The sequence below is a fragment of the Hordeum vulgare genome, chromosome 7H, assembly GCF_904849725.1.
Source record: "Hordeum vulgare subsp. vulgare chromosome 7H, MorexV3_pseudomolecules_assembly, whole genome shotgun sequence".
Classification (NCBI taxonomy): Eukaryota; Viridiplantae; Streptophyta; class Magnoliopsida; order Poales; family Poaceae; genus Hordeum; species Hordeum vulgare.
This window is the reverse complement of record NC_058524.1, coordinates 580348585-580420673: the sequence shown is the minus strand read 5'-3', so window position 1 is coordinate 580420673 and position 72089 is coordinate 580348585.

The window sequence follows — 72089 nt, the reverse complement described above, 5'->3', positions numbered from 1 at the left end:
GGCTGCCGGCCTGGAACCCATCCTAGATCGATGAAGAAGAAGAACAAGAAGCAACTCCAAATGAACAATCAACGCGCTCGCGTCAAGTAAGATTTGCATGTACCTGCGACTGGTGTTGTAGTAATCTGTGAGCCACACGGGACTCGGCAATCTCATTTCCAAAGGTATCAAGACTAGCAAAGCTTAATGGGTGAGGTATGGTTAAGTGGTGAGGTTGCAGCAGCGGCTAAGCATATATTTGGTGGCTAAACTTATGAGTACAAGAAATAAGAGGGGGAAGATCTACGCATAGCGGACGTGAACTACTCTTGATCAAATGAATGATCCTGAACACCTACCTACGTTAGACATAACCCCACCGTGTCCTCGATCGGAGAAGGAAGTCACGAAAGAGACAGTCACGGTTACACACACAGTTGGCATATTTTAATTAAATTAACTTCAAGTTATCTAGAACCAGTGTTAAACAAAGCTTCCACGTTGCCACATAACCGCGGGCACGGCTTTCCGAAAAATTTAACCCTGCAGGGGTACTCCAACTAGTCCATCACAAATTACCACAAGCCGCATGGAAATCCTCAATCACGAAGCTCGCGATCTCGTCGGATTCCCTAGTGGAAAACCTCAACTCTGAGATTACCCAAAGCATCACCGAAATCCCGATGCACAAGATATTTCGTCAAAGGTAAAACTAATCCAGCAAGGCCGCCCGACGTGTCGACGAACCCGATAGGAGCCGCATATCTCGTTCTCAGGACACGACGGATGGAAAAGCCTACAGGTGCCAAACCTCGAGTAGCCCCATGGTGGCCCCGCGGTCTGTCCTTTTTGGACCAACACTCATGAGGAGCACTGGCCCGGGGATTGATTAAATTATCCTCGGGGTCCGGAAAGTCCCTATGCAATTTTATTAGGTGATTAGGCAAATGTAGTACCAAAGTTGGGCCTTGCCAGACCAGCTTTAATCTAAAACGAATTATCAAGTGGGTCCCCATGACAACCCCGATCGTGTTAGGAGCGCTCAATTATGGAACATAACACCGATAGCCGAAAACTAAGGGGGCAAAGGAGGAACAAAACACTAGGCTAGAAAGGTCGAGCCTTCCACCTTTTACCAAGTATATAGGTCCATTATATTAAATAACATTAATATGGTGATATAACAAGGAACCCATGCTTTTACATGGAAGCATCTGCACCTGCAACTAGCAACGCTATCAACAGGGTTAAGCAAGCAGTAACATATCCAATCAGTGGTTTGCTAGGTTGAACAGGTTGAAGGTTGTCATTGCATTGTTGAGAGGCTGATATTTAACATGTGGTAGGCAACGAGACATAATCGATAGAAACGGTAAACTAGCATGGCAATGATAGTAATGGTATCTGGGGAAATGGTCATCTTGCCTGAGATCCCGCTTGGAAGAAGAATGACTCCGTGAAGTAGACAAACCGACGTAGTCGAACGGGTCCTCACAATCCGGCACGCCGCAGAACTCTATCGAGACGGTGGAAACCGGAACAAGCATCAACACACGATATTGACCACACGATGCACAACACAAATGATGCATGAGCAGCTGAATACATGCAAGTCACGGTATGACAATTCACACAAACAGACACTACACATTAAGTGAAGTTCAATATGCAACGAGTTGCATATTGACGAAACTCCACGTTAATTATTTAGTTCTATCCCGATTAAATACACGGCAATATTAAATGTGGTTAAACATGGCAAGAGGTGAAGCGTAATTAAACTACCTATCTAGGCATTTTAAATGAGGTCGGAAATGACATATAGCATCTCCGGGACGACCTCACATGTTAATTTACAATTCTGTCCAGATCTCTAACACATTTATTAGTTGTTAAACAGCAAAACAAATAGATTCACGTGATTCTACGCGTCGTTACAAGCAATTTACACATAGAGAACATCTCCAACAGAGCTACGGTTCAAAAGTTAGAAGCACCGCAAGATATGATGGCATGAATGCAATATGTGTGCAACGACGGCTACGAGCACTTCAAAACATACAACCAGCAAGAGAAAACGAAACTACACGAGATTCTAAGCAAGTTTCATATAGGACACGATCAAAACGGAGCTACAGATCAAAAACTACGAGCTAAACAAGAAATCACTACAATCTGTCAAAATCAGCCACATAGCACTTTGTACGCCCCACAACTACGAGCTACACAAATCCGATTGCTCAAGCAAGACATGACATGAAACAAGGCAAGAAGCACTACTACAAACAACTAACAACAACTAGCATGCCATCAAGGGACTCTAGGGAAAGAAGACACAAAATGGCATCTCACACACTATTTCAGACTTAGTGAAAATTACACCTATTGACATCCAAGGGCTAGAGTAAACATCCAAGAACAACTCCCTAGTTGACAACTTAATCAAACGACGCACGGAATAAATCCTACGGAAAAGACAAGAGGGCGACATAGCAAAATATCGCGCGAACTAACTTCCTCAAAAGCTAAAACTAATTGCACAGAAAAATCCAATGAATGTTTCTACCCCGAAAACATATAAAATATGTAGGGTTGCGCAACAAAAATATTACCACACGTAAATGCGGGATAATAACCTATACACGGAATATAAACTAACGGCAAATCCCTACACGCAAAAATACAAATGACCGCACTAAAATACATGGAAAAATGGTTCCCAAAACATGGGCATTTAATCTAAGGCATTCGGTCAGTCCAGACATGCGCGAAAAATAACTACGGCAATAAACCTATCGAGACAGCACGCTAAACTAGGTGTTAGGCACGCTAAATGACGTCAAACAATCATGCATGTTGCAAAAAACGAATTCTACGCGAAAATCTATGCCAAAACCATATACTACACGTCGCGAACCGACTTACGGTTAAAAATATACGGTCATATTAATATATGTCTTTTTCCTGAAAAGAACTAAATTCGGAAAAACCCTAAATTACCTATTGGGTCTACCAGGCGCATCCTAACAAAATTATGCACAGGGCGAAAAAATAGGCTGGGGGGAGGGGTCTCACCAGAGGCCTTCTTGGGCCAGCCTTGCCGGGAGGTAGGCGAGGCCTCGGGAAGCTGGCTGGCTGCAGGGGCGGAGTGGGCCGCTGGGGCTACCTGGGCCGCAGGGAGGCCGAGCGGCAAGGCGCCAGCTGGGCCGCTGGGGCGCTGGAGGCCCAGGCAGGGGGGAGCGCTGCGCTCGGCGTCGTCTCCCTCGATCTGACCCCGATGTTGCTCGTTCCCGAGCGCTACAGGGCGACGGCGGCGGGTTCGCAGGGCCCCGGGAGGTTGAGGCTCGGCGCTGCAGGCTGCCGGGGCATCGAGGACGGCGGGATCCGGCGGGATCTGGCGAAGGAGGCCGGCGAGCGGCGAGATCTGGCGCGGGCGGGGTCGGCTCGAACCGGCGGCGAGCGGGGAAACCGGCGGCGGCAGGAAGCAGAGGACGACGCGGCGAGACCGGCATGGGAGGCGGCAACCCGGGCAAGCCGCTGGAGGCGCGGGCGCTGGGACGCTAGGCTCGCGCGCGGCGGCGCGCGGGGGGCTCGGGCAGGGAGCTCGGGAGGGAGGCCATGGAAGCTGGAGCTGGGGGAGCTCGGCGGGGCGGCGGATCTGGGCCCAGGACGGGCGTGCTACGGGCCCGGCGGGCCCTGGCGGCTGGCAGGAGGTGGGGTGGAGCTGAGTTGCGGCTAGGGTTTGAGGGGTGGCGCGGATTTCGAGGAGAGAGGAGTGGCTGCCTATTTATAGACGTAGGGGTAGGTTTATCCGAATCCGGCCCCATTTCTGCCCACGCGATCGTAAACGAACGAACTCGAACACGGGGTCGGCTAAATGACCGCGTAGAGTAGGCTAGCCGGGGAAGAGAGGGAAACGGTGCGGTGCGGCAACGAATTTTTTAAACACCGACAAACGTCCGACGGTAGACCGAATACGGTGCCGCTACGGTCGACCGTTCGGGTACCAGACGGACTCCGATCGCGACGAAATTCGACACGCGGCCTAGCTATAACTAATTACGACCGCATGCCAAGTTTCACCCCGATCAGAGAAAGTTTTATGCACACTTTTAAAAACAGGGATTTGACGATGTCACGGGCGCGCGTGTGTGTGAACAGGCTCAGAACGAACAACGACGAGAAGCGGCAACAAACAACGGGTGCAAGTTTGAAAATTGGCGGCAACGGAGATGCCAATGCAATGCTGATGATGCGATGATGATGCGACAAATGTAAATACCCACACGACGAAAACGGAAAGAAAGGGGAATCTTCTGGAACGTCGGCATCGGGCTGTCACACCCTACTCCAAGGAGAAGGGGTCGGACGAACCAAAGGAAGAGTGGACTCCTCCTTCCCTTCCTTTTAAAAGTCATTTACCTTTTATCTCTTCTCCTAGCCGCATGGGTCTTTGAGAGAGGCTTTGGCCAGCCCACCAGGGGCTGGTCCACCTCTTCTCAAAGCCCACAACACTCTTGGGTCGTCACACCCCTCCCGGTGGTCCCCGGGGATCCTCCCGGCACTCCCGGTACACTATCGATGAGCCCAGAACTTTTTCGGTGACCAAAATAGGACTTCCTATATATCAATATTTACCTCCGGACCATTCCAGAGCTCCTCGTGACATCCAGGTTCTCATCCCAGACTCTAAACAACCTTCGGTCACCAACACCTATAACTCAACTATATCGAAACGTCACCGAATCTTAAGTGTGCAGACCCTGCGGGTTCGAGAACTATGTAGACATGACGTGAGACACTCTCCGGTCAATATCCAATAGAGGAACCTGGACGTCCATATTGGATCCTACATATTTTATGAAGATATCTATCGGTTGAACCTCTATGTCAAGGATTCAGCTAATCCCATATGTTGTTCCCTTTGTCCTTCGGTATGTTATTTGCCCGAGATTCGATCGTTGGTATCTCTATACCTAGTTCAATCTCGTTACCGGCAAGTCTCTTTACTTGTTCCGTAATACAATATCCCGTGACTAACTCCTTAGTCACATTGCTTGCAAGGCTTATTGTGATGTTGTCTTACCGAGTGGGCCCTGAGATACCTCTCCGTCACACGGAGTGACAAATCTCAATCTTGATCCATGCCAACCCAACAGACACCTTCAAAGATACCTGTAGAGCACCTTTATAGTCACCTAGTAATGTTGCGACGTTTGATACACACTAGGTATTCCTTCAGTGTGTGGGAGTTGCATGATCTCATGGTCATAGGAACAGATACATTGACATGCAGAAAACAATAGCAACAAACTGACACGATCATATGCTACGTTTATAGTTTGAGTCTTCCCCATCACATCATTCTCCTAATGATGCAATCCCGTTATCAAGTGACAACACTTGTCTATGGACAAGAAACCTTGACCATCTTTGATCAACGAGCTAGTCAACTAGAGGCTCCCTAGGGATAGTGTGTTGTCTATGTATCCACACATGTATTCGAGTTTCCAATCAATACAATTCTAGCATGGATAATAAACGATTATCATGAATAAGCAGATATAATAATAACCAATTTATTATTGCCTCTAGGGCATATTTCCAACAATAATTACCCTCACTAGGCGCCATACTCTCCTAGGTTGTGAAACCAATGCAATGGAGACCAAAGCTCTAATACCACTTGTAGGATTGAAAGTATGTCTAGAGGGGGGGGGTGATTAGACCACTTGACAAGATAAAAACTTAGCCTTTTCCCAATTCTAGTTGTGGGACAGTTTTAGCAATTATGACTAGTCAAGTTCACCCTACACATGCGCATCTAAGAGTATAGCAGCGAAAAGTAACAACATGCAAATGTAAAGTAGAGGGCAAGGTAGGGAGATCAAACGCAAAGGTTGACATGGCGATTTTTGGCATGGTTCCGATAGGTGGCTCTATCGTACGTCCATGTTAGTGGAGACTTCAACCCATGGAGGGTAATGACTGCGTGAGTCCATGGATGGCTCCACCCACAAGGGGTCCACGAAGAAGCGGCCTTGTCTATTCCACCACGACTTCCATCCACAAAGGACTAGCCGCACTCACGATAGATCTTCACGAAGTAGGAGATCTCCTTGCTCTTACAAACTTCTTGGTTCAACTCCACAACACGAAGTAGGAGGCTCCCAAGCGACACCTAACCAATCTAGGAGGCACCACCCTCCAAAAGGTAATAAATGCGATAGAACGATGAACTCCTTGCTCTTGTGCTTGAAAAGATAGTTTCATCAACACTCAATCACTCTCTCACAGATTTGGCATGGGTAGGAGAGATTGATCTTGTGGAAAGCAACCTGGGAGGCTAGAGATCAAGTTTAAAATGGTTGGATTGGAATTTCTTGATCTCAACACATGAGTAGGTGGCTCTCTCTTAGAAAAATGGGTCTGGCAAGTGTAAGTGTGTTCTGAGTGCTTCCTCTACAAATGAGAGGTAGGTGGAGGGGTATAAATAGGCATCCCCAAAATCAAACCGTTATAACATTATTACCCAACTCGATGACACCGAAATGAATCTCGGTGTTACCGAGTTGCACTAAATGTGGCAACTTTTAAATTCTTGATGAGACCGATATATGAATCTCGGTGGTACCGATACGATGACCAAGACCATATTTCAAATCTCGGTGTGACCGATTTCAAACTTGGAAATTTGGATTCTTGAAATCTTCTCAACAGAAAGTTGGTCACTAAATCTCGATGGCATGGATGTGAAAGTTGGTGGTACCGAGATGGTAGGGTTTGGCCTAGGTTCTGTCAAGTGGAAAATCGGTAGGGCCGAGTGGAAATTGTTGGTGGCACCAATTTGGCTGGTCTGGCTTTGGACAGATGGAGAATGGATGAGTATTTTTGGTGGCTATCTCTAAGCACTTGAGCAACCAATTCATCATAATATCTGACCCCCTTTTAATGGTATTGGCTTTCCTATGGACTCAAAGTGATTTCTCACAAATATAAAATGTAGAGTCTTCTTGCTTGAAGCTTGAGCCAATCCTATTCATTTCCTTGCATCAAGGGGCTTCTCCTCACAATCCTATAGCCAAGGCATCTTTGAACTTTTCTGAAATGTACTTGAATAAGCGCATTAGTCCAATGATGCATATGTTGTGATCAATTATCAAAACCACCTTAGGGAGCAACTGTGCTTTCAGATACACATCAATCAACCCCAATGTCACCTAAGTATCCGTGGATTAATTATTCGACATGCATCAAATAGTTCCAGATTCATCATATTCAATCCAACACAAAGAACTTCGAAGAGTACCCCAAGTTTTCTATCGGAGAAAGTAGGACAAAAACGTGCATCAACTCATATGCATAGATCCCAAGGTCATCGGAATCCGCAAGTTAATGCCATAACATATATCAAGTGCATCAATAGAATACCCCATTTTCACCACGAGTATCCATATGCAAGGCATACATCTAGTGTTCAGATCCAAAGTATTCAATCCAACATAACGAAATCTCAAAGGGAAAGACTCAATTCATCACATCAAGATAACCATGGAAGAACACCGTATGATCCAATTATATTAACAAAGCCCATGATACATCAAGATCGTGACATCTCAACAACACGAGAGAGAGAGAGAGAGAGAGAGAGAGAGAGAGAGATCAAACATATAGCTACTCGTACATACCCTAAGTCCCAAGGGTGAACTACTCCCTACTCATCATGGTGGTCACTGGGATGATGAAGATGGCATCTGATGATGATTGCCCCCTCCGTCAGTGTACCTGAAAGGGCTCCAAATGAGATTTCTTCTACCTAGAGAGTTGCGGCGGCGGAGCGGAAGTTTTAGGTTAACCTTTAGGGGTTTCTGGATATATAGGAATTTTCAGCGTTGGAATCACGTCAGCTGGAGCCTCATGGGCCCCACATGCTAACAGAGTGTGCCAGGGGGTTGGGCGCGCCCTGTTGTCTTGTGTCCCACGGGAGGCTCCCCTCCAATGGTTCTTCGCTCCGGTATTTCTCATATTGTCCATAAAAATCGTCAAAAAGTTTCAGACGATTCCGAGAACTTTTATTTTCTACATAAAAACAACATCAAGATAATTTTGCTGAAAGGAGCATCAGTCTGGGTTAGTTCTAATAAACCATATAAAATGCATGAAAACTATATAAGAGTATTGTGAACATACATACATATGACATGAATACTTCATAAATTATTGATATGTTGGAGACGTATCAATGAGACACTAGCATTATTTCGAGGTTTTAAACTTCTTTCATAGATTGGGTGCATCAAGGTGACAGATGAACCAGACTGACGTGAACTGGCTAAAGCATGCATTGGTAGGAGCTACATCCATCCAGACACTAGCGGTATTATTTTTTTCTAATCTTGTCTAGATAATCATGGGTTACATAATTTACCTCTCTCGGACAATGTTCAAAAAGGATCCGAGGGAAGTCACATGACATATGATAGTAATCGTCAAAAACAAATATCAACGCTCCCGTAGAGTTTTCTCGATCTTTCATCGTGTTGATGACATCCATGTTAGGAGAGTTCACCACAGGTTATCAAGATTTATACACCCCACTGGGGACTAATTGCCACATGGGTGGAGAGAGGAGTTGAACATAGTGGCGCCAAGAGGCGACTGTTGTCTGCTGAGTCAATGGGCTTCTTCAAAGACGCTTAGGGGAATGGATATCCTAGATATTAATTAATGCAAGTTGGTGACGTCAAAGATTATTCGTAGTATCATGTCTCGCTTCATAATCTAATTTTCTTTTCTTCAGTGCTAAGTTTATGTGTGCATGGTGACCGACGTATTGATGGCGGAAGTAGAGTTAGACCGAAATAAATTCACATGGCTTTATTCATGTCTTGTGTTTGCCATTGTGTCCCATGGATTTACAATGGAAGCATGTGAGGTTTTGTTCTTTGCGTATCATTGGCTCTAGATCTGTTAGTCTATTGTCTGACTATTCAACCAGTCTTGGCGGTGGTGTCAACAATAGTACTCTCAAGTTTGTTCTGGGCATTGGTTCTCATGCTTCATTCTTCTGTGTTTGCATAGTTCTTTTCCAAATAGTACAATGAGAAATTGTCAGTTTAGTAACCTTCATTGCAAGGGGATGTCCACAGCTACAGTTTGATCGGCAAAATTAGGTTCTGATCATTGGGGTGGGTGATGCAAGCGGCTTTTTGAAAACTTTTGAGGTCAGTCCAGTTTGTACAAGTTTGGTCTTCCATGATATATCCGTTAGAGTATGGGAGGTTCTTCAAGGTAAAAAAAAAATCCTTCCATCTTAAAATAGGTGTCGTAAATTTAGTACTAAGTTATAGTATAAATTTGATACTAAATAAGTGACACTTATTTCGAAACGGAGGGAGTAGAAGAGCTAGCAATGATGACTAGAGATTAAGAGAACCTTCATGTAGGACATCTATATAAGGGCATGGAGAACGAGGAAAGAAAATGTGTTGTACATCGGATCCAACCTCGCCGACATTGCGATGTGACCTGCATTGAAACAATAAGAGAACACAAAGGGTACCCATCTCGGAAGTCTAAACATTGGTACATTGTGCATCCCTAATTTCTCCAGTCTTTCACCTATGCCTATGAATTCATCACCGAGATCCTTACTTGGCCTCCATCCTACGAAATCCATCACGCATGTCCCATTATACGGCATATGCAATTTACATGCATCACAATATACCAATAATTTGGTGAAAAGAAATCCTCCTTAACACTCTAAACTAGAAACCTCTATCATGATATTATTGTACTCCCTTGTACCAACATAAGTGTCTTTAATTTTGTTCTAATTTTAGTAAATTGCACTAAAGATAACATACTTATTTTAAGATAGAGGAAGCAGCAGATTAATCATATCTATAAAGATAGTTAAAGATACACATACATACATATACACTACGTTAATGCAAGTGATTCAAATTAATCCGATAAGACATGCAATTTATCTTTTTCTTACATTCTCCAAATTAAAATGATTTGGGTTAATTATATTTTTATGACGAGTGTATTCAAAAGAATACAACTAATGTAACTTATATTACAAAATACAATTTAAATTTAGCACGCCATGTTAAGTATAGTTGTGAATTGACAACAATGAATAAAAAATGCATATTTAGTATAAATAATTATATTTATTTAGTGGTTTTTTGGATGAGATACATTATAGATTGGTTTATGCAGAATAATTTTTTAGTTAAGCCGGTTTTACAAACTTTCTGCAAATAACTGGCTTATACAAAATTATGTTTGGATAAGGAAAATGCAAAACTGATTTATCCCTGTCCTTATTTGGATAACCAAAACTAGGATTCCTGTTCAGCGATGACTCATCTTTTTCCCTTAGACAGCTTCCTCAGTTCTGTATACGTAGTCTTGCAATTGATGGTTATCTGGCTAGTCACTCAAGATGCGATGGTGTAACCTAGTGTTGACCTCGGTGTTGAAAAGAGTTATTGAATTAAGATCTTTTGGTGTTCAATCGGGGAAGCGTCCTCCGCCTCGTGTCACGAACTCATGTTCATGTGCATCTCTTATTGATGGGGCGTCATTGTATCGCGTCACGGACAAGCTTCTAAACAGCGGATAGCGGGTTGATTGCGGATTGGGGTCGGCATAGCGGATTGTGGATTGCGGCCGATATTTCGGATGCTATGTCCGCATAGCGGATTAGTAAAAATACTCAAAGTTCTAGATAATTGTGTATATTTATATATAGACATATATACTATAATTGGTCCCAGTAAACAATAATCAATCAAGCAACTCATGCATTAATGCAAACAACAGACTGTCTCACAAAGTACCAGCAGATTAAATAGGCAACACAAAAATAATCATACCACCAGCCACCAATATATTAGTTTGGTAGTGTCCAACATTAAATAAATAAGTTCAAAACTACAACCACAAGCCCGCTATATCACGAATTTAAACATCTATAGTTCATGATCCATTAGACCATAACCATGAATCCATAATATAATAAAATGAACAACAACAAAATGCATGGCACATTGACACAATTACTCTATCAGACCACGACTATCAGAATATAAGTTATTTGACTCAATGTCAGGCGTAGATAGGTGATTCCTTTATTGTAGAAATTACAAGTAAAATGAATGTATGAAGGCAGTAGAAAAGAAATTAATGAAACTGAATATAACATTGCCTATGCAAAAGAAATCAGCAACTTGATTTTATATGGTATTGCGCATTGGGCGTCATACAGGAAGAACAATATACTTGCATGCAACGTCAAGTGGCTGTTATCGAACTTGAGGAAATGTGCAGAATTGATACCATTGTTTTGTATACTCATTTAATCACCGGAATTATGAACAAAATTGTTTATAAGCCAAATTCCCACTAATGATCTCTACTGTAACTATCGCTATGTACATGACATCAGGATATCTGTATTGATGGTGGACCTTTGTCAGTATAAACAGAGTGTTGGCTGGCAACGCGAGGCGCTCGAGCTGCTCGGGTCGACATCGCAGGAAGACGGGGCGGCACTAGGGATGCATAACACACGGAGGGGAGGCACAGGATGACCGGCGGCGAGGCTTGAGGACAACGGGACGAATCTTGGCGGCGGTTGTCCGTCGTGGCGTCGGTGGTAGGAGCTCAAGGCGGCGGTGCGGACGGCGGGTCCTGTAGAGAGGGAAGAGAATGAGAGATATTGAGGTAAGGCAGAGATGAATAGGAGGAAGGAAGGATGAGATAGGGAGAAGGAGGCGATGGTCGTTGGTGGTTGCCGCCGGCGATGCAGGTTGCCGGATGTGGTGCTTGCCACTACCGCTAGTTGGCGCCGCCCCCAACAGAAGGGAACGAGGAGTTGGTCGACTTAGGTATAGGATTGGGTGTGCGTGTGTCTTAAATTTATATGCCAGCCCATTTTGCTCCGTATTCCACTACGACCGCAACTCAGCGCTATGAAAAAGCCCGCTATTGCGGCCTCATCCACGATATTGCACCCGCATCATGCCAATCACGCTATTTCCTAACGCAGTATACAACTAGTAGCGTTAGGGCAGCGCTAACGCTATTGCGGGCGCAATAGCGGTCATAGCGGCCGCTATTTAAAACCTTGGCCACGGAGTTGCAGTGGCCCTCGACATTGCTATTGACTTCGTGAAAAACTATTTCCCTCTTTGGCACATGGAAAGTCCCAGGACTTTCACCCTTGATGCCAGCCATAAGGTCCTCCCGCCACTACATGAGTTTGTCATCACTCAACTTCATTCATCTGCCGCTTCTACCGGTGCAATACATACAAGGAACACAGAAGCGACTGTGGCGCGGATGACGATGCTACGACTGAATGAGGAATAGAACAGAAGGACAACCTGGAGCTGCGGCACATGGGTGTTCACTGTCATCAATGCATGTGGTCGTCGATCACGTCGACGCTAAGAAGCTCCCAATCAAGGACGTCGTGGTGACCTCGATGTATGCTGTCATCTTCCTCTGTCGGTGAAGACGCGAAGGGTAAAAGTATAAAATCACTTATTTAAAACATCTAAAAATAGCCTTTACTATTATAAGTTGTGTTTCCGGTGGTCAAAGGTAAGGAATTAGAAAAAAGGGAAGCGCTTTCAAGTTGGAATCAGTTCCAGGCAAGGTAAAAAAGAAAAGAGTCCCTCAACAAATAAGACCGATCCTAGTCTCCGACAACAAAACAAGCCGAAGCGAGAGCTTCATCAAATAACCTTTATAGATCCTCACATGACAACAATCCTGCAAGTTGAACCTCCCTTCAGCCGAGACGAGCGCACGCCATATTCGTGTTCTTGGTTTCTTGCATTTTATTCTAATCAAGTATTTACAAATCACTTTTTAGAAATACGACTACCACACCCAAAAGTTTAGGTTTTAGAGAGATAGGTTTTCCATAAACATGGATTAGTTCATGTAACTAAACATGATTTTATTCTGTTAGGTTGTGTTCCAAGTTTATAGAGAATGGCTTATGTGTGTTTGACATCCAAACAACTCCTTAGACTCTCCCCAAAGGCCAATTGTTTTCATTAGCAACAACTAATAACAACCTAGCCCAAAGGTCATGTTTTTATTTCTAGAACTATAACGCGATGCAACATACACTACCACGTGCGATCGGTCGTGCTACCGAGTATATACACCTTGATGATGACACGTTGACACCCTTCATTGAAAACAATTGCATCCATTGTGTAGTATTTTGTTCTCATTGTGTGACTTGTCTTTGAGGAGCTGTTTGTCGGCCTCCTTAGTAGGTGAGAATAGAACGACTCTATGAATAAGGAGGTGCTTTGTCTTATTGAACGCAAGGACGCAGAAATTGTCATTACAAAATCATAAGGTGGTCAAGAAGTGACCTCGCGGAGCAAGATCAAATTTTATCCACTTATTGGTGGCACAATTATCTTTTCAACCCATTGTTGTGAAGTCATTATACAATGCCTCCATGATCTTTATTGTCGATGAAGACACTGTGTGTCCAGGTGACGTCCACTCTCTGACTCGTACTTGTCAAAGAGACGGTTCTTTCAAGGAAGACTATATTGGCCGTCTACTGGCAAACCATATTTGGAAACCGAATTAAATTTGTTCAAATTTTTAGAAAATTGGGTTTTTAATATACTCACTGTTGCTCGTGCAACTTATTGGTGGTAGTTGTGTATGCTTATTTGCTTGTTCATTTGTAACCGGTGTTTAGTCTGGAACCTAACGACCCCTTAGTGTAACATAAGATTGGTGGTATGCACATTGCACATGCAAAAGTTCATCATAGTTTCATGCCAATACAAATACAACCCACAAATATGTAAGGGTTCACAAAGCTCAAACGAATTGAACAACTATGTTATGATATTACTAATCAGTAATGGAACTTAGAATTCCCCTTCACGCATTTCAAGGATAGAAAAATGCCTATTACACCATGTTCGCTTACTTTCAAGAAAATGTCTCTTTGGGTAGAAGAAGTGGACAATCATCAAGCAATTGTCGACTCTCGATTGTTTACTCACTTGTTCTCCACTTGAATTTGGTTTACCGTGGAAAATCCATTTCTATATCCATCTTCGTCGTTCATTCAATACGCGTAATACCAAATCAAAAAGGACAATGTTGTGCACCGATCGACCGTCTGAGTCATCTGCTGGTCCACTTTCCCATCATAGGATTAGGATCTAAATAATGGTTGGCTTTGTGTTCCATCACGTCATCCCCTACATCATCCCTTCATCTCCCACGCGCATCTCATCCCCAACGTGTGCAGGCGCCAATGCCCACCAACTTGGGTCCATGTCCTATGTGAGGGAGTCTCGGACTAAGGGGTCCTCGGGCCGCTGGCTTATCTCTACGGGTCAGACACTTGGGCTACTTCGGGCAGCCAATGACATATACAAGGAAGATTCCACAAGAATTGATGGTCAAGACAAGGACTCCACAACTAGGGAAAACCCTACTACTATCGCGCTACAGCTAAACACTAGTAGTAGCGCTGGTATGGGAGCGCTACTGGTAAGTAGTGTTAGAAGTAGCGCTTCCCTGTCCAGCGCTACTGCTAACTATAGTAGTAGCGCTTTCCCATAGTAAGCGATGCTGCTAAGCAGCGCTATTGATAAGTATTTACTAGCGCTACTCCTAACTTTTACCGCTTTCACAGATTTGCACCCTATACATATTTGTGATGTATTTATACAGATTCTATACAATAGTTTCATCACATCATATTAAACATATACCATTCTCACATATCATAGACATACAATAGTCTCGTCATACCATCATCATCATCATCATTCAACACAAAATATCATTACATTATCTCGAAAATAGTGATACATAAGTGTGATCATGTCATGTCTCGAATAAGTGCAACTGCATGGTCATGGCACACCCACAAGTTTCACCATCTCTATCTACAACATGATGTAGAAGAGAAGAGCGATCAGCATGAGGAAAAGCGCGACTATGTAGTACCGGCGGTCCCGCCCCTGCTCATGGTGGAGTGTCTACCTCAAGTAACTACTTTCCGCTTCGGCTCTAGTGTCGAACCCTCTGTGGCTAGCACCCGGGTGTTGGAAATATGCCCTGGAGGCAATAATAAAATGGTTATTATCATATTTCCTTGTTCATGATAATCATCTATTGTTCATGCTATAATTGTATTAACAGGAAACAGTAATATATGTGTGAATAAATAGATCACAATGTGTCCCTAGCAAGCCTCTAGTTGGCTGGCTCGTTAGTCAATAGATGATCATGGTTTCCAAATCATGGGCATCAGATTTCATTGATAACGGGATCACATCATTGGGAGAATGATGTGATGGACAAGACTCAATCCTAAGCATGGCACTAGATCGTATTGTTCGTATGCTAAAGCTTTTCTAATGTCAAGTGCCTTTTCCTTCGACCGTGAGATTGTGCAACTCCCGGATACCGTAGGAGTGCTTTGGGTGTATCAAATATCACAACGTAACTGGGTGACTATAAAGGTGCACTACGGGTACCTCCGAAAGTATCTGTTGGGTTGGTACGAATCGAGATCAGGATTTGTCACTCCGTGTGACGGAGAGGTATCTCTGGGCCCACTCGATAGAACATCATCATGAGCTCAATGTGACTAAGGAGTTAGTCACACGATGACGTGCTACGGAACAAGTAAAGAGACTGTTAGAGCATATATCTCCATATGTGGTTTTTGTAATTGATGACAATCCCTATGGACTAATGGTTGCCTTAAGTTATATTTATAGGATTTGTCCATAGGCACTTCTTGAAGTCCATCTGTTGGGTTCAAGGAGTTTATATGATGACCAAGATGTTATTCAAGGTATTATCCAAAGGATGGTCATAGAAACACTAGGTTGATCAAGATCTAAGACAAAGAGTAAATCAAGATGATCAACACACAAAGCGTATAAGATGTACCGAGAGGGATCAAGTGATCCCATGGTATGGTAAGCATTGTCCATTATGTCTTTGTGTACTAACCCATGGTCTTTGTGAGACTCCTTGTGGGGGTTAGGTGTGCTTCCATTGGGCTTGCGTTAAAAGGAAGATCTCATACAACCCATGAAGGATGACGTCAAGTGGTGATCGTCATCAAGATTGTGGTGTGCAAGTTCAAGTGGATCAGCATGAATATATCATTGAAACTATTATCAATGATCATGTGTTGATAAGGACAACCTCATGTTCTAACAAGAACAAGATCAAGATAAGATTTCCTGAGCACTACATGCTTGATTCTTGTGGATGTTCACATGGTGGACAAATGAAGATGAATACATAAGCTAGGCTTTCCACATTGTGTATGGGAGAGCTACTTGAAGACTTCATCATGTCTTGCTTTCAACTTGAGCCAAGAAGGAACAACAACATCAAGCTCAAGTGAAAGGGCTAACTCAAAGGTATCAGTTCCTTTGACGTTAGTTGTGCGGAGTGATGATCAGCGAATAAAAGTATACACTCAAGTATGGATCATCAGTACCCCTTTTTATGATTCTTGAGTCTTTAGGGATCCCGCACTATTAAGAGGGGATCACAGGTTTTGCGATGAACTTGCTCAAACTACATCTCCACTGTTCTCCTCAGACCACATCTCCACTGCTCTGCTGTTATCTGAAAACAGAACCAGTGCCTCGGACATCCGGCTTCCTCCGGACGTCCGAGGGCCGGACGACCGACAGCTTCGGAAATCCGGAATCCTATACCAGAGAAATCAGAGCCATATAACTCGGACTTCCGGCTCCCTCCGGACGTCCGAGGGCCGGTCAAGGTCCGGACGTCCGACCAGCCTCGGAAATCCAGAGCCCTGCACGAGTAGAACATGAGTTCTATAACTCGGATTTCCGGCTCCCTCCGGACGTCCGAGGGCCGGACGTCCGACCCCCGTCGGAAATCCGGAACCTACCACCAGTAGAAGTTGAGTTGTATAACTCGGATTTCCGGTCCTCTCCAGACGTCCGGTGCCTGTTCAATTCAAAATAGTTTCAGACATATCTACAGGCCTCGGACGACCGACCCCTGTCGGACGTCCGACCCCTCGCGGACGCCCGGACTTCCGGCAACTGTCGGACGTCCGGACCCTGTGTGTCTTAAAGTACCTCCAACGGCTGGATTTCACTCCACACTATAAATACCCCCTCCCACTTCGTGAGAGGGTAGTCCAACACAGCCTTATCCTCATAAGAACACATTTCCACCTCACACACATTTGCTCACTCCAAATCTTAGATCCCAAGAGCATTTGTGAGCCCCTTTGAGAGTTGTTCCAATCAAAAGATAGATCGTCTCCCTCTCCTTCTCTCAACCCAAGCTATTTGTGATTTGAGCAAGTTTTGAGCATTCCCCGTGATCTTGTTACTCTTGGAGGTTGGAGACTCCTAGGCGGTAGGAGTTCTTCGGAGAGGAACCAATCCGTGTGATTACCCCCGGAAAAGTTTGTGAGGGTTTGGAAGCCACCTCAAAGGCTTACCACTAGTGATTGAGAAACGCCTTCGTGGTGCTATCTCAAAGGGAGAATAGGGGGAGCCTTCGTGGCGTTGGTGTGCCTTTGTGGTAACATCCACCTCTCTAACGGTGACTAGCTTCCCTCCAAGGAAGTGAACATCGGGATACATCTTCGTCTCAGTGACCTTGGTTATCCTTAACCCTAACTCCTTACTTGTGGTTTATTTGTGTTATTTGAGCATACATACATTGCATATTGTTTGTGCTCATTATATTGTGTTGGCTATTTCTTGTACAAGATTAATCATTCAAGCATACCCTCTATATCCACACGTACATACTTGTAGCCCTTGATATATCGTGTGATATAGTGTGATCTAGTATCTTGTGTTGTTCACCTACTTGTCGTGTGATATAGCTCAAGTAAGTTTGTGTAACTTACTTGTGCTTGTTAGTAACTGCATTGTGTCCATCTTGGTAGATCGTGTTGTTGATACACGTTGTAGTGCCTATGCATTTAGGATTTGTGCTTGACAAGTACCCTCTTAGTTTATTTCCGCATTAGGTTCAAGCCAAATCTGAAGAAGTTTTTAAATAGCCTATTCACCCCCCCTCTAGGCGTCATCGAGGTCTTTTCAATTGGTATCAGATCTAGGTCTCTCTTTAATTAGGTTTCACGACCTAGAGAGTATCGATGTCGACTATTGGATTAATGCACAATGGCATCTTTGACTTTGATGGCACAAATTATACCCTATGGAGAATTCGTATGCTTCATCAGTTTCGGGCCATGGGCCCAAATACTTTACGAATTATTCTTGTAGGGATTGCCGACAAGAAGGATGATGCATCTTCATCTACTAATGAAATGTATCTTGATTGTGAGGCTTTTCTTGCCATTCATCGAACCATAAGTCCTGAAGTGTTTAAGTCTATCTCGACTTGCAAGTCAGCTCATGAAGTTTGGACTAAACTTGAAGATATACATGGTGGGTCCAATCTTGATGAAGACGGTATTATGATGAAGGAGTTGGTGCATGAGCTATTCACTCTTTTTGATCTTAAAGAGTCCACCACTACTTCCATATCCGATTGCTTGCACACCTCAGCATCTTCAATCTCACAAGGTAATGACATGGTGAGTGAAGAAATATATGTTGATGAAAATGTCATAGCCTCTATGGACACGAGCATATCTAGCACCACACATAGTGTAAATTATTGTGCTGATAGGTCATGCATTTCACCTAAAGATTCCTCGACAAATGTCTGTGGTGATATGCCAGCTTCCTCGTGTCCTCTTGATCAAAATATCTTGTTTCTCCCTAGTTGCTCTATGACTAATCATTTAGGGGAAATCAAGAAATATGAAGTACTTTTGACTAATGAAGAATCTGATTCACCAAAAGAATCATCATCAACTCCTCCAGTTCACATGTGCCTCATGGCAAGAGGTAATAATGAGGTATCATCTTCCCTGTGCAATAACGATGATATTTGCGATGAGGATGATGATGATGATTTGATCGAAAATATCTATGCGATCAGTAAAATTCTTCATAAAGCTAAAAATAACGCTCTTCAAAGATTCCAAGATGCTCTTGCTTACTTTGAAAATTGTAATGATTTACTTAATCATGAACAAGCTAAAAGTGAACAACTTGAACATGAACTTTAGAAGAGTCATCAAGCATGTAGAGACTTAAGATCTTCAAAAGGAGAGATTGAAGTTGCTCATGATAAACTTAAAAAGGATTTTGAGGTCCTTCTCCTTGAATGCAATAATGTCAAGGGAGAGCTCATCAAAACCTTTAAGATCTATGAGGAGCTTCAATCTACTCATGAGAAGTCTCTATTTGCTACTTACTCCTCTCATGCTGTTGATGATACTTGTACATCTAACTCTACCTCATTTGAAGTATCAACATTGAAGGAGAATGTTGAGCTACGTGCTCAACTTGATTTACTAACTAGCAATTATGGGAAGTTGGAACAAAACCATGTAATGCTCACAAGCTCTCATGCCGATCTTCTAACATCCCATAATGTGCAAAAGTTAGCTCATGAGGCTATCATCACCAAGGTAACATCAAGTGAGCCTCATGTGGACAATGTCACTACTTCTAGTCAAAGTACTATATTTCCATGTGCTAGTCCTCGTAATTCGTCTACTCATAATGTTGCTACCTCGTGTGATGAATTACTTTCCTTGCCTTGTTGCTCTAACATTGAAGCTTACACTTCCTCTAGCACTTGCATTGATACTAACCGTGCAGAGGAAATCGAAGAGCTCAAGGCCCAAGTCACTTCTTTGAAGAAAGACTTGGAACAGTGTCATGAAGGGATGTCCACACTCAACAACGTCCTGTGTGAGCAAACATCTCTGAATGACAAAAATGATGTTGGAGTAAACTCAAACAAGAACAAGAGGGGCCTAGAACAAGTCAAGAATTCGGCCAAAATCATTTGCTTCAAGTGCAAAGTTAAAGGGCACCATGTTAGATCTTGCCCTCTAAAGACGAAGTCTCAAAGTCACAAGCAACAAGGGAAGCGGCCACAAACTCAATCACATATTCAACTACAAGTTGAAGGAAGGCCTCTTCCCAATAAGACCCAAGCCAACACTCCCCGAGGTGAGAAATCAACTGGGAAGAAAGCAAAGGGTAGATGTTGCTACTTATGTCGTGAGAAGGGTCACGTCGCTTCGTCTTGCACAAGAGGTAACTTATCCAACCCAATCACTATTGATGATATCTATTCCCTTGGGAAGGATAAGGTTGGCAATGTGTTTGCCAAGTTTGTTGGTACTCAAAATGGTGTCAAGAAAAGAACCATTTGGGTTGCCAAGCCTATTGTGATTAACCTCTTACGACCCAACGTAGTTGGGGACCAACAAGCTCAAACTTGATCAATAAGTGACTATGGAGGACATTAGAGACTTGGATATATAATGAAGAATTAAGGGGTCTTCATCATTCATATTATCTCAAGCCAAGTCATTTGGATTATCGAGTTTCTATCTTATATCCAATATGCCTCCTTACGGTAACTTATACTTGAACTGTTTACATTGTTAAGTTCTTGCCCCTTTGCATGTTGTGGTTTTGTACCTTGTATGCGTTTCTATATGTTGTGCTTCCAACTTGCTTATCTTGAGTAATCGAGTATGTGTATGTTGGTTTGCACATCATGTACATGTGAGTCTTGTATTGAGCCTATTTGCATCTTGTCTGTATTTTTGTTGGCTCTTGTGAGAGATTAATGGATTATCTCATTGTGGGGGAGTGATGTGCTTTGCACACCTCACAATCCTATAAATGTGTATACATGGGGAACACCACTTAGTTTTGATGCTTCAAGATTATCTATTGTCTATGTGGTATGTCTTACTCATGAGAAATTCAAATTCTATATGGTCCATTAAGTATCTCTTGTTGGTTTTAATTTGACACTTGTTAATGTTATTGGTTTATCACATTATGGGGGAGTAATATGCTATGTGCATATTACAAACCTAGAAAATGTGTATATTTGACGTATTGTCACTTAGTGTTGATATTGTAAATTATCTTGTTCCCAGGTGGCATGTTAGCTCTATAAGTGTCATTTGCTTGCGTTTTATGGGTAAAGATGATCTCGGATATATTTGTGATCTACCAATGAGTATCATTTCAAAAATACTTCTTGTCCTTGACAATTGGTATTCCCATCATGTGATTGGAATTGCTAATCATCTTTACATTGGATTTTGTGTTTCGTTTGTCTTCCTTGCCTCTTATGAATCTATTTTTAACATGTCTAGTGTTTTTATAGATATAGTGAAAGTGATGATTCCATCGTGTGCGTTTTGTATTCAAATGCAAATTCTATATAATGCACGTCCCTTGGGGGAGCTATCCTATTCTTTTTAAAACACTCTCTTTATTCACCCATCATAAAATCATTTGATCCCCATCAAGTGTGTGTTGATGGGAGGCAAGTCTTGCTCTTTATGATGCTTTGTGCCATCATTAATATGTGTAGAGGGCTTTGTTTGTTGGAACCTAGCTCTCTCTTGGAAACTAGATACCTCGTATTTGTTTTCCTTCAATTGGTTTCTTGTTGTCTTCTATTTGACATGTGTCAATGGATATCTCATTCCTTGCGGTATCTTTTAATTGATATCCTTCAAGTGATAGTTCTTTTGTTTTAGGATCTTATTATCACTTGATACCTTGTCTTTTGATGACTTATCAACTTTGTGTTGAGTTGATTCTTGAGAGTCTTGAGCATGCGCATCTAGCTACTATATACAACTTCTCTTGCTTGCTTTCCTCCTTTGACCCAGTATATAGGGGAAACTCCACCTTGTCATAAATTGGCTAAAGTGTGCATGAAATTCAAATTCATATCTATATGCACATATGTATGTGGAGTTTGTCCTATGTATTGCTGGTTTTCTAACTCTTTGGTCCCAATGAGTTTGGGCACCATTTTGTTTGTTTTGTTGTTCCAGGAACAGCTGGAGATGCATTGGATGCTCGGCTCACCTATAAGGAAGATGTTGAGACCATGTGATTATTGGAGCCAAGTTAGGATGATCAAAGAACAACTATCTACTACATCAATCCAATGTTGTATCGGTAACAAGTATTCACTTCATGCATTGTTTTCTTGCAAAGGACCCAACCTGTCTTTCCTTTTCCAGGTTGCATCATGGCATGAATCTCTTGATTTGTTCTCGTAGTACTTGTTTGCCTTCTCAAAGCATCCGAACGATGATGTCTTACTCCTGGTTGGGATGTCTTCGATGTTCGTATGTTGGAAGTTCATATTATACATAAGAAAATATTAGGCCATGTGCTATGCTTCCAAGCAAAAGATCTCATTGATATATTTATGACTTCCTTTTTGGATATCTAGTTTGTTCCTTCTTGTAACCATTTTGTGTGTATATACTTCTTTGTGGATATATATCATCATGATTGTCTTCTACTTAGAATCTTTTATGCATAAGAGAAGTTACATCTCTAATTGATATCCTCTTTTTCCTTCACGTCCATCGTTACATCTCCTTTTTCAGTTTTTGATGGCTTCGTGAAAAGATTTGTTTTGAGTGCGTATCTTATTTTCCTATATCTTGATGCACTCTTTGGCCGTGAAGATTATTTTCCTCATGCTTGTCTTGATGAGGGTTTTGCCATTTTCCATTAGTATCCCTCCTCTTGACAAGGTTCTTACTTCCTATCTTCACATTGGGTTGTCACAAGCGTTGGTTCCTATTTTGTTTATTAGTAAGCTTGTGAACCCATTTTCTAGTATGTGTGTGTGGGAATGATATGTCTTGCACTTTGTATCTCATTTCATCAAGACTATGTTGATGAGTAATGCTCATCCTTATCTTAGTCTTCTCAAGTGCTTTGCCATGACTCATACACATTACTTTGTTTGAGCCTATTCTTAAGTTGCTTCTATTACATGTTGCTCAACCATTTGTTTTGTGCAAGTGATATGCTTATTGTCTCATCTATCCTCTTGCACTCGTCGTGTGTTTTATAAATCCTGGGGGAGCAACGATCCTATTTTGTGCACCTATGTCAAATACAAAAATCTCATATTAGTGCACAAATCATGGGGAGCTTCTCTAGTTTTTGATAAAGCACTATGTTGCCTTTATCATAATATATTTTATTCATGTGGTTCGAAGGACCATATGATTGTTTGTTCCATCTGGAATCTTTTGATTGCTTGCCTCTATCTTTGTATGTCTTTGTGGCATACGATCCTTTTATTTGCAATCTTTGGGTCCTCAATATAGTTTGTTTTCCTCCAACTACTTATCATTGTATTTGTGTATTTTTTCTGCACTCATTTGCTGAGAAGTACACACTTTTTGGAGGACCACCTACTATATTTGCTTTCTAAACTTTTCGTCCATTTTGGCAATCGATGCCAATGAGGGAGAAGTTTAGAGAGTTTACTTTGGATATGTTTAGAGGGTTTTGCTTTTATTGCGTAAGCATTTACAACTTCCACACATGCATTATTACCTTGTATGTGTGCGCTTGGTTATGCTTATTAAGGACAGTAAAACCAACCCAAATCCGAGCTCTCTCACGCAACGTTAATTTTGGACGTTGGATCACACGTCTCGATCATCTCTGGCCATCCAACGTACTGTTTGCGCCCGCGTGGGCTGCTTCTGGGCCGACTGTCCTTGGGTTGCTATTCTGGTGGCTGAATCCAATGCTTCTCATTCACTGTTACGGATTAGCGTTGGATCTCGAACGAGCGACGATGACTCCTCCCACCATCTAATCCCCTCCCCGCACCATGCCACATCCCATTCCACCACCCCACACCCTGCCCGGTCTCACCCTAGATCAGAGAGAGGAACACGGGCGATGGAGGCCAGCGATGGCGACCACTAGCGGAAATAGTTGGGTGCTGCTTCTTGCGATGTGGCGCGTGTGACCAAAGATCGAATGAAACAACATCGTTTCGTTTTGGGACAGATGAAGCGAACAAAAAAGAGTATGTGGCGGCGGCGGCTTGCAGGCAGTTGGGTGATCTACAACTCTTACAGGTATGCAATCACCGGATCGCTGGCTCGTTGCTGCCTCGTTGCCTCAGTCCCATGCGGGCTTGTGTTATTTGTGCTCTCTCCTCAACTCTCTTTTGTATCCAATGACACAGATCTCTCCCCTATTATCCAATGACACAGATCTCTCTCCTCAACTCTCTTTTGTATTGGCTTACCAGCGGCTCTCCAATCAATGGACGTGTGTGGAGGCAGCCTGCGCTGGAACGAGCTCGTGCGTGAAGCCTGTTGTGTGCTATAGTACTATATGTTGTTGTGCTATGTGAGTACCCGGGTTGCAGCAGTTGGCTGTGCGTTCCTGTTGTGGTGAGAAATTAATAGAAATTGGGAAATTGGGAGGCGATCGGTTGTGAGGGACTGAGAGATGAGAGAGGCTTTGGTTGGGATCGGGGATTTCTACTAAAATCTTATTTTCATGAGAGGGGTTACTGATTACTGTACTTTGTGCTGCTGCTATCGGTACTCTAATATTTTGTATTGCATCTATCCAATGCAGATTGTGTGATTGCTAATCATGGATATTTCAATCTTTTGCAAGACGATGTCGAATCAAATGAGTTGAGTTGTAGATACAGCCATTTGAATTGTTGCCGGTGGGGTTATGGGTGGCCAGCGTCACTTGGCGGGCGGAATTGACGGTGAATGGGAGAAGATAGAAGTATGTAGAGATGGACAGGAAAGGAATGGGGACAACAAAAGAAAAGGGTAAAGGTATAAATTTGTGCATAATGATTTGGAAACAATACATAGGCTTGCATAGTGATTGACTGCTCAGTTAGTTTGTTGATTACATCGACTTTATTCAACTCGTTCCGTAGAGGGAAAGAAGTACGGTAGTCTTTTTTCGTACACCAAAGTAGCTTCTTACTCAGACGTAGAAATATTTACTCTTGTCATTGCATTTTACCATTACGTAACATTATTACATTTTTCGTCTTTTGTTATTTGGTTTTCTTATTGCGATGTTAATTGAGTGTACTATATAAACTTTACATGGTCACTCTAATCTTGTGAAGCAAAGGTAACTGCTTCTATTGTGTTGTTACAGAATGGCTTATGGTGGAAATCAACAACAAAGCCAAGATCATGTGTTCAAACTTCTGATTGGTGACTCTTCTCTTGATGATTCAAATTTGCTTGCAAGATTTCCTATGAACCATAATCCTTATAATTCCATTGGGCTAGATGATTAATGGAACATACATATCAACTTATTAAGGGGCAATTTAAATTACTGGAGGAGGTTTGGTTAAGTTTTTAAAATTATTGTGACAACCCTGATGAAAAATAAGAATTAGTGCATTATATTTCTAAAACAACATCCTGTCCTTATTTGAACGATCTCATCTACTCCTTCCGTTCCTAAATATAAGTCTTTTAGAAGTTTCATAAAATGACTACATACGGAGCAAAATGAATGAATCTATACTCTATAGTATGTCTATATACGTCTGTATGTAGTCTTGTAGTGAAACTTCTAAAAAGACTTATATTTACAAACGGAGGGAGTACCTTATTATTGGTTGGTTTGTAGGCCAGGAAGACAATCTACTTTGATCCAAGGGTTGACGAAGTTACTTGGCTAGCATATACATGGAGTTATGACATTAGGTGGTTGACTAGATGGTTCGCAGATTGAGCCATCGAGTTCATGCTTTCTACTTAAATTCCTATCCATTTTCATATTGTTTGTTACTATGGGCCAGCGCCCCAACAAGTGTATTTACCATCAACCGTCCTAATTGAAAATCATGTATTTGAGGCTCATTAGATCCAAGAACCCAATGTTTCCCTTCTACCGCAAATTGATTAAAAATCCCTTCAGTTATGACTAATATATGTGTTAGTTCATGCAAATTTAACTTTGTAATCGTGATGTCTTACAACACAAAATTTTCTATAATTTTTATTGGCAAAATAGTTGGGCAGAACATCGACCCAGACCTTGGAGTAGGTGACTGAAGGATGATGCAGTATTGCTGGGATGGGAATGAATTACGTTTTACTTTGTTATTAATCTATTTATTTATAAGTATTGCACCCTTCTTAGTAATGATATCCTAAAGAATCATCTTCCATTTATCTTTTTTCTCTTTAAACAGGTCTAAAATATTAGTTCACATGGAGAAGCATTTGGTGTTTTTGGCTCAAGAATTTGAAGTGGCAGACAATCAAACTCCAATAAAGACTGAATATTTTCTATTGCCTGCTTAAGAACAAGTGTGGCAGTTGTTTGCCTTTCAAGTTTAACCTTTTACGGGTAGTGTGATTGGTCACTAGATCAATGTTTTGATGATGTATAAATGTTAACGTGTTCAAGGTTTCGTGTAGTTGGGTGCTTGATCTGTTAGGAAGACATGTAAAACATGAAGACATGTCAAATGCTTGATAGTGTGTCTTGAAGCATGTCAATTCAGCTAATTTCTGACTGATTTTGCTTAAAGCCGAGAGGGAGCTTTTGGTTCATGAAATGGTGTGAGCATATCCCATATGAAAATTTGCAATGATTCATTTCAAAAGTGTCTTCTACAATGATATATCATTGTTATTAGTTTTACTTGAATATCTTGCCTCAATTTTTTTGTATTTAGTTAGTAAATGTAACCACAAAGTATTTTGTGATGCCTTTGCTTCTTCAATCTTTTAGCAAAGCTCTCAGTTTGTTATCTTACACTAACGGATATTACACTAATTACTTACTATTCTATTGTAAATATGGACAGGCGCGGCAACGCGCGCCTTCCATGATCTAGTTTGAGAAGAAAAGGAAACATCAAGCACACCCCCTAGCAGTAAAATGAAACAACACAAAAATATGACATCAAAAGAAAAGAAAAATGAAATCAAGAAAAATTAAGAGGGGAGGCTGTGGGGATCGAACCCACAACCCCTATCGTGCAACCACAGGCACAGACAACAATGGTTACTCGCAGGTAGTTGTACAAACAAAGACAACACGGTAGGTAAGGAGACACTGCAACTAGACCACCAGGCGAAAAGAAAACAAAGGCCCATATGAAAATTTGCAATGATTCATTTCAAAAGTGTCTTCTACAATGATATATGATTGTTATTAGTGTTACTTTAATATCTTGCCTCAATTTTTTTGTATTTAGTTAGTAAATGTAACCACAAAGTATTTTGTGATGCCTTTGCTTGTGCAATCTTTTGGCAAAGCTCTCAGTTTGTTATCTTACACTAACGGATATTACGATCTAGTTTCCTTATATAAACTCTCTTGAAGTGGTTGTCTTCAATTACCAAAATGGGGAGATTGTTAGAGCATATATCTCCATATGTGGTTTTGGTAATTGATGACAATCCCTATGGACTAATGGTTGCCTTAAGTTATATTTATAGGATTTGTCCATAGGCACTTCTTGAAGTCCATCTGTTGGGTTCAAGGAGTTTATATGATGACCAAGATGTTATTCAAGGTATTATCCAAAGAATGGTCATAGAAACACTAGGTTGATCAAGATCTCAGACAAAGAGTAAATCAAGATGATCAACACACAAAGCATATAAGATGTACCGAGAGGGATCAAGTGATCCCATGGTATGGTAAGCATTGTCCATTACGTGTTTGTGTACTAACCCATGGTCTTTGTGACACTCCTATGTGGGGGTTATGTGTGCTTCCATTGGGCTTGCGTTAAAAGGAAGATCTCATACAACCCATGAAGGATGACGTCAAGTGGTGATCGTCATCAAGATTGTGGTGTGCAAGTTCAAGTGGATCAGCACGAATATATCATTGAAACTATTATCAATGATCATGTGTTGATAAGGACAACCTCATGTTCTAACAAGAACAAGATCAAGATAAGCTTTTCTGAGCACTACATGCTTGATTCTTGTGGATGTTCACATGGTGGACAAATGAAGATGAATACATAAGCTAGGCTTTCCACATTGTGTATGGGAGAGCTACTTGAAGACTTCATCATGTCTTGCTTTCAACTTGAGCCAAGAAGGAACAACAACATCAAGCTCAAGTGAAAGGCCTAACTCAAAGGTATCAGTTCCTTTGACGTTAGTTGTACGGAGTGATGATCAGCGAATAAAAGTATACACTCAAGTATGGATCATCAGTACCCCTTTTTATGATTCTTGAGTCTTTAGGGATCCCGCACTATTAAGAGGGGATCACAGGTTTTGCGATGAACTTGCTCAAACTACATCTCCACTATTCTGCTCAGACCACATCTCCACTGCTCTGCTGTATCTGAAAACAGAACCAGTGCCTCGCACATCCGGCTTCCTCCGGACGTCCGAGGGCCGGATGACCGACAGCTTCGGAAATCCGGAATCCTATACCAGAGAAATCAGAGCCATATAACTCGGACTTCCGGCTCCCTCCGAACGTCCGAGGGCCGGTCAAGGTCGGGACGTCCGACCAGCCTCGGAAATCCGGAGCCCTGCACTAGTAGAACATGAGTTCTATTACTCGAATTTTCGGCTCCCTCCGGACGTCTGAGAGCCGGACGTCCGACCCCCGTCGGAAATCCGAAACCTACCACCAGTAGAAGTTGAGTTGCATAACTCGGATTTCCGGTCCTCTCCGGACGCCCGGTGCCTGTTCAATTCAAAATAGTTTCAGACATATCTACAGGCCTCGGACGACCGACCCCTGTCGGACGTTCGACCCCTCGCGGACGCCCGGACTTCCGGCAACTGTCGGACGTCCGGACCCTGTGTGTCTTAAAGTACCTCCAACGGCTGGATTTCACTCCACACTATAAATACCCCCCTCCCACTTCGTGGGAGGGTAGTCCAACACAGCCTTATCCTCATAAGAACACATTTCCACCTCACACACATTTGCTCACTCCAAATCTTAGATCCCAAGAGCATTTGTGAGCCCCTTTGAGAGTTGTTCCAATCAAAACAAAGATCGTCTCCCTCTCCTTCTCTCAACCCAAGCTATTTGTGATTTGAGCAAGTTTTGAGCATTCCCCGTGATCTTGTTACTCTTGGAGGTTGGAGACTCCTAGGCGGTAGGAGTTCTTCGGAGAGGAATCAATCCGTGTGATTACCCCCGGAAAAGTTTGTGAGGGTTTGGGAGCCACCTCAAAGGCTTACCACTAGTGATTGAGAAACGCCTTCGTGGTGTTAACTCAAAGGGAGAATAGGGTGAGCCTTCGTGGCGTTGGTGTGCCTTCGTGGTAACATCCACCTCTCTAACAGTGACTAGCTTCCCTCCAAGGAAGTGAACATCGGGATACATCTTCGTCTCAGTGACCTTGGTTATCCTTAACCCTAACTCCTTACTTGTGGTTTATTTGTGTTATTTGAGCATACATACATTGCATACTGTTTCTGCTCATTATATTGTGTTTGCTATTCTTGTACAAGATTAATCATTCAAGCATACCCTCTATATCCACACGTACATACTTGCAGCCCTTGATATATCGTGTGATATAGTGTGATCTAGTATCTTGTGTTGTTCACCTACTTGTCGTGTGATATAGCTCAATTAAGTTTGTGTAACTTACTTGTGCTTGTTAGTAACTGCATTGTGTCCATCTTGGTAGATCGTGTTGTTGATACACGTTGCAGTGCCTAGTGCATTTAGGATTTGTGCTTGACAAGTACCCTCTTAGTTTATTTCCGCATTAGGTTCAAGCCAAATCAGAAGAATTTTTTAAATAGCCTATTCACCCCCCTCTAGGCGTCATCGAGGTCTTTTTAGAGACTTGCTGGTAACGAGATTGAACAAGGTATAGGTATACCGACGTTCGAATCTCGGGCAAGTTCTATACCGACACACAAAGGGAATCGTATACGGGATTGATTGAATCCTTGACACCGTGGTTCATCCGATGAGATCATCGTGGAGCAAGTGGGAGCCACCATGGGTATCCAGACCCCGCTGATGGTTATTGACCGGAGAGGTGTCTCGGTCATGTCTATGTGTCTCCCGAACCCGTAGGGTTTACACACTTAAGGTTCGATGACGCTAGGGTTATAGGGAATTGTTATATGAGGTTATCGAAAGTTGTTCGGAGTCCTGGATGAGATCCCGGACGTCACGAGGAGCTCGAAAATGTTCTGGAGGTAAAGATTGATATATAGGACGGATGGTTTCGTTCACCGGAAGTGTTTCGGGTATCACCGGTAACGTACCGGGACCACGGGGACCACCGGAGGTGGCCCCGGGGGTCCACAGAAGGGGGGCAACGACCCCGGGAGGCTAGATGGGCCAAGTGGGGAAGGGAACCAGCCCCTTGGTGGGCTAGTGCACCCCCCCCCCACTCAGCCCATGGCGCAGGAAGAAGGGAGAGGGGGGAGAACCCTAGCGCAGGTGGGCCTAAGGCCCACCAGAGGGGTGCGCCACCCCTCCTCCCTGCCGTGGCCGCCGCCCCCTCTCCCATCTGGGGCTGCCGCACCCCTTGGGGGTGGGAACCCTAAGGGTTGCGCCCCCTCCCTCTCCCCCTATATATAGTTGAGGTTTCGGGGCTGTTTGAGACACGGTTTTCTCTCTCTCGGCGCAGCCGTGCCCTTCTTCCTCCTCCTCTCTGCCGGTGCTTGGCGAAGCCCTGCCGGGAGACCTCATCTCTCCATCGACACCACGTTGTCGTGCTGCTGGAGTTCTTCCCCAACCTCTCCCTCCTCCTTGCTGGATCAAGGTGCGGGAGACGTCACCGGGCTGCACGTGTGTTGAACGCGGAGGTGCCGTAGTTCGGCACTAGATCGGAATCACACCGCAATCTGAATCGCCACGAGTACGACTCCATCAACCGCGTTCTAGTAACGCTTCCGCTTAGCGATCTTCAAAGGTATGAAGATGCTCTTAACCCTCTCTCGTTGCTGGTCTCTCCATTGGAAGATCTGAATATGCGTAGGAAAATTTTGAATTTATGCTACGTTCCCCTACACCGGGTACGTGTGCACCTGGGCATGAACGGCTGGCCAGTGGTCGTAGACTCCGGGAACCCTCCCAACGTACACGGCGTAGTAGTCCTTCGCCATCTCTGATCTAGGTACCTGCATCGTGAGTTGTTGATTTGAACGATAATATGCAACATAATGTACTTAAGAAAACAAAGAGGCATGATTAGCAAAATAAAAGCAAGCAATAGTAAACATAAATGACGAAGTTCCTCATACCCAAACTAATTAACTAGAGCGATCTACGCTAGTTCAGGACCACGGTTTAGTTACATCACATGGTTTCGGCGTGCATAATTTCAAAGTTTTGCCATAGAAAGACAATAGTGATAAGGCACGCTAGTTCAGGACCACGGTTTAGTTACATCACATTGTCATTGACAATCAGTCGTCCAGGTCGGTTCCAATCTTCATAGTCACGGAGGATGCACCCGAGCTTCGTGAAAGGCTTCAGCTCTAGACGCTGAGCGACTAGCAGTCCTCGGACATCAACCCGCATGATTGGCCCATGGTAGAACATCCCCGTTGGTTCAAGGACTTGCTTCATGATCACTTGGGCTAGTTCACACTGTACGTGATAAAACCCAGCTCGGATTCGATGATCCGGTGTCTTTCCTATGCTTGTGGCCTAGCTGACAATCTCGACATCTTCGGTTGTAGCTGACATGCGAAGGCGTTGATTATCCCTTCTGTACTCCATCAGGTGATGCATGAGTTAGAATCCATCAGCCGTATTGTTGTGTGGTTGCTGGATGCAGCAGAAGTCGGTCTTATGGCCGAAAGCTGGTGCTTTATTCCTTTACTTTTTCACCTTGATATATCTACCAGTCAGACTGAAGGTCCCCAGGGCAAAGTCGAGAACACTCTTTACGTGCGTGTAATCCTTTTTCTTGAGGTTCTTCGACGAGTCCAAGTACATAGCATGGGAGTATTCCGGGTACAGAACGATGAGGACGGCGCCGCCCCCGCTGTGCAAATTAAGTACACCTCAAATTAGCCTTCATGCTTGCAAAGGAATGATTAACATGTACGAAAGGATATGCGCGGATGACTTACGAGGGATGATAAGGCGGGAGAATCACTTCCTTGTCCTTATTAGCGATCATGAATTCGCCGAGGTACTTGCTCGCATAGTCACAGTGCTCTTTGCAAACTGCCAAGAAGCTCTCGTGCATATAGTATGGGTCCGAGGCGCAGATATATTTGATGCTCTCCATATTGATGAAGGAGTTGAGATACATCGCATACATGTGGATGAACTGGAAATCCAGCTTGGTCATGTGGAACATGTTGTAGATGTAGTCAAATCGCAACGGGAGCTGATTCGCGGGCCAGGTATCAACGTACAACTTCCCACCCGACACCTGAGCCGCGTAAAGTGGGTATCCTGGATCTTTCGCAACCAGAAGGCATTTCTCTCTGGCCAGCACATCTTCATGGAGTCTGTTTAGATCATTGTTCAGTATGTGATCTAGCGCTTTGGCAGGTAGGATCGGCTCGTCGGCGACATGGAAACGCGGCTTACCTTCGACAAGTATTCCGTCTACCACCAGGGTTTCAGAGGCGGCTGGCTGCTTGAAGCACCTATGGCGCCTTTAGGGCCTTTCTTGGCCGGTCTCTTCCTTTGCTTCTTGGCGCGTGACGGTAGTGATCCCACCACACTACTGGAATTCAGTTTTTTGTCGTCTGCCAAATCTTTGCCATCAGAGAGCAGACGGCAAACAGTGTCTTTGTCGTCAGCTGCCGCAAAGCGGACGACAAAGAAATGGCTGATGGCATAGATGGTCTTTGCCATCAGTCACATCTTTGCCGTCAGCCACGGACGGCAAAGAGCCGCAAAGCAGACGACAAATATACACGTGGGGCCCACCTGACTGTGGAGACTTTAGGTCAAACTGGAGTCCCTTCTTTGTCGTGTGCTAGCGGACGACAAAGAGGACGGAGGCACACGGCAAAGAGCCAACTCCGTAACGGCTCTTTGCCCCCACCCCGCCCCTCTCTCTCTCATTCACTGTGTAACGGCTCCACACCCCCACTCTCTTCGAGTCCTCATCTCCCCGACGCCCACCGCCGCCACCACCGTCGCGCCCGGTGCCCCACATCCCCGCCGCCCCCGACGCCGCCTCGGGGCCCCACAGCCCCCAGGTGTCGCTGCCCCACCGGCCCCGACGCCGCCCCGCAACCCCAACACCCCCGATGCCGGCCCGCCACCGCAACAGCCCCGGCCCCGCCGCCCACGACTCCACAGCCGCCCCTGCCGGTGAGCCCCCACACCCCCACGGGAAAATTAAATATTTGTTATTTAGATTTTTTGAATTAGATTATAACTACAAAGTTGATTTTTTTTATTGTTGTTGTAGTAGTTGTTCTTGTTATTATAGTTGTTGTAGTAGTTGTTGTTATTGTAGTTGTTGTAGTAGTTGTTGTAGTTAGTTAGCTTAATAGAAGAAGAGGAGGAGGAGAAGAAGAAGAGGAGGAGGAGAAGAGGAGAAGAGGAGGAGGAGGCGGAGAAGAAAAAGAAGAAGAAGAAGAGGAGAAGAAGAAAAAATAAGAAGGAGAAGAAGAAGAAGAAGAAGAAGAAGAAGAAGAAGAAGAAGAAGAAGAAGAAGAAGAAGAAGAAGAAGAAGAAGAAGAAGAAGAAGAAGAAGAAGAAGAAGAAGAAGAAGAAGAAGAATAGGAAGAAGAAGAAGAAGAATAAGTAGAAGAAGAAGAAGAAGAGGAAGAAGAAGAAGAAGAAGAAGAAGAAGAGAAGAAGAAAATAAGAAGGAGAAGAAGAAAAGAAGAAGAGAAGACGAAGAGAAGAAGAGAAGAAGAGAAGAAGAAAAAATAAGAAGGAGAAGAAGAGAAAAAGGAAGAAAATAAGAATAAGTAGAAGAAGAGGATAAAGAAAAATAGAAATAGAAATAAGAGGAAGAAGAAGAAGAAGAGGAGGAAGAAGAGGATAAGAGGAGGAGGAGGAGGAGAAGAAGAAGAAGAAGAGGAGGAGAAGAGGAGAAGAAAGAGGAAAAATGAAAAGAAGGAAGAAGAAGAAGAAGAAGAGAAGATTATCCTCCTTCTCCTTCTTCTTCTCTTCTTCTTCTACTCCTCCTCCTTCTCATTCTCCTCCTCCTCCTTGTCCTTCTTCTTCTCTTCTTGCTTCTTCTATTTCTTCTTCTACGTAACTTATTTTCCCCAACAAAGACATACTTAGCTAATTATCCTCCAAAATGACATAATTAGCTTAGTTATGGTAAAAATATCATAAGAACCTTGGTTAGCTCACAACTTAGCTAATTATCCTCCAAAATGACATAATAAGCTAAAAATGGAATAAAAACCTTGGTTAGCTCATGAATATTATATTCTTAGCTTGTTTTCCTCTAAAATGACATAATTAGCCCATATAGCTCCAAAAAGACATAATTAGCATATTTGTGTTGATCGGGTGGATTTACATGTGACAGTTGTCTCCTCGCTGTGAGGTCTGCTGTGCGAAGACCTCCCCGTGCGTTGTACGAGCTCCGCCCGTGCATTTGTGAGTTAGTACAAATGTCATCTCCTCCTCGCCCCTTCATTTACTGTGGGTCGGTTTTTGGATGAAACTTGCTAGATTTAGGTAATTAAATTAATTTATCAGTATGCGTGACGAGTATGTGTCTCCCGTTCGAAAGGGTTAGAGTTATAAATATGCATGCATTTGCTTATATTTATAACCGTGATTCTTTCGAATTGTCCAACGTTATCCATGGACAGCCCGAGTATGTGTAGATTGGGTTCATTCTCCCATATGCTCTGTTCCGGATCCGATGTATAATTTCGTGAGTGCCTCCATGTTGTTCTCCGGATACACATCCTCTCTGTTTATTGCACGGACGTGTATCAGGAGAACAGCGGGGAGGTGCTGCCGAAATTTTGCATTGGATCCGGAGCAGAGCATGGGAAAACGAACCCAATCTACACATGCTCGGGTGGGATTAGGACCTATCTTTACCTATTAGCGTGTAGGTTGCATGGACGTAATAAAAATGGCGAACTTGATTAACTGATGAATATATATGCTAAATTATATATAAATATATTTCTTGTGTCTTTAGTAGCTAGGCAAGATGAGTGATCGTGCGTGGATGTATACCGTTCACCCTAGTCATAAAGAGATGACAAAAGAATGGTTTCTAAAAACCAAGGAATTTTTGAAAGTCGCATTTGCAAATGGCGAGGAAAGAAACTATTGCCCCTATCCTGGATGCGACAACTATAAAAAGACGACACTAGCTGTAATGATTAAACACCTGCAGAGGAGGGGTTTTAAGCCTAATTATACGGTGTGGACATTTCATGGTGAGCCTATACAATGCACCAGAGCGGAGGTGGTCCGTCGTCGCACCGACGAGCATGGTACCGAGATCGAAGACATGGTGCAAGACTTTGATGATGCTCGTGATTCGGAAGATGAGATGGAGGAATCTGCAAAGGCCTTCTATGAAACGTTGGAGTCTTCAAAACATCCTCTCCATGAGCACACTGATCTTTGTCAGCTGGATGCAATTGCACAAGTAATGGCTCTGAGGGCTCAGTTCAACTTGGGAAGAGAATGCTACGACGCGATGATGACACTATTTGGACGCTTCCTACCCAAAGGCCATGTCATGCCTGCAAACCTGTACCAGTCGGACAAAATACTTCGTGTACTTAAGATGCCCTATGAGAATATAGATGCATGTGAGAAAGTATGTGTCCTATTTAGGAAGGAGTATGCACACTTGCACTATTGTCCCAATTGCGGTCTTGCAGGTATCTTGTGGTAGACAACGGTATGGGTGAGAAGAGGCAGACCAAAATCGCAGTTCGTGTTCTTCGGTATATGCCAATCGTACCAAGGCTTCAACGTCTTTTCATGGTCGAAGAGACAGCCAGACAGATGACATGGCACAAATTGGGCAAAAGAAGCGAACTAGATGCGGATGGGAATAAGATGGCGGTACACAAATCGGACGGGGAAGCATGGAAACATTTCGATGGATTGCATCAGGATAAAGCGGCAGATCCAAGGAATCCTCAAGTCTGCGTCGCCACAGATGGTTTTAATCCCTTCGGCATGACGACAACCCAATAAAGTTGTTGGCCTGTATTTTTCATTCCACTCAATCTCCCCCCCCCCCCCCCGGGCAGATTATGCAAAGAAAGAACATATTTCTGACGTTGATAATTACAGGGCCCAATTATCCGGGGAAGAATATGAATGTGTACCTGCAGCCGCTTAAGGATGAATTGGAAGGAGCTTGGGATAATGGGTTCAAGACATACGATGCCGCTAGAAAACAAAACTTCAAAATGCATGTGTGGTACATGTACTCTATGCATGACTTGCTGGCGTATGCGCTATTCTCTAGATGGTGTGTACATGGAAGGTTCCCGTGCCCCCAATGCAAGACAACTCTTCAGTTTCATTGGTTGCAGGAGGGTCGGAAGTATTCTTGCTTTGACTTGCATAGACAGTTCCTGGATCCTGACCATTAGTTCAGAAAAGACAAGAAGAACTTTACCAAAGGTAAGGTTGTCAAAAACTTGGCACCACCTGCGTTGACAGGCCAACAGATCCTGGATCAGTTAAACACCCTCGAGCCTGATCCAGAGCGTCCAGGGTATTTCAAGGGGTATAATTCAAAACACGCCTGGACTCACAAGCCATGCTTCTGGGATCTGCCTTACTTCAAAGACCTCCTTCTTCCACACAATATCGACATGATGCACACTAGAATGAATATCAGACATGCTATTTTTGGTACATTGTTCAACATAGATGGGAAGACAAAGGATAATACTAAGGCTAGAGTCGATCAAGAGACACTATGTCATAGACCGTTACAAAACATGCGAGAAGGCAAAGGAAAGCAGAAGTGGTCGAAGCCAAAGGCCTGATTCAATCTTGGAAGGCCAGCTATAAGGGAAATTATCTTGTGGGTCAAAAATGCACTTGATGTTCCCCGATGGGTATGCAGCGAATCTAAAGAGGGGAGCGAGTCTTGAAAAAGTAAAAATCTTTGGTCTCAAGTGTCATGATTGGCACATATGGCTAGAGCGGGTAATGCCGGTGATGTTACATGGCTTTATTCCTGAGGATAAATGGCTAGTACTGGCTGAGTTGAGCTATTTCTTCCGTGTTCTTTGTGCGAAAGAATTTTCGCCTGGCGTGGTAGATGACATGGAGGAGTTTGCACCGGAGTTGTTGTGCAAGTTAGAGAAGATCTTTCCGCCGGGCTTCTTTAATCCAATGCAGCATTTGATTTTAGATCTACCGACCGAGGCAAGATTGGGTGGGCCCGTGCAAAATCGTTGGTGCTATGCAACTAAGAGGATGCAGAAGACACTTCGAGCGAAATGTAAAAATAAGCGTAGAATTGAAGCATCGATGGCTGAGGCATTCATTACTGAGGAGGTGGCAAACTTTCTGACAGCACACTACGAAGCCAAAAATCATCATTTGCATAATCCGAAGCCTTGGCACAATGATGCACACCCTAAAAAAGGCGGGTCCAACCTCAGCCTATTCAAAGGGAAGCTCGCACCAGCCGATGCTTCGAAACCAATAACGTTGGATGTCGAAGAATGGCGGAATATTTCGTTGTATATCTTCAACAACCTAACAGAAGTGCGGCCGTACATCGAATAAGTTCTCGACACATTTTCTCATAACTTTTAATTCCTTTGAACTACTCTTATTCCTGAATATTTCATACAGCCGATATGTCGCCAAATTCTCGGATGGAGAGGTGATCGAAAATGATTCCGTCGAAGAGTATGAGCTTCTGGCAAAGACAGGAGGCGGCTATCCCGGTTTCATCTCTTAGTTCAAACAAACGGTAATTATCAATAATGGACCATTTCATTTCTTGGTCTAACTTGCGGCTAATGCAACAATCATTTCGTATTAAACTTGTAGGCTAATTCAGAGTCTATGGACGCCGAATTGAGACAAGCCGCTAATGGTTTTGACTATAAGGTCCGTTCATTTGAGAAATACAACATCAACGGGTATATCTTTCGTACCTTTGGCAAAGAGCTATCTATGCCCGACCGGATATCTACAAATTGTGGTGTCTCTGCTATCAGCGAAGGTGTTATCGAGTATTATGGAAGAGTTGAAGCAATTTATGAACTTCAATTCTATGGTGAAAACCCACCGAACGTCGTAGTCTTCAAATGTTATTGGTTCCAGCCGAAGGAGACTAGAAGCACTCATGTAACATATAGGACTAGTTGAAATCAATCCAAACACCCATTTAGATGTTCCCGATGTCTATATTACGTCTCAACAGGCGACCCAAGTTTTCTATCTACCGTGGGCATGCCAAAGTGATAAGAATCTGGAAGGTTGGTATGTTGTTTATGAAGTGCCGCCACATGTTAGACCACCTCTCCCAAATGAACAGGATTATGAACCTCACATTAACCCAGACACATATGATGGAGAATTCTTCCAAGAAACACGTCTTTCCAAGAAACGTTTCAAGAACTGTCGTGCTTCACCACAGAACATGGAAGTAGACAGCGACAATGAATCCGACTTCACCCCTGAGCTGGAACCAGCAGAGCTGGAACTAGAAGAGGTTACTGATGTGGATGACCTGTCAATGCTTGACCGATTACAGAAAGGCCTTTCACAACTTCACGCCGTTGAACCCGATGAGCACGTCATTCATGAAGACATGCGTGATAGTGATGATGATGATGCATTTATTGATGATGATTATTAGTTTGTAAGATTCCCAACTTAAATTATATATATATCAATCTTTATTATTCATGTACATATTATTATTCACGTCAGTTATTCAAAAATTTTATGTTGTACTAATTTATTTTAATCTTTATCATGGCAGGTCAGCAGGTGTTGAAAGATGGTGGGCGCGGGTCCAGATCGCTCGATGACTTCTGCTTTGGCGGGCCGCATGAGGGGTGGTACTTCCATTCCACCCCTATCTCTCTGTAGAGCCTTGGCAGACAGTCCGACGACACCACCCGCGGGTTCTTCTTCGTCGGCGGCATTGCCCACTGGGAGAGGTGCTGGTCGGGTAGGGAAGAAGGGGAAGGGTACATGGAGAGGTGGTGGCCGCGGAAGATCTAGGAGGACCGTTGAGCCGTCCTCTCCACCACCACCATCTCATTCACCTGAGCACAGGACTACTATGGTGGACCCATTTGTGGAGGAGGCTACGGGGACTCCGGTCAAGGAGCCTCGGGTTAACGGGCATTCGGCCCATGAGACTCCGGTCCAGGATCAGCCTCGGGTCGAGGTGCGTTCGGCCCATGAGACTCCAGTCCAGGATCAGCCTCGGGTCGAGCTCCGTTCGGCCCACAAGACTCCGGTTCGTGAGGCTTCGGCCAACGTGGAGACGCTCGGATGGGGTGCCTGGCCAAAGCGGACCGTGGTGCCGGATTGGACCGAGGGTCCGGGTGGCTCAGGGGGCGGGGATGACGGGAATGAGACTACGGATAGTGAGGGCAGCGTGAAGGTGGACGGGGCCACCGTGTACAAGCGTGGTAGTACACGTCTCCCGGTCGTGCCGGCTACCCGTGAGCAGAGGCCAGTTATTAAGCCTAAAGGGGATATGTAAGTACATTTACTCTTTTTTTAGCTTTTGCCTTCAAGTTTCTTCAAGTATCTAATGTGTTGACCTTATCATACTGCAGGGGATGGGCACACCCTCGTGGAGTCCGCAAGCGGAACATCGTCCTTGGTGTGCTTTGCTGGACAAATTTTACGGGGTTTGTCATGTTTCCTGGTGAGTGTCAGGTCCTACACTAGGATTTTCCTAGGAGCACTACCAGGCTGCGCAGGCCCCGCCGGAGGATATTATAGATGGTGTCTTGTGCCACACGAGGGCCAAGATGGTGATCAAGAGCTTTTGGGTAAATTATCCTTTTACACAATCTAAAATTAACAATATAACTAATTATTGTACTAATCGGTGTTGCCTCATTTGATTGCAGACCTTCTATAGGTGTGAGGAGGGATATGAGGAGGAGGAGGCCAAGGTTCTCGAGGCCGAGTGTAGGCGGTTATTACAAAACTTACGCCACGAGGCTTGGTCGCAGGCTATTCGAGACTACAACGCTACGCGTGGTATTAAGAAGAAGAAGAAGGAGTGCCGCGGAAAGTATCTGAAGAAGGAGCAGTACATGAAGGTAATTACCTATTCTTAAGGCCTTCTACATAGTTTTCTTGATTTGATTCATAGGCGTAGCGCTCAAAATTCTTTCTAATAACTTATAGGTGCCCCCAGATGGTGTGCGGATAAGATGGATTGTTGGGAGGCGTTGGTTGATGAGTGGTGCACAGGCAACTGGCGAGCCGTCCACGACAATGCGAAGGATCGGCGTAGCCAAATGGTTGGTGTGCCGCACCATCAAGGCAGCACCAACTTACTTCAATTCGGACGAAACCGGGTATGTGGTTTGCTTCATGATTCATGCAATTCATTCTTCAAGCTAGCTTGAGCCCCTTACTAATACTTTGTTCCTCTCTTTTAGGCGCATCACAATAAGACGAAAATGCCACACTTGTACGACCTTTATGGCATGGCCCATAGTGCCTCCTACAAGAAGGCGAAGGCATTCTATGAGTCTGACCTGGATGATCCAAATAACTTCACCAATATATCATCCCACCACAAGCTCGTGACATACAGGGACACGGGGAGGGCTAGGAAAGGGGAGGAATTTAACCCGAGCCAGGAACCTTTGGATCCAGGGCTGGTGATGATATCCGGTGGCGGGAGGCCCCATGGATCGATAGCCATTGGAGATGGGATAATACGTTGTCCACTCACTCTCCCGAAGATCAAGGCGCGCTAGTCGAGCTCCTATCCTAAGATAACGCCTCGTCCACGGCCAGTCGATCTTGCCATCGAGGTTAGTTGTACGGACTCAGAAAACCTTCATCCATTTCATTCTGTGTGTGACCATCGATCATTACTGTGGTTACGAGGAATGGTGTTGCAAGCAGCTCTTCAAAAAGAGAGAGTGGCAAACCAGGCTGCTCTTGAGAAAAAGAGATTGGCAAGCCAGGCTGCTCTTCAGGAGAGGGACCAGATGCTGCGGCAACAAAAGTCATTCCTTGGCATTAGGAATTCTTCTTGTTACTTCTCTGGTTTGCGCGGTTTTTCCCTTGAAGAGGAAAGGGTGATGCAGCACAGGAGCAGTAAGTATTTCCCTCAGTTTGAGAACCAAGGTATCGATCCAGAAGGAGAGCCTCGTCAAGTCCAGAGTACCTGCGCAAACACAAACAAGCTTGCACCCAATGCTTCAAAGGGGTTGTCAATCCCTTCAAGATTGTTTGCAAAGTGAGATCTGAAGGCGGAAAGTGCAACGAAGTAAAAAGTATAAGGTTGAAAATATGGTGTGGAGTAGACCCTAGGGGCCATAGTGTTCACTAGGGCTTCTCTCATAATAGGAAATATCACGGTGGGTGAACAAATTATTGTCGAGCAATTGATAGAACCGCGCAAAGTCATGACGATATCTAAGGCAATGATTTATACATATAGGCATCACGTCCGAGACAAGTAGACCGATACTTTCTGCATCTACTACTATTACTCCACACATCGACCGCAATCCAGCATGCATCTAGTGTATTGAGTTCATGACGAACAGAGTAACGCCTTAAGCAAGATGACATGATGTAGAGGGATAATCTCAAACCAATGATGAAAACCCCATCCTTTTACCCTTGATGGCAACAACATGATGCGTGCCTCGCTACCCCTTCTGTCACTGGGTGAGGTCACCTCACGGTATGAACCCAAAACCAAGCATTTCTCCCATTCCAAGAATCATAGATCTAGTCGGCCAGACAAAACCCACAACTCGAAGAGAATTACAAGGATATGAAATCATGCATAAGAGAGATCAGAAGAAACTCAAATAAGATTCATAGATAATCTGATCATAAATCCACAATTCATCAGATCTCGACAAACACACCGCAAAAGAAGATTACATCGGATAGATCTACATGAAGATCATGGAGAACTTTGTATTGAAGATCCAAGAGAGAGAAGAAGCCATCTAGCTACTAGCTATGGACCCGTAGGTCTATGGTGAACTACTCACGCGTCATCGGAGAGGTCATGGTGTTGATGAAGAAGCCCTCCGTGTCTGAATCCCCCCTCCGGTAGGGCACCAGAACGTGCCCCAGATGGGATCTTGCAGAGACAGAAGCTTGCGGCGGCAGAAAAGTAATTTCGATGATCTCCTGATTTTTTTGGGATTTTTAGGGAATTAATAGGCGCAACCCCTAGGTCAGGGGGTGCTCAGGGGGCCACAAGCCTAGGTAGCGCGGCCTACCCCCTGGCCGCGGGTTGGGGGCTTGTGGGGCCCGTGAGGCTCCCCTGCCTTGGCTCCCAAGCTTCCCGATCTTCTTCCGTTCCGGAAAAAATCTTTTCGGGGATTTTCTTCCGTTTGGACTCCGTTTCAAAATCTCCACTGAAAGGGGTCAAAAACATGAAAAAGAACAAGAACTGTCACTTGGCACTGAGTTAATAAGTTAGTCCCAAAAAATATATAAAAGGCATGCAAAACATCCAAAGTTTGACAAGATAATAGCATGAAACCATCAAAAATTATAGATACGTTGGAGACGTATCAAGCATCCCCAAGCTCAACTCCTGCTCGTCCTCGAGTAGGGAAGTGATAAAGAATGAATTTTTGATGTGGAATGCTACCTAGCATAGTTGTCCTTTGCAACATGTTTCACGTGACATGAATTTTCAGATCCGTAAGATTCAAAACAATAGTTTGCTATTGACATGAAAACAGTAATACTTCAAGCAAACTAGCAAAGTAATCATGAACTTTCAAACTAACAAGGCCAAAGAAAGTTATCCCTACAAAATCATATAGTGTGGCTATGCTCCATCATCCTCACACAACTAATGTAAATCATGCACAACCCCGGTATTTGCCAAGTAATTGTTTTCGCACTCTTACTTTCTCAAACTTTTTATAACTATCACGCAATACATGAGCGTGAGCCATGTATATAGCACTATAGGTGGAATAGAGTGTGGTGGTGGTTGTGAGACAAAAATGAAGGAGATGGTCACATTGACTCGACGTATGAATAGGCTATGGAGATGCCCATTAATAGATATCAATGTGAATGAGTAGGGATTGCCATACAAGAGATGCACTAGAGCTCTAAGTATGTGAAAGCTCAAAAGGAGAACTAGTGGGTGTGCATCCAACTTGCTTGCTCACGAAGACCTAGGGCAATTTGAGGAAGCCCATCATTGGAATATACAAGCCAAGTTATATAATGAAAATTCCCACTAGCATATGGTAGTGACAAAGCAAGAAGCTTTCAATCATGAAGAACATGGTGCTATTATGAAGCACAAGTGTGGAAAAAGATAGTAGCATTGTCCATTCTCTCTTTTTCTCTTTTTTTCATTTGGGCTCTTAGGCCTCTTTTTTTTCTTTTCTTTTCTTTTCTCTTTTTTTATTCTTGGGCTCTTTGGCCTCTTTTTTTGTTTCCTCACATGGGACAATGCTCTAATAATGATGATCATCACACTTTTATTTACTCACAACTCAAAGATCACAATGATGATGACTCCATAGGAAATGCCTCCGGCAGTGTACCGGGATGTGCAATGATCTAGCATGCAGTATGGTGTTGAAACATCTCGCTAGCTATCTTACGATCATGCAATGGCAATATGAGAGTGATAGCACAAGTAATGAGACGGAAGGGTGGGAGCTGCATGGCAATATATCTCGGAATGTCTATGAAAAATGCCATAGTAGGTAGATATGGTGGCTGTTTTGAGGAAGGAATTTGGTGGGTTTGTGTACCGGCGAGAATTGCGCGACACTAGAGAGGCTAGCAATGGTGGAAGGTGAAAGTGCATCTATACCATGCGCTCACATTAGTGGTAAAGAACTCACATACTTGTTGCGAATTTTTTTATTAGTAATCGAAACAAAGTGCTAAATGCATACTCAGAGGGGAAGGGTTGGTAGGTGTTAACCATCGCGCGATCCCGACCTCAACACAAAGGATGCCAATCAATAGATCAATTATGCTCGGACTTCCTAACATAGCGGTTCACCATACGTGCATGCTACGGGAATTACTAACTTCAACACAAGTATTTCTAGATTCACAACACCCTACTAACATAACTCTTAATATTACCAAATCCATGTGTCAAAACTATTTGAGAGGAATCAAAACTTCTCTTTCTACTCAATGCACATGAAGATGGAGGTTTTTGCATCCTCTTTGGGTATCTATCACCTTTGGGACTACTTTCATAGCATAAGCCAACTACCAAATCACGCACCGCCGTGCTCTAAAAGATATAAGTGAAGCACAAGAGCAAAAGTATCTAGCTCAAAAGATATAAGTGAAGCACTATGAGCATTCTACCAAAATCACGATGAGTGCATGTCTCTCTCTATCAAAAAGGTGTGCAGCAAGGATGATTATGACACAACAAAAGGAAAAGACTCCTACGATACAAGACGCTCCAAGCAAAAACACATATCATGTGGTGAATAAAAATATAGCTCCAAGTAATGTTACCGATGGATTGAAGACGAAACAGGGGATGCCTTCCCAGGGCATCCCCAAGCTTAGGCTTTTTGGTGTCCTTGAATTTGGCTTGGGATGCCTTGGGCATCCCCAAGCTTGAGCTCTTTCCACTCCTTATATCTTTGTCCATGAGAACATCACCCAAAACTTGAAAACTTCACAACACAAAACTTAAACAGAAACTCGTGATAACATTAGCACAAGAAAACAAACTACCACTTCTTTTGGTACTGTAGCAAATTTGAACTCTATCTATATTGATGTTGGGCTACTGTATTCTCACTTTTCCATTTCTAGTACCCCCCGATACTAACCATAGTTTCATCAAAACAAGCAACCAACTCAACAAAAACAAAATCTGTCAAAAACAGACCAGTCTGTAGCAATCTGTATACTTCGTATACTTTTGGTACCTCAAAAAATCTGAAACATTACGACCGCCTCGGCAAAAGGCATATCAACCAGCAGCAAAAAAGAATCAACTCAAAATCTCTTTCTGAATAAAAATTAAAAATCATCTTGTGAGCGAAAAGTTTCTGTCTTTTTCCAGCAGGATCAAACAACCATTACCAAGACTAGTCATAAAGGATTTGCTTGGCTCAAACACAAAAACAGACACAAAAAACACAATCACAGCAGAATTATGAAAGTGTGGACGCAACAAAAAAGAAAGAAAAAGATAAATTCATTGGGTTGCCTCCCAACAAGCGCTATTGTTTAACGCCCTTAGCTAGGCATAAAAGCGATAGAATCACGTATCGTCGTCTTTGGTGCTCAAACCATAAGTAGCGTCATTACTTATCATCTTAAGGTTTTCATCTTTCTTGCTAGAAGATTCACCACTACTTTTAGGAACAAAAACAGACTTGGTGATTTTATTGTGGGTAAAATTTGGAGTATTCTCCACAGCGGCAAAAGCGGAACCCAAGTTGGTTATAACATCCTCTAGTTTGCTAATCCTAGCGGAATCATGACCTAGCTTTTCGTTAACTGTGGGTTCCTTCTCCTTTAAATTTTTCAAAACCATTCCCACCTTGGATTCGTACTGAGTGATTTGATTGTGGATCTTTTTATCCAAATTCTCAATGAGTTCAATCGTAGCAACTTTATTTTCAATAACGTCCAGCCTACGCATCACATGTTCCAGAGTTAAGGTAGTTCCATTAACCATGAGTGGGGGTGAGCCTACCAAATTTATCACAGCCCCGTAAGAATCAACGGTATGGCTACCCAAGAAATTTCCACCTACGATGGTTTCAGGAATATACCTATCCCAAGGATAAACACCCACATAAAAACTACGAAGCAAGACGGTGGTGGATTGCTTATGAGTAGATCTATTCTGAGCATTGCAAATCCTATACCAAGCGTCCTTTAAGTTTTCTTCCTCAATTTGTTTGAAATTGAGAACTTCGCTCTCAGGAGTATAGTTCGAAGTGGTGGATCTAGCCATGAGAACGGGTAGACTCTCCCACACAGACGAACAGAGAAAAGGCGAACAAAAAAAGGCAAACAAAAAAGGCAAATTGGTGAAGTGGGGGAGAGGAAAACGAGAGGCAACTGGCAAACAAAGTAAATGCAAGAGATGAGTTTGCGACACCTACTTGGATGAGTTCTTGACTTGATCTTCCTCCCTGGCAACGGCGCCAGAAATTCTTCTGCTGCGGCAACAAAAGTCCTTCCTTGGCGCTAGGAATTCTTCTTGTTACTTCTCTGGTTTGCGTCGGTTTTTCCCTTGAAGAGGAAAGGGTGATGCATCACAGGAGCAGTAAATATTTCCCTCAGTTTGAGAACCAAGGTATTGATCCAGAAGGAGGACCTCGTCAAGTCGAGAGTACCTGCGCAAACACAAACAAGCTTGCACCCAACGCTTCAAAGGGGTTGTCAATCCCTTCAAGATTGTTTGCAAAGTGAGATCTAAAGGCGGAAAGTGCAACGAAGTAAAAAAGTATAAGGTTGAAAATATGATGTGGAGTAGACCCTGGGGGCCATAGTGTTCACTAGAGGCTTCGCTCATAATAGCAAATATCACGGTGGGTGAACAAATTACTGTCAAGCAATTGATAGAACCGCGCAAAGTCATGACGATATCTAAGGCAATGATTTATACATATAGGCATCACGTCCGAGACAAGTAGACCGATACTTTCTGCATCTACTACTATTACTCCACACATCGACCGCTATCCAGCATGCATCTAGTGTATTGAGTTCATGACGAACAGAGTAATGCCTTAAGCAAGATGACATGATGTAGAGGGATAATCTCAAACCAATGATGAAAACCCCATCTTTTTACCCTTGATGGCAACAACACGATGCGTGCCTCGCTACCCCTTCTGTCACTGGGTGAGGTCACCACACGGTATGAACCCAAAACCAAGCACTTCTCCCATTGCAAGAATCATAGATCTAGTTGGCTAGACAAAACCTACAACTCGAAGAGAATTACAAGGATCACTACTGAAATTCAGAAATTTGCCGTCTGCCATGGCAGACGGCAGAGGGGGCAACCACGGACGGCAAAGGCTTTGCCGTCGGTCAGCAGACGGCAAACTAGACGGTAAAAAAATCTGGTGAAGAGGTTCTTTGTCGTGTGCTTTTGTAAAGCGGACGGCAAAGATTCTTTGCCATGAGGGGGCAGACGACAAATTAACTCGGACGGCATATACTGCAACGTCCCCGTTAAGTGTTAACGGCAGGCGTCTTCTCTTTGCCGTCTGCCGTCCCCCCCCCCCCTTTGCCATGTGGGGCAGACGGCAAAGAGGGGAGAGAGGGGGGCTGATTCACCCCTTTGTCGTCTGCCCACCCCCCTTTGCCATGTGGGGGCAGACGGCAAAGAGGTGATATAGAGGGGGCAGATTCCCCCCTTTGCCGTCTGCCCACCCCCCTTTGCCATGTGGGGGCAGACGACAAAGAGGGGAACCTGCCCCATTTTAATTTATTTTTTATTATATCCAGCATTTTTAACAATAATCAGGATATATATATATATATATATTTGACATAAATAAATTTCTTTCCGTACTCATAACCATATTAAAATAACTCTCATCCATAGTGCATACATATTATGCAAGTTGCATCTGTACTAAACCATATATTACACCAGTTTCATCCACATGCATACAAAGTTTCATATATATCCATATACTACAATAGTTTCAATACAAGCCATGGTACAAGAAATCATCTTCAAGCATTCCATCAATATAATCCAAGCTTCCCGTGAAGTGAAGGTAATCTGCAAAATGACAAATAAGAAAGTTAGAAGAATAATAGTAGATTAAGAAGTGTATATATAGGTTATTTCAGAGAGAAATTAGCTAAGTATAGATCATTTAGGAGCTAACTAAGCTAATTATATCATTTAGGTGGAACCCTAGCTAACTATAGGTCGTTTCGGAGCTAACTTGGGTAAAATAGGTCATTCCGGAGCAAACTATGCTTATTAAGCCATTTTGGATCTAGCTAGGCAAATTATAGGCCATTTAATACGTAAGTTGGATGGAATAGGTCATCTTGCAGCTACGTAAGACTTATTATGTCATCTAGGAGAGAACTTAGCTAACTGTAGGTCATTTTTTATTAAATAGGTCATTTTGGAGCTAACTAAGCTAATTATGTCATTTCGTACGATAATTAGCCAATTTAGCCTTTCTTGGATGAGTCTAAGCTACGTAGAAGAAGAGAAAGAGAAGAAGAAGTAAAATAAGGAGGAGGGGGAGAAGGAGAAGGAAGAGGAGAAGAAGAAGAAAATAAGAAGGAGAAGGAGAAGGAGGAAGTAGGAGGAAGAAGAAGGAGAAGGAGGAGCTCCTTCTCCTTCTTCTCCTCCTTCTTCTCCTTCTCCTTATCCTCCTCCTTCTCCTTCTTCTTCTTCTCTTCTTCTTCTTCTTCTTCCTTCCTTTCATTTTTCCTCTTTCTTCTCCTCTTGTCCCCTTCTTCAGGCTAAATTAGCTAAGACTGCCTTTTTGGAGCTAATTATGTCATTTCGAGGATAATTAGCTAAGTATAGGTCATGTTTTATTAAATAGACCATTTAGGAGCTAACTAAGCTAATTATGTCATCTAGGTGGAACCCTAGCTAACTATAGGTCGTTTCGGAGCTAACTTGGGTAAAATAGGTCATTCCGGAGCAAACTATGCTTATTAAGCCATTTTGGATCTAGCTAGGCTAATTATAGGCCATTTAATACCTATGTTAGGGGGAATAGGTCATCTTGCAGCTACGTAAGCCTTATTATGTCATTTAGGAAAGAACTTAGCTAACAATAGGTCATTTTTTATTAAATAGGTCATTTTGGAGCTAACTAAGCTAATTATGTCATTTCGTAGGATAATTAGCCAATTTAGCCTTTCTTGGATGAGTCTAAGCTACGTAGAAGAATAGAAATAAAAGAAGAAGTTAAAGAAGGAGGAGGAGAAGGAGAAGGAAGAGGAGAAGAAGAAGAAAAGAAGAAGGAGAAGGAGAAGGAGGAGGATAAGGAGAAGGAGAAGAAGAAGAAGGAGCTCCTCCTTCTCCTTCTTCTTCCTCCTTCTTCCTCCTTCTCCTTCTTCTTCCTCCTTCTTCCTCCTTCTCCTTCTCCTTCTTCTCTTCTTCTTCTTCTTCCTTCCTTTCATTTTTCCTCTTTCTTCTCCTCTTGTCCCCTTCTTCGGGCTAAATTGGCTAAGAATGCCTTTTTGGAGCTAATTATGTCATTTCGAGGATAATTAGCTAAGTATAGGTCATGTTTTATTAAATAGACCATTTAGGAGCTAACTAAGCTAATTATGTCATCTAGGTGGAACCCTAGCTAACTATAGGTCGTTTCGGAGCTAACTTGGGTAAAATAGGTCATTCCGGCGCAAAATATGCTTATTAAGCCATTTTGGATCTAGCTAGGCTAATTATAGGCCGTTGAATACCTAAGTTAGGGGGAATAGGTCATCTTGCAGCTACGTAAGCCTTATTATGTCATTTAAGAGAGAACTTAGCTAACTGTAGGTCATTTTGGAGCCGACTAAGCTAATTATGTCATTTCGTAGGATAATTAGCCAATTTAGCCTTTCTTGGATGACTCTAAGCTACGTAGAAGAAGAGAAAGAGAAGAAGAAGTAAAAGAAGGAGGAGGAGGAGGAGAAGGAGAAGGAAGAGGAGAAGAAGGAGAAGGAGCACCGCCCTACCTCTCCCGCGGCCACGTGTACCTTTAATACAACATAAATACCAATATGAGTAATAAAACGTATATAAATACCAATATGCATACAACATGAGTACAACATAAATACCAACATGAATACAACGTGTACCTTTAGTGCCTCTCGGCTTCGCGGGGGGGTCGACCTCCTCTCACGGGGGGCGCTCCTTGCATAGTAGAGAGCAATACTCTCCGAAGAGGCGAGGCAGGAATGGAAGTACCCATCCCATCACCCGCCGACGAAGGAGCCGCGGAGTGCTTTCGACCCTTTCCCACCATCTTTCAACACCTGTCATGACAAAGAGTAAATGAAATTAGTACAACATAAATACCAACGGGACTAATAAAATGTATATAATTTAAGTGTGTCATCGTCATAAATACCAACATGACTAATAAAAATTGAATACCTAACATGAACTCAAAATTTATATATAGTATAATAGTTGAATACCTGACATGAACTAATAACAATCGTGCTCGTCTATATATGCTTCCGGGTCAATAAATGCATCATGATCATCACTATCATCAATAAATGCATCATCATCATCACTATCACGAAGAACATGTGGAAGGCCACCATTATGTAATCGGTCAAGAAGTGACAGGTCATCCGCAGCAGTAACCTCTTCTTCTTCCAGCTCTTCCTGTTCGGGCTCACGGGTTAAGACGGATTCACTGTCGCTGTCTACTTCAATGTTCTGGGGTGAAGTAGAGCGGTTCTTGAAACATTTCTTGGACATACGTGTTTCTTGGAAGAATTCTCCTTCATATGTGTCTGGGTTAATGTGAGGTTCGTAATCCTCTTCATTGAGGGTAGGTGGTCTAAAATGTGGTGGCACTTCATAAACAACATCCCAACCTTTGAGATTTGGATCAGTTTGGCACGCCCACGGTAGATAGAAAACTTGTGTCGCCTGTTGAGCCGTAATATAGACATCGGGAACATCTAAGTGGGTGTTTTGGTTGATTTCGACTAGTCTTATATGTTCATGAGTCCTTCTAGTCTCCCTCGGCTCAAACCAATAACATTTGAAGACTACGACGGTCGGTGGGTTTTCACCATAGAATAGAAGTTCATAAATTGCTTCAACTCTTCCATAATACTCGATGTCTCCTTCGCCGATAGTAGAGACAGAACAATTTGTAGACTTTAGGTTGGGCATAGATAGCTCTTTGCCAAAGGTACGAAAGTGATACCCGTTGATGTTATATTTGTCAAATGAACGGACCTTATAGTCAAAACCATTAGCGACTTGTCTCAACTCGGCATCCATAGACTTTGCATCAGCCTACAAGTTTAATACGAAAGAATGGATGCATTAGCCGTAAATTAGACCAAGAAATCAAATGGGCCCTTAATGGTAATTAGTTACCCTTTGTTTGAACCAAGAGATGAAACCGGGACAATCGCCTCCATGCTTTGCGAGAAGCTCATACTCTTCGACGGAATCCTTTTCGATGACCTCTCCATCCGAGAATTCGGCGACGTATCGACTATATCAAATATCCGGGAATAAGAGCAGTTCAAAGCAATTAGAAGTTGCGGAACCATAAATTACCAAGAACTTACTCGATGTACGGCCGCACTTCTGTTAGGTTGGTGAAGATATACAATGAAATGGTCCGCCATTCCTTGACATCCAACGATTTCCCTTTCGAAGCACCGGATGGTGCGAGCTTACCTTTGAATAGGCTGAGGTTGGATCGAACTTTTTTTCGATCACCATCATTGTACCGAGGCTTCGGGTTATGCAAATGATGATTTTTGGCTTTGTAGTGTGCTGTCACGAAGTTTGCCGCCTCCTCAGTAATGAATGCCTCGGCCATCGATGCTTCAATTCTATGTTTACTTTAACACTTAGCTCGAAGCGTCTTCTGCATCCTCTCAGTTGAGTAGCACCATCGATTTTGAACGGGCCCCCCCATTCTTGCCTCGGTCAGGAGATGCAAAATCAAATGTTGCATTGGATTAAAGAAGCCCGGTGGAAAGATCTTTTCTAATTTGCAGATCAACTCCGGCGCCAACTCTTCCATTTCATCTAGCACGTCAAGCGATAGTTCTTTCGCACAAAGAGAACGGAAGAAATAGCTCAGCTCTGCCAGTACTAGCCATTCAGCCTCAGGGATAAAGCCACGCAACATCACCGACATTACCCGCTCAATCCATATGTGCCAATCATGACTCTTGAGCCCAAATATTTTCAATTTCTCAAGACTCGCTCCCCTCTTTAGATTCGCAGCATACCCATCGGGGAACATCAACCGCATTTTCACCCACAATAGCATTTCCCTCATAGCTGGCCTTTCAAGATTGAACCATGCCTTTGGCTTCGCTATGCTTTGCTTTCCTTTCCGTTGTCGCAAGTTTTGCAAGGGTCTATCACATAGAGCCTCCAGGTCGATTCTAGCCTTAGGATTATCTTTTGACTTCCCCTCTATGCCGAACAATGTACCAAAAATGGCCTCCGCAATATTCTTTTCAGTGTGCATCACGTCAATGTTGTGTGGGCAAAGGAGGTCTTTGATGTAAGGCAGATCCCATAAGCATGACTTGTGAGTCCAGGTGTGTTCCGTATTATACCCTTTGAAGTATCCTGGACGCAAAGGATCAGGCTCGAGAGCGTTTAACTGATCAAGGGTCTGTTGGCCTGTCAACGCAGCTGGTGCAGTGTTTTTGACAACTCTACCTTTGATGAAATTCTTCTTGTCTTTTCTGAACTTATGGTCAGGATCCAGGAATTGTCTATGCATGTCGAAGCAAGAATACTTGTGACCAGCCTACAGCCAACGGAACTGAAGAGCTGCCTTGCATGTGGTGCACGGGAACCTTCCATGCACACACCAGCCAGCGAATAGCGCAAACGCCGGATAATCATGCGTCGAGTACATGTACCACACATGCATTTTGAAATTTGTTTTGGTAGTCGCGTCGTAGGTCTTGATCCCATTAACCCAGACTTCTTGCAACTCATCCTTAAGCGGCTGCATGTACACATTCATATTATTCCCCGAATAGTTGGGCCGTGGAATTATCAACGTCAGGAAAATGTTCTTTCTTTTCATAATCTCTCCGGGTGGCAAATTTAGTGGAATGACAAATACAGGCCAACAACTGTTGTGCTGCCGTCATACCATACACATTGAACCCATCCGTGCGGATATCTATTTATTGATCACCATGAAGAATCTGAGAGATACAAGAACCAAGATTAGGAACGTAGATATAATGATGAAAACATAACGGTTCACATCTGGAATCATAGCGCTTGGGCCCTAGTGACAAGCATTAAGCATAACAAAGTCATAGCAACATCAATCTCCGAACATAATGGATACTAGGGATCAAGCCCTATAAAACTTAGTCGATTACATGATGAATCTCATCCAGCTCTTCACCGACCTGTAAGCCTACGAAGGGATTACACACTCCCGGTGCAGAGCATCATGGAATTTGCGATGGAGGAGGGTTGGTGATGACGAAGACCGAAGATTCCCCTCTCCGGAGCCCCAAACGGACTCCAGATTAGCCTCCCGATGAAGAACAGGAGGTGGCGGCGGCTCCGTATCGTGAAACGTGATGAAACTTACTCTCTGATTTTTTCCTCCAAAAATAGGATTTTATACCACTGGAATTAGGGTCAGCGGAGCCCCATGGGCCCCACTAGACACCAGGTCGCGCTAGAGCAGCTCGCGCGCCCTCATCTCTAGTGGGCACAAATGGCCTCACCTTTGGTGGGTCTTGGTTTGTAGGATCAAAAATATGTCTAGAGGGGGTGATTAGACTACTTCACAAGGTAAAAAATTATCCTTTTCCCAATTTTAGTTAAGGGGCAGCTTTGGCAGTTAAGGCAAGTCAAGTATACCCTACACATGCAGTCCTAAGAGTGTAGCAACGGAAAGTAAAATATGCAAGTGTAAAGTAAAGGAGTAAGGTAGGGATATCAAACGCATGAGGTTGAGACGACGATTTTTGGCATGGTTTCAATAGGTGGCGCTATCGTACGTCCATTTTAGTGGAGACTTCAACCCATGGAGGGTAACGGTTGTGAGAGTCCACAGAGGGCTCCACCCACAAAGGGTCCACAAAGAAGCGGCCTTGTCTATTCCACCATGGTTTCCACCCACGAAGGACTAGCCTTACTCACCGTAGATCTTCACAAAGTATGCGATCTCCTTGCCCTTAAAAACATCTTGGTTCAACTACACAACACGAAGTAGGAGGCTCCCAAGCGACACCTAACCAATCTAGGAGGAACCACCCTCCAAAAGGTAATAGATGCAGTAGAACAATGAACTCCTTGCTCTTGTGCTTCTAAAGATAGTTTCCTCAACACAAAATCACTCTCTCACAGAATAGGCTTGGGTAGGAGAGATTGATTTGGTGGAAAGCAGTTTGGGGAGGCTAGAGATCAAGTTTCAAATGACTGGATTGGAATATCTTGGTCTCAACACATGAGTAGGTGGCTCTCTCTCACAAAATGGATCTCGCAATGAAGTCTGTGTTCTGAGTGCTTCTCCCATGAATGATAGGTGGGTGAAGGGCTATATATAGGCACCACACAAAATCCAACCGTTACACCTAAAGTGGCAAACTTGATGACACCGAAGTCATAAACTCGGTGGTACCAACTTGTACTAAAGGTAGGAACTTTTGAATCTCAGTGAGACCGATAGACACAACTAAGTGGCACCAAAAAAGTGACTAACGGTCAGATGAGCAAATACGGTGACACCGATACTCAAACTCGGAAATTCCGATTTTGTGTACCAGGAAACCGAAAGTTGGTCACCCAAACTCAGTAGCACCGATATGGTTTTCGGTTGCACTGATTTGGTGGGAATGGCTAGGGTTTTTTCTGAGGTCAAACTCGGTGGGGCTCAAATGGAAAACTTGGTGGCACCGAATTTGAGTATGTGGTTTTCGACATAATGGTTATGTGGGGGAAAATGACTGAGTATTTTGGTGGCTAACTTAGAGCATTTGAGCAACCAGTTCATTTTAATACCTCATCCCCTTTTAATAGTATTGGCTTTTTTATGGACTCAAAAGTGATTTCTCACAAATATAAAATGAAGAGTCTTCTAGCTTGAAGCTTGAGCCAATCCTAATCCTTTCTTGCATCAAGGCGCATCTCCACATAAGCCTTTAGCCAAAGCATCTTCTGAACTTTTGTGAAATATACTTGGATAAACATATTAGTCCAATGATACATATGTTGTGATCAATTATCAAAACCACCCTAGGGAGCAATTGTGCTTTCAATCTCCCCTTTTTGGTAATTGATGACAACATATAGATCAAAGCTTCGATAAAAGATATAATCAATGATTAGCATCGACGCTTTGAGAAGTGTGTGAAAAGCAAGATCTCCCCCTAAATTTGTGCATTATTTAAAGTTTGTGTTTGAATACAAATGCACAATCAATTAGGATCATGGGTCACTCTTCCATGTCACATACATCTTGGTGGTGCGCATACAGGATAAGAATGAATAGTAATGCACATGACACCAACAAGATAAGTGAATGATCACCACATGGATAGCTAAAAGATAATAGTGTAGCACCAAACAAGATAAAGCGTATGATCAAACATGGGAACTAGATAAAGTCATCCAAAAAATCAAAGTTTGTAAAACCAAATGAGAGCAAATAAAGTCAAAAGCTCTCTCTCGCTCGAAGCCCTATGATCTATACATTTCTCCTCCTTTGGCAACAAGTTACCCAAAAGTTCAAAAGTATAGAGCTAATCGTCTCTCTGGGCAGCTCACGACGGAGTCGACAAGAGAGCATCCACAAAGTCTTCTGTTGAATGTCCTGGAGCTGGAGGAGTGGATACAGGCGGTGCTTGAGCTGATGAAGTCGGTCTTGTCTCCGGAGCAGGTACAACAGCTGACCTAGGCCTGGTGTTGAACTGAATAGTAGTGCGAGGAGGTGACTCTTCATCATCATCATCATTGTCATCATCATCATTTGAGCGTGGAATCTTCACTGAGTCAACTTCATGTTGAATCTGTTTGACTATAGTGGTCAATTCCGTAACCTTCACATCCATGTCATGAAACTTTGTTTCCACGACCCGCTCTAGGCTTTTCTGATTTTGTAGAATCTCCGAGATGTTCTTCTCCATGCCTTGGACAGAGCTAACTAGAAACACAATTTGCTCAGCTTGAGTTTTGAGTTGTGGAACTAGTGGTGGCACATTCCTAGCAGCCTCAGCTTCTGCTGCCTCTGCTGCCATTCTGGATGAAGTTGAGCTGGGATCATTGTCATCCATCACCACTTCATTATCTTCAAATTTTGGCTGAAGAGGTAAATGGGGACGATCAAGGAGATATACATGCTTGCCTAGCTTGGCATTGATAAGCATCTGAATGTACAGGTCATATCCACATGATCTCTTCTGATCAGCAACAGTCCTCCAGATAGTCTCTACTATGAAGTCCATCACTCGGAATCTGGTATGAGTGTCTAAAAGGTGCAACAAGTTGATGGAGTGACCTCGGATCATCTTATCATCACCTGATTTAGGCATCAAAGTGTGTCTCAAAATGGTGTTGGTGGTGGCTATTCCTTCTTGCAAGAAGTACACATAGCCCATCTTGTGAGTTGCCAAATACTTGTGAGGAATTGGCTTGTACATGTTGGTCATAGAGTTGTGACTCTTCTTTGCTTCAGAATACACATCAACATCACTCTCTTTCTACTTAGGGGCACCAATGATAGTGGCCCATTCATCAATTGTTGACTCATATTTGTGAACATCCGTCATCCAGACAATAGGACCATCTCCATAGAAATGAACAGTCGAGTAGAATTGCATGATTAGTTCATCCTTCCATGGGGTCATCTCTTTTCCAACAAAATCTTCGATATCCACAGACTTGAAGTTGTCTTGCACATGGGGAAAGAAATCTTCATTAGCTTTGATGTAAGCCCAGTCAACATATCTCGTGTCAGTAACAACTGGACATTTGTCATACAAGACAGTCTCATAGAAATCTTGTTGTTCCTTGGTGTGAAACATTGGATCAACAATAGTCCTTCTCCTGATAGAATATGGAGCAGCAGCTCTCCATTTTCTCATACCTACATCTTTCCTCTTCTTCATGTCTTCTTAGCCTTAGGAGGAGGCTTAGAAGCAGACTTCTTGGGCATGGCATCGTCCATGAGCTTATTCTTCTTAGGAGGAGGAGGAGGGGCATCAGCTGGGATCTCATCTTCTCGAACAGCATCTTCTGGGTCCTCATACATGGAAGTAGGTCTTCCAACAGCATGAATCACCCTCTTTCTGGCTCTCTTTGCACCAACCTTCTTGGTAGGATTTTCAATGAAAAGTGTTGTACTTTTCCTTTGCATAAGAAGGTGCTCTAAGATTAGCAGGATTAGTGTACTCCTTTCTAACAGTCTTCCTTCGAGCCTTTGGAGGAGCTAAAGTTTCCTCTCGCACAAAATCTGAGTCCTATTCATATGAGACAAGCTTCTTCCTCTGCCTTGTGGCTGCTTTGGGCAAGCCATGAGAGCTAGGAGAACTTGGGTCAGAAGCTGTCTTTCGAGGACTTGTGCCTCAGTCCAACTAAACATTGTTTTCTCTCTACTTGTTCGGGCTATTATCAGATCCTTACATCCTGACAGACAAAACAAGCAACCAGCAGACAAGCAAACCTGTGAAGTAGATAAGGAAGAGCAGAAAGGTTGAGCATCACAAAATACAGATGTTTTTCAAAAAAATTGAATAAAGAAATCCTTAGTTTTAACTTCCTGCAGATCACATTTCGGTAGCACCGAGTTTGAACTTTCAGAGTCACTGAGGCACGTGAACTTCTTTACAGAAACTTGGTCATCACTTCTGTGGAACCGAAATTGACAACTCGGTCTCACCGGGTTCATTCTCAAGAACCCTAGATTCAAATCGGGAGAACCAACTTTTGTAAATCGGTGTCACCGAGATGAGTTCTGCGGACAGCTAAACCTAAAATTTCCTCGTTCGCTAATTCTAGAGAACTTCTGGTGGAAGAGGGGTTTTCACAAGGTGGCTCATAGATAAAATTTCTAATGCGCATGAGATTGATCGAGGCAGCGCAAAAAATGGATCTGTACCCTAACTTGGTGGCAGTCCGACTACGGCGGCGACGGTGGTGAAGATGCTGGGTAACGTCGCATGGGAAACAAAAAATTTCCTACGCGCACGAAGACCTATCATGGTGATGTCCATCTACGAGAGGGGATGAGTGATCTACGTACCCTCGTAGACCGTACAGCAGAAGCGTTAGAGAACGCGGTTGATGTAGTGGAACATCCTCACGTCCCTCGATCCGCCCCGCGAACAATCCCGCGATCAGTCCCACGATCTAGTACCGAACGGATGGCACCTCCGCGTTCAGCACACGTACAACTCGACGATGATCTCGGCCTTCTTGATCCAGCAAGAGAGACGGAGAGGTAGAAGAGTTCTCCGGCAGCGTGACGGCGCTCCGGAGGTTGGTGTGGGATGTTGTATTACCGAGTGGGCCCCGAGATACCTCTCCGTCACACGGAGTGACAAATCCCAGTCTTGATCCATACTAACTCAACTAACACCTTCGGAGATACCTGTAGAGCATCTTTATAGTCACCCAGTTACGTTGCGACGTTTGATACACACAAAGCATTCCTCCGGTGTCAGTGAGTTATATGATCTCATGGTCATAGGAATAAATACTTGACACGCAGAAAACAGTAGCAACAAAATGACACGATCAACATGCTACGTCTATTAGTTTGGGTCTAGTCCATCACGTGATTCTCCCAATGATGTGATCCAGTTATCAAGCAACAACACCTTGTTCATAATCAGAAGACACTGACTATCATTGACTAACTGGCTAGCCAACTAGAGGCATGCTAGGGACGGTGTTTTTTCTATGTATCTACACATGTAAATGAGTCTTCATTCAATACAATTATAGCATGGATAACAAACTATTATCTTGATACAGGAATTATAATAATAACCATATTTATTATTGCCTCTAGGGCATAATTCCAACAGTTTCCCACTTGCACTAGAGTCAATAATCCAGCCCTCACATCACCATGTGAATTACATTGTAATAAATCTAACACCCATACAGTTCTGGTGCCGATCATGTTTTGGCCGTGGAAGAGGTTTAGTCAGCGGGTCTGCTACATTCAGATTCGTGTGCACTTTGCATATATTTACGTCCTCTTCCTCGACGTAGTCGCGGATGAGGTTGAAGCGTCGTTTGATGTGTCTGGTCTTCTTGTGAAACCGTGGTTCCTTTGCTAAGGCAATGGCACCCGTGTTGTCACAGAACAAGGTTATTGGATCCAGTGCACTTGGCACCACTCCAAGATCCATCATGAACTGCTTCATCCAGAAACCCTCCTTAGCCGCCTCCGAGGCAGCCATGTACTCCGCTTCACATGTAGAATCTGCTACGACGCTTTGCTTGGAACTGCACCAGCTTACTGCACCCCCATTAAGAATTAACGTATCCGGTTTGCGACTTAGAGTCGTCCGGATCTGTGTCAAAGCTTGCATCGACGTAACCTTTTACGGCGAGCTCTTCGTCACCTCCATACACGAGAAACATCTCCTTAGTCCTTTTCAGGTACTTCAGGATATTCTTGACCGTTGTCTAGTGATCCACTCCTGGATTACTCTGGAACCTACCTGCCATACTTATGGCCAGGCTAACATCCGGTCTAGTGCACAGCATCGCATACATGATAGAACCTATGGCTGAAGCATAGGGGACGGAGCGCATATGCTCTCTATCTTCATCAGTTGCTGGGCATTGAGTCTTACTCAATCTCGTACCTTGTAAAACTGGCAAGAACCCTTTCTTGGACTGTTCCATTTTGAACCTCTTCAAAACTTTATCAAGGTATGTGCTTTGTGAAAGTCCTATCAAGCGTTTTGATCTATCCCTATAGATCTTAATGCCTAGAATGTAAGCACCTTCTCCTAGGTCCTTCATAGAGAAACTTTTATTCAAGTAACCTTTTATGCTCTCCAAAAACTCTACGTTGTTTCCAATCAGTAATATGTCATCCACATATAATATTAGAAACGCCACAGAGCTCCCACTCACTTTCTTGTAAATACAAGATTCTCCAACCACTTGTATAAACCCAAATGCTTTGATCACCTCATCAAAGCGTTTGTTCCAACTCCGAGATGCTTGCACCAGTCCATAAATGGATCGCTGGAGCTTGCACACCTTGTTAGCATTCTTAGGATCGACAAAACCTTTGGGTTGCATCATATACAACTCTTCCTTAAGGAAACCGTTAAGGAACGCCGTTTTGACATCCATCTGCCAGATTTCATAACCGAAAAATGCAGCTATTGCTAACATGATTCTGACGGACTTAAGCATCGCTACGGGTGAGAAAGTCTCATCGTAGTCAACTCGTGGAACTTGTGAAAAACCCTTTGCCACAAGTCGAGCTTTATAAACGGTCACATTACCGTCAGCGTCCGTCTTCTTCTTAAAGATCCATTTATTCTGAATAGCCTTGCGGCCCTCAGGTAGTATCTCCAAAGTCCACACTTTGTTCTCATACATGGATCCTATCTCGGATTTCATGGCTTCTAGCCATTTGTTGGAATCTGGGCCCACCATTGCTTCTTCATAATTTGCAGGTTCATTGTTGTCCAACAACATGATTGATAAGACGGGATTACCGTACCACTCTGGAGCAGCGCGTGATCTCGTCGACCTGCGTGGTTCAACAGAAACTTGAACTGGAGTTTCATGATCATCATCATTAACTTCCTCCTCAACCGGCGTCGCAACGACAGAGGTTTCCCCTTGCCCCGCGCCACCATCCAGAGGGATGAGAGGTTCGACAACCTCGTCAAGTTCTATCTTCCTCCCACTCAATTCTCTCGAGAGAAACTCCTTCTCGAGAAAAGCTCCGTTCTTAGCAACAAACACTTTGCCCTCGGATTTGAGATAGAAGGTGTACCCAACTGTCTCTTTTGGGTAACCTATGAAGACGCACCTTTCCGCTTTGGGTTCCAGCTTTTCAGGCTGAAGCTTTTTGACATAAGCATCACATCCCCAAACTTTAAGAAACGACAACTTTGGCCTCTTGCTATACCACAGTTCGTATGGTGTCGTCTCAACGGATTTTGATGGTGCCCTATTTAAAGTGAATGCAGCTGTTTCTAATGCATAACCCCAAAATGATAACGGCAAATCAGTAAGAGACATCATAGATCGCACCATCTCTAACAAAGTACGATTACGACGTTCGGACACACCATTACGTTGTGGTGTTCCAGGCGGTGTTAACTGTGAAACAATTCCACATTGTCTTAAGTGAGCACTAAACTCGAAACTCAGATATTCACCCCCACGATCAGACCGTAGGAACTTGATCTTCTTGTCACGATGATTTTCCACTTCACTCTGAAATTGCTTGAACTTTTCAAATGTTTCAGACTTGTGCTTCATCAAGTAGACATAACCATATCTACTTAAATCGTCAGTGAAGGTGAGAAAATAACGATATCCGCCGCGTGCCTCCACGCTCATTGGACCACACACATCGGTATGTATGATTTCCAACAAGTCACTTGCACGCTCCATTGTTCCGGAGAACGGAGTCTTAGTCATCTTGCCCATGAGGCATGGTTCGCACGTGTCAAGTGAATCAAAGTCAAGTGATTCCAAAAGTCCATCAGCATGGAGTTTCTTCATGCGCTTTACACCAATATGACCCAAGCGGCAGTGCCACAAAAATATGGCGCTATCATTGTTTACTCTAACTCTTTTGGTCTCAATGTTATGTATATGCGTATCGCTATCAAGATTCAATATGAACAATCCTCTCACATTCGGTGCATGACCATAAAAGATGTTACTCATAGAAATAGAACAACCATTATTCTCAGACTTAAAAGAGTAACCGTCTCGCAATAAACAAGATCCAGATATAATGTTCATGCTCAACGCAGGCACTAAATAACAATGATTTAAGTTCATCACTAATCCCGATGGAAGCTGAAGTGACACTGTGCCGACGGCGATTGCATCAACCTTGGAACCATTTCCTACGCGCATCGTCACTTCGTCTTTCGCCAGCCTTCGTCTATTCCGCAGTTCCTGCTTCGAGTTGCAAATATGAGCAACAGAACCGGTATCGAATACCCAGGCACTACTACGACAGCCGGTTAAATACACATCAATAACATGTATATCAAATATACCTGATTTTTCTTTGCCCGCCTTCTTATCTGCTAGATACTTGGGGCAATTGCGCTTCCAGTGACCCATACCCTTGCAATAGAAACACACCGTTTCAGGCTTAGGTCCAGCTTTGGGTTTCTTCGGCGGATTGGCAACAGGCTTGCCGCTCTTCTTTGAATTGCCCTTCTTGCCTTTGTCGTTTCTCTTGAAACTAGTGGTCTTATTTACCATCAACACTTGATGCTCTTTACGGAGTTCAGACTCTGCGACCTTCAACATCGCAAACAACTCGCCGGGAGACTTGTTCATCCCTTGCATGTTGTAGTTCAACACAAAGACTTTGTAGCTCGGCGGCAGTGATTGAAGGATTCTGTCAGTGATAGCTTCTTGCGGGAGTTCAATCCCCAGTTCAGCTAGACGGTTTGAGTACCCAGACATTTTGAGTACATGTTCACTGACAGACGAGTTTTCCTCCATCTTGCAAGCATAGAATTTATCGGAGGTCTCATACCTCTCGATCCGGGCATTCTTCTGAAAGATAAACTCCAACTCCTGGAACATCTCAAATGCTCCATGACGCTCAAAGCGACGTTGAAGTCCCGGTTCTAAGCCATACAAGACTGCACATTGAACTATTGAGTAGTCCTCCTTACGTGCTAACCAAGTGTTCTTAACATCCTGATCAGCCGTAGCGGGTGGTTCATCTCCTAGCGCAGCATTAAGGACATAATCCTTCTTCCCAGCTTGTAAGATTAGCTTAAGATTACGAGCCCAGTCTACAAAGTTGCTTCCATCATCTTTCAACTTAGCTTTCTCTAGGAACGTATTAAAATTCAGGATGACTGTCGCGTGAGCCATGATCTACAACACAAATATATTCAAAGTGGACTTAGACTATGTTCAAGATAATTAGAGTTTAACTTAATCAAATTATATGCTAAACTCCCACTCAAAAAGTACATCTCTCTAGTCATTTGAGTGGTGCATGATCCACTTACACTATCCCAAGTCCGATCATCACGTGAGTTGAGTATAGTTTCAGTGGTAAGCATCCCTATGCTAATCATATCATCTATATGATTCATGTTCGACCTTTCGGTCTCATGTGTTCCGAGGCCATGTCTGCACATGCTAGGCTCGTCAAGCTTAACCCGAGTGTTCCGCGTGTGCAACTGTTTTGCACCCGTTGTATGTGAACGTTGAGTCTATCACACCCGATCATCACGTGGTGTCTCGAAACGACGAACTGTAGCAACGGTGCACAGTCGGGGAGAACACAATTTCGTCTTGAAATTTTAGTGAGAGATCACCTCATAATGCTACCGTCATTCTAAGCAAAATAAGGTGCATAAAAGGATTAACATCACATGCAATTCATAAGTGACATGATATGGCCATCATCACGTGCTTCTTGATCTCCATCACCAAAGCACCGGCACGATCTTCTTGTCACCGGCGCCACACCATGATCATCCATCAACGTGTTGCCATCGGGGTTGTCGTGCTACTTATGCTATTACTGCTAAAGCTACATCCTAGCAAAATAGTAAACGCATCTGCAAGCACATGCGTTAGTATAAAGACAACCCTATGGCTCCTGCCGGTTGCCATACCATCGACGTGCAAGTCGATATTTCTATTACAACATGATCATCTCATACATCCAATATATCACATCACATCGTTGGCCATATCACATCACAATCATACCCTGCAAAAACAAGTTAGACGTCCTCTAATTTTGTTGTTGCATGTTTTACGTGGTGACCAAGGGTATCTAGTAGGATCGCATCTTACTTACGCAAACACCACAACGGAGATATATGAGTTGCTATTTAACCTCATCCAAGGACCTCCTCGGTCAAATCCGACTCAACTAAAGTTGGAGAAACCGACACTTGCCAGTCATCTTTGAGCAAAGGGGGTTACTCGTAACGATGAAACCAGTCTCTCGTAAGCGTACGAGTAATGTCGGTCCAAGCCGCTTCAATCCAACAATACCGCGGAATCAAGAAAAGACTAAGGAGGGCAACAAAACGCACATCACCGCCCACAAAAACTCTTGTGTTCTACTCGAGAAGACATCTACGCATGAACCTAGATCATGATGCCACTGCTGGGTAACGTCGCATGGGAAACAAAAATTTTCCTACGCGCACGAAGACCTATCATGGTGATGTCCATCTACGAGAGGGGATGAGTGATCTACGTACCCTCGTAGACCGTACAGCAGAAGCGTTAGAGAACGCGGTTGATGTAGTGGAACGCCCTCACGTCCCTCGATCCGCCCCGCGAACAATCCCGCGATCAGTCCCACGATCTAGTACCAAACGGACGGCACCTCCGCGTTCAGCACACATACAGCTCGATGATGATCTCGGCCTTCTTGATCCAGCAAGAGAGACGGAGAGGTAGAAGAGTTCTCCGGCAGCGTGACGGCGCTCCGGAGGTTGGTGATGACCTTGTCTCAGCAGGGCTCCGCCCGAGCTCCGCAGAAACGCGATCTAGAGGAAAAACCGTGGAGGTATGTGGTCGGGCTGCCGTGGAAAAGTCGTCTCAAATCAGCCCTAAAACCTCCGTATATATAGGTGGGAGGGAGGGGGCCTTGCCTTGGGGCTCAAGGAGCCCCAAGGGGGTCGGCCGAGTCCAAGGGGGAGGACTCTCCCCCCCCCCCAAACCGAGTTGGACTAGGTTTGGTGGGAGGGAGTCCCCCTTCCTTCCCACCTCCTCCTTTTTTTTCTTTCTCTCTTGATTTTCTTCTCCTTGGCGCATAGGGCACTTGTGGGCTGTCCCACCAGCCCACTAAGGGCTGGTGTGTCTCCCCCAAGGCCTATGGGCTTCCCCGGGGTGGGTTTCCCCCCCCCCCCCCGGTGAACTCCCGGAACCCATTCGTCATTCCCGGTACATTCCCGGTAACTCCGAAAACCTTCTGGTAATCAAATGAGGTCATCCTATATATCAATCTTTGTTTCCGGACCGTTCCGGAAACCCTCGTGACGTCCGTGATCTCATCTGGGACTCCGAACAACATTCGGTAACCAACCATATAACTCATATACGCATAAAACAACGTCGAACCTTAAGTGTGCAGACCCTGCGGGTTCGAGAACTATGTAGACATGACCCGAGAGACTCCTCGGTCAATATCCAATAGCGGGACCTGGATGCCCATATTGGATCCTACATATTCTACGAAGATCTTATCGTTTGAACCTCAGTGCCAAGGATTCGTATAATCCCGTATGTCATTCCCTTTGTCCTTCGGTATGTTACTTGCCCGAGATTCGATCGTCAGTATCCGCATACCTATTTCAATCTCGTTTACCGGCAAGTCTCTTTACTCGTTCCGTAATACAAGATCCCGCAACTTACACTAAGTTACATTGCTTGCAAGGCTTGTGTGTGATGTTGTATTACCGAGTGGGCCCCGAGATACCTCTCCGTCACACGGAGTGACAAATCCCAGTCTTGATCCATACTAACTCAACTAACACCTTCGGAGATACCTGTAGAGCATCTTTATAGTCACCCAGTTACATTGCGACGTTTGATACACACAAAGCATTCCTCCGGTGTCAGTGAGTTATATGATCTCATGGTCATAGGAATAAATACTTGACACGCAGAAAACAGTAGCAACAAAATGACACGATCAACATGCTACGTCTATTAGTTTGGGTCTAGTCCATCACGTGATTCTCCCAATGACATGATCCAGTTATCAAGCAACAACACCTTGTTCATAATCAGAAGACACTGACTATCATTGACTAACTGGCTAGCCAACTAGAGGCATGCTAGGGACGGTGTTTTGTCTATGTATCCACACATGTAGATGAGTCTTCATTCAATACAATTATAGCATGGATAACAAACTATTATCTTGATACAGGAATTATAATAATAACCATATTTATTATTGCCTCTAGGGCATAATTCCAACAGAAGATTCCATCGACGCGGCGATTCCCAGCGGCGGAGGTGCTCGGGAAGACAAAGGCGACGACCAGGGGTGCTTCAGTGACAGCTTAGGGTTCGGGAACGAAGCGTTTGAAGAATGAATTTCAAAACGTCCGGTTCGTGAGACTTTATACCCGTCGCTGTCGGTGTCACCGAGATTACAAAATCGGTATCACCGAGTTCTTGTGTTGTCTGCTGACACGGAAACTCGGTGTAATCGCGTTGGTGATTTCGGTGGTACCGAGATTAAAAACTAGATCAACTTTGGAATTCGGTGGAACCGAGTTTGTGGAGTTGGTTTTGCCGAGATTCTCAAAGAGGTTTTGTAAGGCAGCCTTTGACGATACGGAACTCCGAGTGCTCCTTCACACAGAGGGATCGACAAGTGCTTGTTCAAGTTTTGTGATGAAGCATGAATAGAACTTGAGATGAGCTAGAATATATAGCTAGAGGAGGACCCTAGGCATTCTTTTCCATCCAATTGGCAAAAGATAAATCAAGAGCCAAATAACAACAATTGGATGTCCTCGAATGATCAAGAATATGCAGACCAACATGCTCACACAATAAAATTATAGATAAAATATGGTGAACATGCACAAACATCCTAGCATCTATCAAGCACTTGGGCAATGACAAATTCATCTATATATGAGTATATTGACATACGAGCCAAGTAAGAATACTTGATCATAGGTCATACTCATCGTTAAGCACAAGTGGGGTTACCACTTTTACATAAGCATTAATGTGTTCATATCCTTAGGAGATGCTTATACTCAAGATTTAGAGTAAATCTTCCCCTTGAAATGACATCCCACCTAAGAGGGACAAACTAACCTTGGGTTTTTTCGTAGAAGACTTCAAGTAGGTCAAGTAGTGGTGGATGCTCAAAGTTGATGAAGATCATCTTATGTTGGGAGCAATCCTTGCTGTTTCTTACTCTTCTCACCTACATGGGTTAGTCCCAAAGCACGAGGAACATATGCAAGAATATCTATGGACATGAAGTGAAACACAAATGGGATGATGTCCAAAGATGCATCAATCACCTTGTTCCTTGCTTACCTTTGAGGGAATGTGTGACTCCTTGAACTAGTGCATATGGTTGAGGTTGATTGCAAATAGTTCTTGCCAAAATGGATGAGAGTGAATTTCATTGGCGGAGTCACCTCTCAAGAACTTTCTAGTTCTTCGTCTTGGAAATCCACATCAACTTGATGGGGATCCTTGGAGTTGTGGTAGCACTAGATGAGGTATTGCTAGAAGTGTCCTTGGGAATCCACTTGACCTTGACTTGGGGTTCCTCTTCAAATAAGTCAATGTCTTCTTGAAGCTTTCCTTTGCCCTTGTGGTCTTGTGGTATAAGGTCATCTTATTCTCTTGTTCTCTTGGGAGGAGTAGGATCATACATCTCCTCTTGAGGAACAAACTTAGGAATGGGATATGGACCTTCTTCCCAATCATCTCTGTTGACATTGAAGTAGACAAGACCTTGTTTATTTCTATGTCCTCCTTGCTTGCGCACAATTTCCTCAAATTGCTTACTTCCGGCAAGACTCTTGAAGACACCCCTCTTTATAATCCCTTTCAATAAATTGGTTTCTTGCTCAAGTGTAACTTGGCTAAGAGAATCATTAGTGGAATCAAGCGAGCTACTGGCAACAACATCATTAGATTTAGCTTTAGCATGGTTGTTACTAGATGAAGAAACTTTCTTGCCTTTGTTACTGGTGTTCTCAGGTTTAACTTATGGAACAAAATTAGACAAGAGTAATCATTTGGCTAGATAAGAAGAACTCTTCTTTCAAAGATCATCATTGATCGCTTTTAGGGACTCATGTTGTTGCTCCAAATTGAGCTTCTCGAAGCGTAGCTTCTCATGAGTTCTTGTAAGCTCTCTATGGTCTTATAGAGTAGTTTCATGAGCTAACTTAAGAGTGTTTAATTCTTGATTTAGTCATTCAATCTCTTTCTTATCAGCATCATTCAATTTCTCTTGACTAGCATGCTAATTAGCAAGTTCATTTTTAGTGCAATCACTAGTTTTATCAAAGAGCAAGTCATCTTCTCCTAACAAGTCATCCTCATCACTATTGAAATCAAGATACTCGGGGTGTGATACCTTGGGCCTTTAGCCATGAAGCAGTTTCCGACTCTTCATTTCGTGAATCAAATAAGTCGTAGGAGTTGGAGGAAACAAGTGCAATGCAGGCAACACCTTCATCTTGATTATAGTTGGAGTTGGAGTGGTAGATTCTCTTGGATTGGTTGTCAAACTCGAAGCCAGAGACCCATTCACCAACATGAGCTTGATGTCTTCTTCTTGAGATGCTCTTGGTGTATCTGTCCTTTGATACGTCTCCAACGTATCTAAATTTTTTGATGGTTCCATGCTATTATCTTGTCAAACTTTGGATGTTTTGTATGCCTTTTATATCTTTTTTAGGACTAACTTATTAACTCGGTGCCAAGTGCCAGTTCCTACTTTTTCGTGTTTTTGAACCTTTTCAGAGGAGAATTTTAAACGGTGTCCAAACGGAATAAAACTTCCGAAAAGATTTTTTCCGGAACTGAAGATACGCAGGGGACGTGAGAACCAAGGCAGAGGCCACCAGGGGAGGCCACAAGCCCCCTTGGCGCGGCCAGGGGGCGCGCCTAGCAGGCTTGTGCCCCCCCTGTGGATCGTATGCCCTACCTCTTCCGCCTATAAATTCCCGAAAAATCCAAAACTGCGCGAGAGATCCACGAAAATACTTTTTCGCCGCTGCAAGCTTCTGTCTCCGCAAGATCCAAACTGGGGCACGTTTTGGTGCCCTGCCGGAGGGGGATTCGGATACAGAGGGCTTCTTCATCAACACCATGGCCTCTCCGATGATGCGTGAGTAGTTCACCATAGACCTTCGGGTCCATAGCTAGTAGCTAGATGGGTTCTTCTCTCTCTTGGATCTTCAATACAAAGTTCTCCATGATCTTCATGGAGATCTATCCGATGTAATCTTCTTTTGCGGTGTGTTTGTCGAGATCCGATGAATTGTGGATTTATGATCAGATTACCTATGAATCTTATTTGAGTTTCTTGTGATCTCTTATATGCATGATTTCATATCCTTGTAATTCTCTTCGAGTTGTGGGTTTTGTTTGGCCAACTTGATCTATGACTCTTGTAATGGGAGAAGTTCTTGGTTTTGGGTTCATACCATGCGGTGACCTCACCCAGTGACAGAAGGGGTAGCGAGGCACGCATCATGTTGTTGCCATCAAGGGTAAAAAGATGGGGTTTACATCATTGGTTTGAGTTTATCCCTCTACATCATGTCATCTTGCTTAGGGCGTTACTCTATTCGTCAAGAACTCAATACACTAGATGCATGCTGGATAGCGGTCGCTGTGTGGAGTAATAGTAGTAGATGCAGAAAGTATCGGTCTACTTGTCTCGGACGTGATGCGTATATGTATGATCATTACCTTAGATATCGTCATGACTTTGCGCGGTTCTATCAATTGCTCGACAGTAATTTGTTCACCCACCGTAATATTTGCCATTTTGAGAGAAGCCTCTAGTGAACACTATGGCCCCGGGGTCTACTTCACATCATATTTTCAGCCTTACACTTTTACTTCGTTGCACTTTCCGCCTTCAGATCTCACTTTGCAATCAATCTTGAAGGAATTGACAACCCCTTTATAGCATTGGGTGCAAGCTTGTTTGTGTTTGCGCAGGTACTCTGGACACTTGGCTTGATTCTCCTACTGGATTGATACCTTGGTTCTCAAACTGAGGGAAATACTTACTGCTACTGTGCTGCATCACCCTTTCCTCTTCAAGGGAAAAACCAACGCAAGCTCAAGAGGCAGCAGAAGGATTTCTGGCACCGTTGTCGGGGAGGATCAAGTCAAGAATAGTCTCCCGTCAACGTGTCAATCTTTGGCACCGGGGATTATTCTAGGTGAAGCTCATCCAAGTAAGTGTCGCAAACTCATCTCTTGCATTTACTTTTTTTGCCTCTCGTTTTCCTCTCCCCCACTTCTGAAAAACAAAAATTTACAAAAATATTTGCCTTTTTCGTTTGCCCTTTTCTCTCGCTTGTTTTCTGTTCACTTGTCTGCCTGCTAAGACCTGTATGGCCCAACCAAGGGATTTTGATGCTTACTGTGCGAGGTTGGAAGAGATTGAAACTAGTGTTAAAGGCTTCATATCTACACAGTTTGATTATAACAGTTACTTCCGTGGGAATTGAAGGAGCAAAATTATTTTTTGGCTTTTCTGAATAAAGAAGTTGATGATATGGCCAAAGAATTCCTTGCGCTAAATTCTCAGTTTGCTCGTCTTGAAAAGTTGGTAGGCCAGATTTCTGATAAACATGCTACCTTAGTCAATAAAATTGCTTCTAAACCTGAAATTTGTGATGAGAATCACGAAGATCTTAAAGTGCTTGGTGTGACTCCCATTGAATCCTTGTTTTCTAGTGTCAAACCTAATGATGATGGGGCTGGATATGAATCCACTTTGGTTGAAAAACGCCCCAATGATTCGGAGTCTATCTATCTTGATGCTAAAAGCATTGAAAGTGGAGTAGAGGATATCAAAACTTTGAGTAGTAATGAAACTACTATTTTGGATTTAAAGGAATTCAATTATGATAGTTTCTCCTTGATTGAATGCATTTCCTTGATGCAATCCATGCTAAACTCTCCACACGCTTATAGCCAAAACAGGGCATTTACCCATCATATCGTCGATGCTATGATAAAATCTCTTGAAGAGAAACTTGAGTTGGAAGTTTCTATTCCTAGAAAGCTTCATGATGAGTGGGAACCTACTATCAAAATCAAAATCAAAAACTATGAATGCAATGCTTTGTGTGATTTGGGTGCTAGTGTTTCCGCGATTCCAAAGTCTTTATGTGATGTTCTAGGCTTTAATGAGATTGAGGAGTGTTCTCTTAATTTGCATCTTGCGGATTCTACTGTCAAGAAACCCATGGGAAGGATCAATGATTTTCTTATTATTACAAATAGGAACTATGTACCCATGGATTTCATTGTGCTTGATATTGATTGCAATCCTACATGCCCTATCATTCTTGGTAGACCTTTCCTAATGACTATTGGTGCTATCATCGATATGAAGGAAGGGAATATTAGGTTTCAATTTCCTTTAAAGAAGGGCATGGAGCAATTTCCTAGAAAGAAAATAAGATTGCCTTATGAATCCATGATGAGGCCTACTTATTGTTTGAGCACCAAAGACAATGATACGTGATTCTATCGCCTTATGCCTAGCTAAGGGCGTTAAACAATAGCGCTTGTTGGGAGGCAACCCAATGAATTTATATTTTTGTTTCTGTTTTGTTGCGTTTGATCCTGGTGGAAAAAGACAGAAACTTTTCGCTCAGAAAATTATTTTTCATTTTTAGCCAGAAAGAGCTTTTGAGTTGATTCTTTTTTGCTGCTGGTCGATATGCCTTTTGCCCAGGCTGTCATAATTTTCAGAATTTTTGAGGTACCATAAGTATACTAAGTATACAGATTGCTACAGACTGGTCTGTTTTTGACAGATTCTATTTTTGTTGTGTTGGTTGCTTGTTTTGATGAAACTATGGATCATATCGGGGGTACTAGCCATGGAAAAGTGAGAATATAGTAATCTAACACCAATATAAATAGAAATCAAGATTGATACAGTACCTAAAGAGGTGGTAGTTTGTTTTCTTGTGCTAATGATATCACGAGTTTCTGTTTAAGTTTTGTGTCGTGAAGTTTTCAAGTTTTGGGTGATGTTCTCATGGACAAAGGGATAAAGAGTGTAAAGAGCTCAAGCTTGGGGATGCCCAAGGCATCTCAAGCCAAATTCAAGGACACCAAAAAGCCTAAGCTTGGGGATGCCCCGGGAAGGCATCCCCTCTTTCGTCTTCAATCCATCGGTAACATTACTTGGAGCTATATTTTTATTCACCACATGATATTGTTGGAATTATGCCCTAGAGGCAATAATAAATATAGTTATTATTATAATTCATGTATCAAGATAATCGTTTATTATCCATGCTATAATTGTATTGAATGAAGACTCATTTACATGTGTGGATACATAGACAAAACACTGTCCCTAGCAAGCCTCTAGTTGGCTAGCGAGTTGATCAAAGATAGTCAGTGTCTTCTGATTATGAACAAGGTGTTGTTGCTTGATAACTGGATCA